The sequence below is a fragment of the Leptodactylus fuscus genome, chromosome 3 (genome assembly GCF_031893055.1).
Source record: "Leptodactylus fuscus isolate aLepFus1 chromosome 3, aLepFus1.hap2, whole genome shotgun sequence".
NCBI lineage: Eukaryota > Metazoa > Chordata > Amphibia > Anura > Leptodactylidae > Leptodactylus > Leptodactylus fuscus.
The window spans coordinates 66,652,137-66,724,225 of NC_134267.1; positions in this window are offsets into that span (position 1 = coordinate 66,652,137).

Sequence of the window (72,089 nt, forward strand, 5' to 3'; positions counted from 1 at the left end):
CCGCTCCATTAAAGTACAATAAAATAGCAATGCGATCCATTTGCTCAACTGTTGCATTATGTTTAAAGTGGCTATGCAACATTTTACGGCCGTGTATTAGTGCCGAGGCTGGAGTGGGGATATTAACATGGCTCTCTAACTATCGGCTTCATAAACTGACCCCATATTTACCTGTACTCACCTTTGGTTGATGTTTGAGAATAAAACACTAGTTAGGTCTGGATGCGCTGAACCTTCGGGTTATGCATTCTGTTATTGCCTCTCAGAAAATGAGTTTATTGCAACTTGAGGAGTATTATTGAGATTTAAATTACAGAGAAAAGTGCTGTTTACGGAGCGGAAACCACATGGACCCCATTGTAGTCCATGGGGTCTGTGGGTTTCCCAGGTAACCGCTTTTTTATGCATATAGGTTTCCGTTCTGGGGATCCCCAACCAGAATCCCCAAACGGAAACCTGAATGTGGATGTGAACTGGGCCTAAGCTGCAGTAGTTGGTTCATATTCAACGTTAAATATTTGGGGGTTCACTTAAAGGGATTCTACCATTAAAATAAATGTTTGTGTTGTTGACACGTAGGAATAGCCTTAAGAAAGGCTATTCTTCTCCTACTTTTAGATGTCTTCTCCGCACCGCCGTTCCGTAGAAATCCTGGTTTTTGTCGTATGCAAATGAGTTCTCTCGCAGAACTGGGGAAGCACTGTGTAAGTGGCCATTTTTCTTGTGGCCACGGGCATGCGCAGTCAGCTCTGCCTGAGGCCTAGAAGTTAGACCCCCAGCGCCAGAAGAAGACCCGTGAAGAGGCCCTTCCTGAAGAAGGAGGCAGAGGAGCAGAAGATGGAGGCGGTGCTGGAGAGTTCTCTCGCAACATTGGGGATGCCCCCAGTTCTGTTTGAGCACTGGGTCCCGTTCCCAGTGCTGCGAGAGAACTCATTTGCATACAGAAGAAAACCGGGATTACTAACGAACAGCGGCACGGAGAAGACAACTTGAATTGTTTTATAAAGAGGAATGGTCCAAAATACCTTCATCCAGGATCCAGGAACTGATTAAAAGCTACAGGAAGCGACTAGAGGCTGTTATCTTTGCAAAAGGAGGATCTACTAAATATTAATGTCACGTTTCTGTTGAGGTGCCCATACTTTTGCACCGGTCAAATTTTGGTTTAATGCATATTGCACATTTTCTGTTAGTACAATAAACCTCATTTCAATCCTGAAATATTACTGTGTCCATCAGTTATTAGATATATCAAACTGAAATGGCTGTTGCAAACACCAAAATATTTAGAACTAAAAATGATTAAGATTAAGGGGTGCCCAAACTTTTTCATAGGACTGTATATACCGGAACCTAGTCATTATCATTGCTTGATTTGATGATATGACACTGTAGCTATTCCTCATTATCCTAAGGGCAGGCTTGCAGGTGTCAATCTAATAGTCTCAAATAGGAGACAATTTGCTTTCTACATAATTCAAAGTTGTTACTGCTCCCTATGGGAAACAATATGTGATCGGGTACACAGATATTAGGATTACTGTATGACTGAATATATATATATATCTCATTACCACTCTAATATACAACATTCAGTCATTTTATTAATTGTTGTTTGTTGTCCATTTTTGTGAGTTTTTTGTTTTTGGTATATGAATATTAAACGACCCTACTTTAGGTAGTGACTCTACCGTAGTTATGATATATTTATAGGGGCTCAAAACATCCAATCACACATATTAATTCTATTCCTAGTACTTAGCTTGTAGAACATAGGCTCAATGTGGTCTGTGGACTACAAGTTGGAGTGTGGTAGAGCAGGAAGCTAGCAGCTCTACCAGTAGCAGAACCTGGCAGCATCACCAATTCTTCCAGGTTCTGCCGATACAGTTTTAACAAGGGATTGGCAGAATTAGGCAGACCCAGACTGCATTTACTTGCCAATCCCTGTACCTGCTCACGGCTTCCTCTTCTCTGTTCAATCTTCAAAGGGCTCTGTGTGCTGTATAACAGGTTGCAATAATGTAATGTGTGGGGCCATTACTAGACCTTCTATTAAAAAAGCAGTGGGGGCTCACTAGGGCCCCCTAAAGGCACAAGACACAGGGTGATTCTCCAATACCCCATTGGGCCATTCCAAGCCTTCTGTGATCAACAGTTTTGGCAGGCTGCATATTATGGGCTGTATATTATTGAGTTTATGACAGAGGCTGTGAGTCAGTCAAAATTTGAACCCAGGCCGCAATTGGCGGACTTTGGATATGTCTGCTTTAGTGACTAAAATGCATCAAAAATATATAAGTTTTATAACATTTAAGACTATCAAACAAGGAAGGAAGAACAAGACATTTTTGTAAGAATGATCAACACTCCGACAATGAACATTATTTTTTCTTGTTAGTGTTGATTGTCTTTATGGGGAAAATCAAGTAGAATAATTTATTAGGAATAATCTCTACATGTATATGGAAACATTGGATTTTACCAGTGATTACCACTGTTTAGTCAGTGATCCACAACTACTCAAACATAAAAACTTTAAAACACGTAGATACATACATATTATGCATTTTGTGGACCATTTACCAAAGGACATATGGAAGTGATTAAACATTCACATTTAGTAAACATAAAGCTAATGATAGTTCACTGTTATTAATTTATTTTGTGAATACATTTCTGTCTGCTGCAGTAAATTAAAATTTAATCAGTTCCTACAGTGATGAGCAACAATGTGTTTATCCCACAGGTTCAAACATATGTAGGCAGACCTCGATAATAATCTCATTAATCCTTTCTTTGAAGACTAGAAGAATCTTGTAATTTATAATTCTGAGAGATTTAGACATGAGCCAGTTCTTCATGCCAAATTGCCTTTTCTTATGGCAAAATAATTTGCATCTGAATATAAAGCCTTCATGTTGGCATATAGTACTTTTAGTTTTAGCATGAAAGATAAATATTTTTTAAGTTAGGGATGGACAGAAAAAAATAACCCGATTTAGTATCTAGTCCTAATAAATTACAATACCAGATTAGTTACTTCACAATGACAACATTTTATTTAAATTTATATAGCTCTAGCAGGAGGACCCGGCTTCACACGGGCATATTTCATTTTTTGTTTGTGTAGTGGTCCCATAAGAATTGCCCAGTTTTGCATTGGATTATTTTGTATGTCATTTGTGTGTCCATAAGCATCATGTAATCATGTGTATCTCAGTTTGGCTATCAGTGTTTTTCACCTGTGATCAGTTGTGATTTACACCTAGAGTAAAGCTGTGTGAATGTGATCTTGTGTGACAGTGTCATCAACAGTGCCCTGCCCCTTTAAAGCTGACCGACAGCAGTGAAGAAAAATTGCTGGGCTGTTATGAAAACCTGGAGTAAAGCTCTGATATGTAATGGTGTGTGCTGAGCCGTGTATCTACTCCCCTGATGTGTAATGGTGTGTGCTAAACTGTATATCTAATCCTGATGTGTGCTAGAGTGTGCTGAGCTGTGTATATAATTCTCTATTGGGCTCACTTGTGTATCTAATCATCTGATGTGTGATACTGTGTGATAAGCTGTGTATCTAATCCTCCGATGTGTGTTGGTGTACTGAGCTGCGTATCTAATTCTTTGATGTGTGTATCTCAGTTAGGATATCAGTTATAGAAACCTGGGGTAATGCTGTGTACATGTGAAGTGACCATGTGTATGAAAATTGGAATATGAGTAAAAGACTTGCAGGTTTGTATTGGCTAATGTAGGTCATTATTTTTGGAATACTGTATATCAGGAATGGTACGTCCAAGAGAGTTGAGACCCAGTCATTTGGTCACGCATAAAGAATAGACAGCAACACACATATATATATATATATATATATATATATATATATGATATATACCTTTACCATCTATGCTAATTCTGTAGTTAGGAGGACAATGAAACCCAAATCTTATTTTCCTAAAGCTTTGTTGATATGACTTAGGAAAGAGTGTCTGTGCTTAACTGAAATAATCAGTTACTAAAGAGTTGATTTTTTTACATTCTTGTGTCTTAATTTAGTTGGGGCCAGCAATGTTATCCGAGCACTGATGTGGATCATATATAATGGACTCTTCAAAGAGCCCCATGTATAGACTGGCATAACACAGAACAAACTGCACACCTATTTTAGGCAAGCTTTGAAAACAATGCTGATCATTGGAGGTTTTTTTTAATTATTTTTGCAGTTTTCTGAATACTTGATAGTGGTAGAACCCCATAGATCCCAAATCTTTATAAGTATATTATCTTTCCACTGTAGTTGTGGAGTAACGATCAACATGTGGTACATGATCGGTGGGGGTCCTAGTGGGGTCCCTATGCATACATTTATCATATAACCTGTTGAGAATGAGAAATGTTTTTTGTGGGTTCACTCTTTTCAGATTTTGTAGATGAGTAGTGATCATGTGTGCAATTACGGTTTTAATATCCTCCACAATGTGAAATCTTTACTAATAACAACACAGAAGACTTCCTTCAGATCAAGTGCTTCATCAATTTTTCTTACCATATTCTATTTACTTTTTAGAATGTGTTTATGGACATAAAGTTTATACTCACCACTGGAATGTCAAAAATGGATACACTAAACACATTGTATCCATACATGACTTGTCATCAGATTGTTTTAACTTTTTATCTTTTTCAGATACCAACCTAAAAGGTGTCAAATAGAATCAACAATAAGTTTCAGCAAGTACAACAAAATACATTTATTGAAATTGCAAATTGAACTGTGTTACACCATATAGTTTGAATCAAAGCATGCAATTTTTTTGAAAGCCAAACTGTTGATAGATGTTTTAAATTTTTACAGTTTTACTTTAATTTTTTTTAATTCTTGGGGTAATTTTATACATTTTTAAAATATCATTGGTAGCTTTTTTTTTTTTTAATTTAGATGGTCAAACTTTATGTATGATTTTCTGAAATTAGGAGTGTTCAATTATACTACATTACTTGAGTTGTATATTTGGTCTTTTTTAAGTCATGGTTATCTGTTCTAGAGATGAGCGAGTAGTATTGGATCGAGTAGGTATTCGATCGAATATTACAGTATTCAAAATACTCGTACTCGATCGAATACCACGCGGTAAACACAGTAAAAATTTGATTCCCCTCCCACCTTACCTGACGCTTTTTTTTACACCAATAACTACGCAGGGGAGGTGGGACAGGAACTAGGACAACGTAGGAATTGGAAAAAAAATTTATACAGTCATTGTCTGGCTAAATCAGTAATGGAAGCAGCAGCAGTAATAATAATAATAATAATAATACTGTGACTTGGGCTTGTTAGATGCACCCAGGCATACTTCCCCTGCTGTCCCAGTTGCATTCCAGAGGTGTTGGCATAATTTCCAGAGGTGTCATTGTGGACTTGGTGACTCCAATTGGTCGAATTTTGGTTTCCCTGAAACGTGCATGTTTTTACCATAGACTATAATGAGATTCGATATTCAAACGAATAGTCGAATATTGAGGTCTACTCAAATCGAATTTCTTTGTTACTTTCTTTGCCTTTTATAGAATTCTGTGCAGTAAGAGAAGCGTGAATCTAAAATTATGTACAAGTGCATACTGTGTCGTAGAAAGTTTGCTAGTCTTTTTTTAAACATCCTTTTTATTGTCATTTTTACATAAGGAAAATACATCAATACAAAGGGAATAACGTTGAGAAGCAAAGTCAACAAACAATGCAAATTGAAGATATAAGATATAAACATACCTCCCAATCGCCCCGTATTCCGTGCGACATTCACATAAGTTGAACACATAAGTGAGTAAAGTAGGAGCTGTCACAGCTCAGCTCCTGCCTTAATGCTGCGCTCCGGCTTCTGCATGTGTAGGCGCGATGTGATGACGTCACATCAGGCCTATAACTATGTGAGTGACCATGGAGAGAGTGGCGGGGGAGCATTGGAAGGTGAGTATAATAGATTGTGTTAAACATTGAGGGGAGGGGAACATAATGAAGGGGGCCCATAAACTGGGGGGAGAACGGCATGACACTGTGGGCTGTGAGCAGAGATGGGGGGACATGAAACTGGGGGCAGAGGTGGGGAGACATGAAACTGCGGGCAGAGATGGGGGGACATGAAACTGGGGGAAGAGGTGGGGAGACATGAAACTGCGGGCAGAGATGAAGGGGGGACATGAAACTGCGGGCAGAGGTGGGGGGACATGAAACTGCGGGCAGAGATGAAGGGGGGACATGAAACTGGGGGCAGAGATGGAGGGACATGAAACTGGGGGCAGAGATGGGGGGACATGAAACTGCGGGCAGAGGTGGGGGGACATGAAACTGCGGGCAGAGATTAAGGGGGGACATGAAACCGGGGGAAAAAATGCTGATTCTCATCAATTAGGTCCAAAGAGTTTTGGATTAATGACTAAGGTCCCACATTGCGGAAACTCAGTGTATTTTCGCTGCAGATTTTGCTGCGGTTTTTTGAGTCATAGTCAGGAGAGGATTTAACAAAAGAGAAACCGCAGCCGGACGGTATTGCAGTTTTTCCCACAGCGCTTTAAACAGAGTTCATGGAATTTTCCTCCGCGGACTTTCTGTTGCAATTATACCTAGGGGGAGACCGCCGGCATTTCGGTAGGTAAAATTGACATGCTGCGATTTCCAAAACCATGCCGGTTTTGGAAATCGTGGCATGTCTGCACAGCGATTTTTACCGCAAAGTGGGCATGCGATTCACTAGAATCCCATTCACTTTGCCTGTACTGTAAAATCCTGCGTTTTTCACCGTGGCATTTCCACTGAGGGCAAATTGCAGCATTTCCATCTCGTGGGGCCCCAGCCTAAAAGTGCTTCCTTTATATTTCCCATTCCTTTTCAAGCCACTTGTGATTTTGCCTAAAAAAAAAATAAAAAAAAAACTCAGCAAAATCTGCAACAAAAATCGCTGCATTTCCTCAATATGAGGCTTTAACCTTAAGTGATTATGAAGATTTTCTGTGAGTTTGAATGGAAAACATTCTCTTGCAAGTAGACATAATATCACTATGCAAATCTGGTATTTTACCACCTACTAGGAGATATGTTTTTTTTTTTTAAACAATTTTTTTTAAAGGGAGTCTATCATTGTAAAAAGTGCTTTTGAGCTAAACATGTCTAAATGTGTGATTCTACTATTACCTTTACTCTCTCTCTTGTCCCCGCCGTTTATTTTTAAATCTCTTTATTTATTTATGCACCTTAACCCCACGGAGCATCCTGGGCATTCCCCAGAGCCTCCGAGCACCCCCCACATCATACCTTTAATACCGCCCCTCCACTGCTTGTGCTCCATCTGCCCTCCTCCTCCCTGCATATTGTGCCATGCTGTTCAAGTTCAAATCTCAGTTCTCAGTTCAAAGCTCAGTTCTCCAGAGAACTACACCAACATGGCCGCTTGGACATGCAGAGGCCATGTTGGTGTAGTTCTCTGGAGAACTGAACATACTGAGCAAAGTTTGTTTATCTCAAGAGCACTTTTTCCAATGACAGACTCCCTTTAATATAATGTGCATTTGCATGCTGTGTAAAATTCTCTTTCCCATGCCCCAGTAATATAGTGAAGAAAAAAACCCTTTAAAAAAAAAAAAAAAAGATATGCTTTCGCCCCATTCATACATGTGTCACGCAGATGTACTTTGTTGGTTAGATATAAATATTTTTACATGTTCATTTGCATGCCTGTGCTCACAATCAAGCATTCTAATTATTTTCACCCTCCACAATTGAGGCCAGCTGCCGAAAAGCTCAAATTCTTGGGTCATTTTATTTTGCCATAACAATATTTAGAACAGCTTGTTCATATTTTTTACTTACAAAGTTTGCCGACCTACAATACTGTTATGCAATGTCACACTTCTTAAGATTCATAGCAGATGTTTTGTAGCAAAAATTTGTATACAAGTATACTCTAACAAAAATTGCAAAATACAAAGGACTATTGTATGGAATGATGACATGAATGTATGAAAAAGATATGATCATAATGTAACTTACTTATGTACAGTTATGTCATGCATCTGAGTGTATAAATGGGTCAGAAGTAGTATGGACAAAGGATTTGCCCTTTTCTGGACTTTCCTATAGTTTATGGACTATATTTTTTGGACTTTCCTACGATTTTCTTTACTGACACTTGTCCTTTCTATGTATCCGAGCTGTCTGATAGTCCTTACTCAAAGGGTTGTCAATCAATAAGTCATGCTCAAATTATTCCTTAGTGTCCTGGTTTTTTGCAAATAACATTGAGGAGTGTAATGTAATATGATCTATGGAAGATCTTTATAAATTACTAGCAGAAAAACCCGACTTTGCACGTGTATATTTAATTTTTTTGTTTGTGTAGTGGCCCCATAAGAGTCGGCCAGTTTTGCACTGGTCTATTTTGTATGTTGTTTGTGTGTGTGTGTGCGCCTTATCAGATTGGAGACGAACTTGGGTCTGCTGGGGAGTTTCAGCAGCTCGCTATTGTCTATAACATACCTTGTCAGATTTGAGACAGGCTTAGGTCTGGTGACAGTTTTTATTAGCTCAATTATCAGTTATGCATTTTGCTGTTGGAGTTTTGCATCCAACTGCAGGTTTCCTTTTTGGAGGCATGAGTAGTTTAAATACATTTCAGTTTCTAAGAATGCTGACATCCAGTATGGAATTCCAGTATAGATACAGTATATTTATGGCTGTGTTCTGAAAACATGGTAAATGAAATGTGAACTCATATTGGCTCATACACGTCATACTTACCTGCCTGAAACATATGTCCTAACAAGTTTAGAATGATTAAAAGGAATCCTAATCAATTTTAGCTCCATCCAGGTATCCGTCACAATAGTATGGCAGATGAGGGATCTTTAAATATGGTACCTGCTCTGAACCAGAGCAGACGCCATGACATATGGGCATATGTGCACTCTTATCTCAGGCATTAGGTCACTCTTATCTCAGGCATTAGGTCTGGTTCTATGGCATGGCCATGGTGGCTACGGTTACTCTGCTGCAAAGTGACTGCCAGCTTTGAAGATCAGGCATCTGTCGTAATAGTATGGTGGATGTAAGGAAGGGGTTAATATCTTTTGCACAAGAAAAAACACAGTCCACAGCTCACCATAAATCTTAAAGAGAATCAGCTAGACCAAGAGTGCACGAAAAAATACACCCCCGGCTGGGGTGGAACAATGCAAGAACCCAGTAGAAAAATATTCCTTCAGCACAAGAGGTCTATAGTAAAACTTGACTTTTATTGGAAAAATATAAAAAATAGGTACCAGACATAGGAAAAAAGATGTAGAAAAACTTACATGGTCAATTCCAAGTATGCATGTATGGTTGAAGACAGACAAGCCTACGCGTTTCGGGACATCCGTCCCTTACTCAACGGATGTCCCGAAACGCGTAGGCTTGTCTGTCTTCAACCATACATGCATACTTGGAATTGACCATGTAAGTTTTTCTACATCTTTTTTCCTATGTCTGGTACCTATTTTTTATATTTTTCCAATAAAAGTCAAGTTTTACTATAGACCTCTTGTGCTGAAGGAATATTTTTCTACTGGGTTAATATCTTTTAACTTCTTTCCAGAATTGGCTCTGAATATGTTCTTGACATATTAGGAAATTATTATACATTCACATCTGAGTAGTGCCTAATTACTGTATATTTTATAGATATCATAGGCCATTGAGCTGATAATATATTGTTTTTATTGATCCTCCTATTTCGTTCATATTTAATTTTTATTTATTTTAAGTCTTTATCGCCTTGCCGCTTACCACCTTAATACTTACCTGGAGACATTTCAATTTTGTGTCTTACCATTGTTTAGAATTTATAACATATTAGAGGCTAGAATTATAATTATTCATCTTGTACATACATTACATCAACTCCACAAGTGCGCAATGAATTACAGACGATTATGCGATTGCCACATGATTGAGACGGATGTCTCCCTTAAATCACATGAACAGCAAATGTGTGCTTCGAGATGAAGTCGATCAAGTGACACACAAGCACATAATTGGCAAGTGTGTGACCTGTTTAAGACACCAGATGACGGTAGAGAACGCATTCAGCAGTGGCAGTGTTTAAAGGGATCCTATCATTAAAAGTCAGTTTTTTGGCCCTAACACATAGGAATGGCCTTAAGAAAGGCTATTCTTCTCCTACCTTTAGATGTCTTCTCCACGCCGCTGTTCTGTAGAAATCCCGGTTTTTGTCGGCACTCAAGCAGTACTGGGGCGTCCCCAATGCTGCGAGAGAACTCTCCAGCGCCGCCTCGATCTTCTTCAGCAATGGACTCTCTTCGCGTCTTCTTCCGGCAGTGGCTTGACACTTCTATGCCTCGGGCAGCCAACTGCGAATGCCCGCCGGACACAAGATAATGGCCGCTTACACAGTATTTTAAGCGGCCATTTTCTTGTGGCCGGCGGGCATGCGCAGTTGTCTGCCCGAGGCCCAGGGCCTAGAAGTTTGAAGTCACCGCCGTATTTGGTAAGTGAAGCTAATAAGATTATGCTATTTGTAACAAGGGTATTAGTTCTTATCTGGCAGAACTGCATTGATTTCTATGCTAATTCTCGGTGTGGGATACCTAATTTGAAAGTTAAAGTATATTTGTTGTGCTAATCTTATTCTAAATGGCATACTTGTGTGATGACTTTAGAATAGCTACTGAGACTAATCCTATATGGGGGCCATATGTTTATACATGACATTTATTTATATCTTTATATAATTGGAGTGTAGTGGTTGATATGTGATAGATGAGTGAGAGATAAGATTATACTTATGACTATATCTGTGCCTGTATATTTATACCATATATGTTTGCATCATGATTTTTCATGCTCTTACATAGATATTGGTAGGAGCTCAGATAAATGTACAGGGTCCAGAGTAGTCAGAATAGAGAGAAGCAGCAGAACTGAACCTAATGACCAATAGTGGAAAAACCATATCCAAACTGCTACACGCCCAATGCCAAATATCAGGACAGTTTCACCAGAGCTCCTAGTAGTGGAGATAGACTTGGCAGAATCCCAAACCAGAGTTGACAACACAGAGGAATGTGCCACAAATTGATTAACCGCGAACAGAAGCCAGAGAGAAGAATAGTAAGCAACTTACCAGACAAAGAGTAAACGATCAGGTCCCTGCACACAGTATTATGTCCCATAGTGGCCCCTGCACACTATTATGCTCCATAGTGGCCCCCTCACACAGTATTATGCCCCATAGTGGCCCCTGCACACAGTATTATGTCCCATAGTGGCCCCTGCACACAGTATTATGCCCTATAGTGGCCCCTGCACACTATTATTCCCCATAGTGGCCCCTGCACACAGTATTATGCCCCATAGTGGCCCCTGAACACACTATTAAGCCCCATTGTGGACACCCAGAGACCCCAGAGTATAATAATCGGAGACCGAGAGGGGATACAAACATAAAAAACAATGTTACTTACCTATCTCCTGCTCCGCTGCAGTCCTCGGTTGCGTCGGCCTTCTTTAATGACATCTGGGATGTCACATGACCCGTGACATCGCATGACCGGGACCTGTGTCCTGGGTCATGTGACGTCAGGTAGCATCCAGAAGTAGGCCCGAACCTGCCCGGAATGTGGAAAGGTAAGTAACATAGTTTTTTATGTTCTATTATTTTTCCTGGACCTCCAATCATTATACTTGGGGGTCTGAAAAGACCCCTGAGTATAATAATGATGTCTGTGGTGCCCGCAGCGTCACTTACCAATCCTGGCCCCTGCCAGGATCGATAAGTAAATAGGGCCCGTTACCAGCTGGAGTAAATCAGGCTGGTAACGAGGAAAAAAATCGCAGTGGTAGCGGCTGTCGCTGCACCCCTAATGTCCCGGGCCCTGTGGCAGCCGCTACCCCTGCTACCCCGGTAGTTACACCACTGATAGCAGAGTAGTAACCCACAGAGAGGTCCATGTACACAGTCTGATGGTCAGAGACTGAGAAACACAAACAGCAATCAGGAACAAGAAGCAACAGGGACGGGTGTCAAGACCAGGGTGAAACCAATAGCTGGCATGGAAGAAAAAAATGGAGGGAATTATAAAAACCCAGACCAGCACATAAATTAAAGCACAATTTCTTAAAGAGGAAATCGTCTCTGTGGACCCGGCAATCTTAAAGGGGCCACAGCAGACATCACAACCCTAACAGCTATTTACTATGTATTACTAAGTATACTAACTTTATTATAGACCCTTACTGATGAAGGTCAGATATATGACCAAAATGTTCTACTGATTAGCAAATGATATACAAAAATATTTGATGGAATTGGTGTTTGTGCCATGTTGCAATGTGATGATCTATGTTTGTTACTAATAAATTTTAATGTACAAATTAAACTTATCGAGAAAGAATTGGATTTCTACTTATAATCACCTCCTATGGGTCTCCTCTCATTATACTGAAGAGACCCCAGAGTATAATTATTGTTAGTGGGGGGGGGCAAATCCCCAAAATTTTGTGCTGAACCCAAATTTTTTTGCAAAATGCGTAACAAACACTGTAGGAGGCAATATAGACATTGTACTGTGTGGAAGAGGCCACTATGGGATATTATACTGTGTGGAGCGGCTAGTGTGGTACATTATACTGTGTGTAGGACACTATGGGACATTATACTGTGTGGAGGGGCCAATATGGGACATTAGACAGTATGGAGGACACTATAGGACATTATACTCTGGAGAGGGACCATTATAGGAAATTATGCTGTCTAGAGAGGCCACTAGGGGACATGCTATACTGTGTTGAGGGCCATTGTGAGACATTATACCTATGTGGAGGGCTGCTATGTGACATTATTCTTAAAGGGGTTGTCCAGTAATTGGACAAACTACAGAAGGGCCTGAGGTCTTAAGTCACTAGCACTTACTATATGGGGCCTGTAAAGGGGGTACTTACTGCATGGGTGCCAATAAAGGGGCAGTATACTGTGTGTGGGAGCAGTAAAGGAGCCAGCAAACTGTGTTGGGGCCAATAAGGACACAGTATTCTGTGTGGGGGCTTTATACTATGTGGAGTCACAAAAGGGATGTTATTTTGTGTGGGGAGGAGGGGCCCAGTCTAAATGTTTGCTATGGGGCCCCTTCTTTGGAGCTCCATTTTCATAAAAAAAATTAAAATAAAGATTTTTTCTGATGCAAATTAGCTGAAAAGTGGCTTTAGAGAAATCTCTACTCCAGCAAAGGATTCAGTCTCAGCTCAACTCAAGATAACTGTCCATAACTGCAGACAAAGTATGATAAAGTGTCAGGTGTCATGCAAGAAATGTGGGTTGGAGTGGGGTGATAGTTAGGGGGAGTTATCTAGAGCAAAGAGTGAATTCCCGACATATAAAAAAAACAGCCATCAAGTCCTTTTTAGTTAATTTGCATAAGAATAAAATCCTAATTTTCATGAAAATAGAGCTGCAGTGCATAATAAGAAAGACATCTTTGGAAAGTGTATAAGCAGAACCACAAAGTGCTGTCATTACTATAATATAGATTTTCCTGCTCACAGATTCCCTACAATACAGTGTTTCTTTTGTCTACAGTACTACAGTACAGTACTACAATACTTTTGCCCTGTCCCATCTTCTTCAGAACAATTTACCCTGCACATGTTAAGGTCGTTTCAATAAAATCACTGACAAATAAGTAACCACTTTCACCAATGTGCGGGGGGGGGGGGGGGGTGTATGCAAAGTGTCACCACCTTTACTGAATTACTGTTGGAGATGTTTCTAACCCAATACAAATTAAAGTGTACCTAAAGTTTTAAGTAACTTTGGTTTTTATAACAGCATTTGGGTCATTAAGAAGCTTTGTAATATACTTTATGAACGGACTTTGGTTCCTTTCCGTAAACAGTTTCTGCATCCTGTTTACTCAATGTTACTGACTGACAATAGTTGTAATATGGAGAAGCTGTGGTTGGCCAGTGTCATATGAAAGATGAAATTCTCAGTAGTTCTACCTGTATTATTTCCGGATATGTAAGTGTTTGAAAAGATTTCCCCCTTCAGCCTCACCTTCTCTTTATTAAACCCATACACTTCCCTAATCCCTGTCAGAAACAGTGAGGATTTCTAATGCCAATAGATTAATGGATTTCCGTGCAGTATTTCATGGAAAGGAGCCAAAATCTGTTAAAAAAGTATACTACAAAATTTATTATTGACACAAACGCATCTCTTAGGACACTAGACTGTAGCTAGACTGTAGTATTCCATTTATCATTTGTATGTAAAAAGCAAATACTATAATACCATCTTAAGTCTGCAACATTATTTGAGTGATAATAAACCATTAAACCATCTTAAAATGACCGAGGCTTTCCCTGCAGAAACCTTCCTAGATGGAATCCATTGCTGAATACTGCATATAACATAGTCTCTCTTTACATGGACTTGCTAAGCATGTGATATTGCATAAAGGTCTGCAGTTAGCTTTCTCATTTTGGGAAATCTCTGCAATGTCTAAAATAAGATTTGTTTTTCATTTATATTGCACCGCTAAATTAAGTCAAACCAAATGAATAAATGATATTTTAGATATATCCTACCATTCAGTCTTTTAGCCTTGATGCTGATCCATGTATACTGTAGTTTGAAAAAATGAATCGAAATCAGCACAAACAAAATAATGAAAGAGGCAAACGCTCTCCTCTCAGTTTGCCACTTGAACCCATGTCAGTTACTGATGATCCAGCTAAAAAAAATTGCCTTCTAAATGTTCAGTGGTTGACTAGTATGGATTTGAAGAACATGGTAAGAATATTTATGCTTCTTCTTTTCTCAAAAGCCTATAGTGAAAAAAATGGAGTATAGTTTAGGGAATACTACACTTTCTCCACTTGCCTCTCTAACCAACGGACTATAGAATAGGGTGGCAAATGGAAAGGAGCAAAACATGGTCGTAAGATCTGAAAAACTAAATGGAATTTATTTAATAGTGTCTTTAACCCCTTCCCGACATCCGACATCCGCCGTAATAGTACACCATGCCCTGTGAGTGTCAGCCGTAACATATGCCTGACAATGCCCTGTAACACCCGCGGTCAGAACCGGGTCCAATCGTGGGTGTTAACCCATGAGAGGCCAGCGGTCAAACATGATTGCTGGCATCTCAGGAGTTTCGGTATATTATGGTGCCCCCCCCCCCCCCCCGCAACGATTTCAGAGGTTGCTGATGTTGCTAATGGGCAGTCCGGGGTCTGATCAGTGATCCCGGGTCTGCCCCATGCCATCCCCTCCACGTACCTGGTTGATCCTGCTAAAAAGGAAGCTGTCAGCCCCGTGCATCTATACAGGCTGACAGCTTCCTCTACACTGCAATACACGTGTAACACGTGTATTGCAGCTACATCTAATGAACTGATCACTGCTTCAATCCCCCATGGGGACAGAAAAAAAAGTTATGAAAAAGTAAAAATAAAAAAGTTTAAATAAGTTTAAAATAAATTAGAAATAAATAAAGCCCCAAAAATCCCTTTTCCCCCATGTAAAATGTTTTATTATGTAAAATAAAGAAAAATAGAAAAAACATTACATATTTGGTATCACCGCGTCCGAAATAACCTGAACAATAAAATTAAAACATTATTTAACCCGAACAGCGAACATCATTAAAAAAAAACGTAGAAAACCGCATAGAATAATGATTATTCACCATCTTTTCCTAACAAAATGTTCAATAAAAAGTAATCAAATGGTCAGATGAAAACCAGAATGATACCATTAAAAAGCAGAGGTCATCCTGCAAAAAAATAAGCCCTCAACCAGCTCTGTCTAATGAAAAATAAAAATGTTATGCCTTTCAGAAGATGGCGATGCAAAAATAATTGATTTTTTTTTCCCTAAATTGAATTTTATTCTGCACAAACGCGTTAAAAAGTAATATAAATGAGGTATCGCCGTAACCGTACCAACCCGCAGAATAAAGGTAACATGTTACTTATGTTGTATGCTGCATGGAAGAAAAAAAATGCTAAAAAGCAGTGCCAGAATTGATGTTTCCTTTTACATCCCACCCAGAAAGAGTTAATAAAATGTAGTCAATAAGTTACAGGCACCCCAAAATCATGGCATTGAAAAGTACATCTAATACCGCAAACACCAAGCCCTCATATGGCCACATTGCCAGAAAATAAAAATAAAGATCTTGCTTGTACAAAGTGAAGACAAAAACCCCAAAAGTTGCCAAATCATTAGGACATAAGTGGCTGTGACTAGAAGGAAATGTATAATCTGTGCGGGCGTTTTCAGGGGACACCCCATATTTAGAGCTTATGAGAGAGAATACACCAGCGCTGATCCCCCAGAATGCCCCTCTTCCCCGTCCGTGTCATAGGAGCTGGTGGGAAAATAGAATGGGATTTGGTGTACCCAATTTACTCCGCACAGCTTACATATTCACTTCGGGGTTACTAATGCTCACTACATCACTTGATAAATTCTTTGAGGGGTGCGGTTTTCAAAATGGGGTCACTTTCTAAAGGTTTTCACTGTTTTGACACCTCAAGGGCTTTGTAAATGCGACATGGTTCCTGAAACTGATCACAGCCAGATCTGCCTTCTAAAAGCTCCTTGGCGCATCTTCCCTTCTGCGTCTCGCTGTGCGTCCATGTATTAGTTTACACCCACAAGTGGGGTAGTATGGTAGTCGGGAGAACTTGCATAACAAATGGGATGCGTTTTCTCCTTTAACCCCTTGTGAATGTGCAAATTCTAGGGCTAAACAAAAATATTAGTAAAATAAAATCAAATTTGAAAATTTCACCCCCATTTTGTCTTAATTACTGTTAAGCACTTATAGAGTTAAAATACTAGGTATATGTTGTTTTGGCTTATTTAAAGGGGTGCAGTTTTGAAAATGGGGTGATTTATGGGGAGTTTTAATACAAGGGTCGTTCAAAACCCCTTCATAACTGGATTAGTCCCTTAAAAAATGGGTTTTGGAAATTTCTTTAAAATTTAGAATATTGTTGTTTCACTTGTAAACCTTCTAATGTCCGTAAAAATTAAAAGGGTGAATAAAGTTTGATGCCGACATAAAGCAGAGATAGAAAAACATGGGACATGAGATTTATGATTTTGGCGGTCTGACTATCTGTATGCAATGCACATCATTTCAAACTTTATAAAATGCATATTTTTCAAAATTTCCACCAAATTTCCTATTTTTTCATAATTAAACACAAAACATATCAACCAAAATTTACTACTAGCATGAAGTATAATGTGTTACGAAAAAATAATCTCAAAATCACTTTGTTAAGTTAAAGCATTCCAAAGTTATTGCCACATAAAGTGACACATGTCAGTTTTGAAAAATCGAGCTTGGTCAGGAAGTCAAAAAGTGCCATCGGCGGGAAGGGGTTAACATATTTACTATGGCTTGTTCTAGAATGTTATGTGCTTTATTGGAGTGAATTACATTACCTGAATTCCTAAAGATAATCTTATTTTCTATGGCTAGTGTGCTGAATTGTTGTATGGAAAGATTCCTAGTAACTTTCTTATTGTTAGTCAAGACTACACACTCATAAACCCTAACACAAGTCACAACAAAACACAAACTACATACAGACATGTTCCAGACAGAAAAACTAACACAATCCAGAGACAAGCTTTGCTATAATTAGAGTCTAGTCAAAAGTTTTATTTACTTTGTGTTAGGCTCCCTGTCTGTTTGGCCATCTTCCTATTTACTAGTAGTAGAAATCTATTTAAGAATCTATTTAAAGCAGTTTGATGAAATTTGCATTGTTTTGCATTGAAAAATAAGAAAATAATATTTATTTATTTATTTTTGTTCATGTCCTTTAAAAGTAATTTTATAACTTTTCCATTATAATTTTATATAATAAAATCCCCTTTAAAAGTAGGCTATATCATTTAGATTTTTTGTTGAGTTAAAATTTCAATAAAATTTTTAAAACAAAACTCAATTTCAAAGTTAAAAACTAAAAGCTAGATGAATAAATATCATCTAAATGCAGTCAGAATATGGTCTAAAATTCCTGCTACCATACAGTATATCCCAAGGAGAACCAAACTAAATTCTGAGGCAGAACTGACACAGGTTCTAAATTTTTAGACTTCCTACTGTATCTACTTTTAGTAATTGCTGCCAAAGTGTTGAAAACTGCTCTCAATGCTGGACCCAAGCAGTGCTGCCTCTTGTTGCTTCTATAACTCCCCTCGTTGACGTGTGCGTTTGTATTCCATTCAGGGGAGTCCACACGGGGACCCCCCCCCCCCCCGAACGGAATACCAAATGCAATTGCAAGCGCTGTGCAGTAAGAGCACATGGACCCCATAGACTATAATGGGGTCCGTGTGCTTGCCACATGCTGCCCGCACGAATCAGGCGGACACAGTTTGTGTCCACATATGCAACTTTCTTTGTACCAGGTTAACCGGCTTAATATTTTAGGAGAGTATGTCTGACACAAAGTAGGCACAACTATTTTTGCAAATATAAGTAATTCAATATTTTGCAAAGTTTTAAAGATTTTCTGTAAATATCTTTTGATCACAAGCTGTTGTCTTGATCAGTTGCCAGTGAATACGACCATGAATACAGAACTTTTCTAAGACCAGAAAATCAGCCATGATTTCCTTATTATGGTGGGATATCTTCTGATACATGTAGTGTCTTCACCTGGTAACTGAGTTACAATAAGAAAATCATAGCTGAGTTCTTGACAAGTTACAGATCATAGAAAGTCTTTGTATTTGTAGTTGTATCCATTGGCAACCAATCAAGACAGCAACTTGTGATCACAAGATATTTAGAGAAAATCTTTAAAACTCAGTGTAATTTTTAACTACTTATGTTTGCAAAAATATTTAACTTTTAATTATCTAGAAATATAGATATGATTATGTTCATGGGAATATCCCTTTAAGCTGCATACACCTCCGTGAACGGAAAAATTAGCTAGGGCAGTTGGAAGGAAACAGTAAAAAACAAAACAGTTTTTTTTGGTGCAGTTGTGGAGCATTTTGCCTGACAAATCTCCCCACTGTCTCTATTAGGCTTTTCAAATGTGTAATGTCAATTAATGTATGAAAACTGACTGCTATTTCCGCACAGGTAAAAAATGTAATTTAACCCTGAATTCCATCAAAACTTAAATTGTGTCTTATCTGAATCATTTGACCCAGTCACAGTCATGTAAGAGAAATATGGGCTTCACATGGTAATTCGACATCTTTAAGATTTCTGGTAGTACTCCATATACATATCTTTTGGACATCATGTCCTAGCAGATGTAATGTAGATGGTCCCTATATTTCATACTAGCTTTTACCCGCGACTTCGTCTGCGGTGATTTGAGAATTGGGTGGACACAGACGTGTGAAACTGTAAAAGTGCTTTAAAAAGTTTGGTGGGATAGCAAATGTGATGTGTTATATTGTGTATGTATTGATACACACAATGTGATGTGTTATATTGTGTATTTAGTGATACAGACAATGTGATGTGTTATATTGTGTATGTAGTGATACAGACAATGTGATGTGTTACATTGTGTATGTAGTGATACAGACAATGTGATGTGTTATATTGTGTATGTAGTGATACAGACAATGTGATGTGTTATATTTAGTATGTAGTGATACAGACAATGTGATGTGTTATATTGTGTATGTAGTGATACAGACAATGTGATGTGATGTGAGTGAGTAGAGTGAGGGCTACTCCTGAGGTGACAGTAAGAAGTGTGCAGGCAGGTTGAGTCAGGAAATGCCAGGCAGTGTGTGTGAGTCTATAGCTAATGTGTTATATTGTGTATGTAGTGATACAGACAATGTGAATGTGATGTGTTATATTGTGTATGTAGTGATACAGACAATGTGATGTGTTATATTGTGTATGTAGTAATACAGACAATGTGATGTGTTATATTGTGTATGTAGTGATACAGACAATGTGATGTGTTATATAGTGGAAAGCTATATGTAAATGTGAGTGAGTAGAGTGAGGGCTACCCTGAGGTGACAGTAAGGAGTGTGCAGGCAGGTTGAGGCAGGAAATGCCAGGCAGTGTGTGTGAGTCTATAGCTGGGGCTAGGAGTCCTGCTTTTGTGAGTCTCCTGCTAGGAAGCCATGTTGTTTAGTGGCACCAAAAGTAGCCTGTGACTCAATCCTAAGGGAAAACTATGTTTGTGGAAAATTGCACGCAAATCCGTCCAGGCGTTTTAGCGTGATTGAGGAACAAACATCCAAACTCACAAACATCCAAACATCCAAACACACAAACTTTCCCTGTCGTCCGTACCAGCGGCACAATGTGGGGTATTTCTGCCCCTGTGTGCTGGTAGGACAGGCGGATTTTTAATTAGCCAATCAAAAGCGTGGCTGGCCCTATAAGAGGGCACAAGAACCTCCCCTCTGCGTGTTTTTTTCTGTCCTGTGTGGTCAAGGACAGGTGGGGAGGACTTGTGTCCTCTTATTTTAGGCTCTATGGGTTACCTACCTTTGGAGCATAATTCTTCTTTCCTCAGTTTCTGACCTTCTTGATTGAAGGTTCCTTCCCCTGTCTGGGGAAAAAAAAGTTTGTTTTTTTTTAGCCTGCGTGGCTCCTTTCCTTCCCTCCTACCTCCCTCCCTCCCCCCCTCCCCTCCTTCTCCCTCTGGCTCACCTGTCAGCACATCTCGTGCTGGTGACTTGGCCCGGCACTCTGCCGCGGGGCTCTCTCGCTGTCGCTGCGGACGTGCTCTGCCGGAACTAAGTTCCCGGCGGAGAGTTTCCTGCGTCCGCATTTGCCGGGCGCACACTTCCGGTTGTGCCCGGAAGTATAGCGGCGCCATTGAAGGTCCTGGCGCCGGCGAAGGATGTTTTCTCCGGCTTTCTGCTTATTGCAGAATCTACCCTGCACGCACGTCCGGGCCAGAAATTGAGGGGGTAGGCGCCCCTGCTGGGGCTGTATGAAGAGGGGGGGGGTAACCTTTTTCTCTTCCTGGAGGGTACATGTGACTATGGCCCCTCCCATTTCCGGCCGGCCGGGTTAAAGGTCAGGCCGGCCGGTTATTAGTTACCTTCTCCTTTCTAAGGCGGAAGGCTGTGCATCAGAGGTTGTTGCTTAGCTTCAAGTCTCATTTTGCCTCCAAACCAAACCTTCAGTTTCTTGTCACCTTGCTGTCCGGTCTAGGACACGGTAAGATCTACCCCGTCTTTTGATATTTGGTAGAATATGTTGGTGACAATTTTGCATGGTCTATGGTCTCTCTGTAGGATATGTCTTCCTCTACTACCCCCCCTGGGGATTATAGGAGGAAATCTACTGCCAAAAGGAAGCACCTTTCCTGTTTTGACTGTGACACACCGCTCCCTGATGGTAGGTAGCGGCTTAAGAGGTTATCCCTCTGGGGTACTACCGGCCCTATAACCCGCCTATTATTTTTAGGCTATGAGTGGGCCCGTTGTCGTGGTTGCAGAGGCCCCCCACCTGAGGAGCCTTCTCCTAGAGATATGATGGCCTGGGTCAAGGAGATGATGAGTTGGGCATCGCTTGGGTAAGGATAATTCCCTTGCTTGTACTCTCTCTTTATTTTTTGCAGGATGATTCCCTCAAAGGCATACAGTCTACCCTGTCTCAGCTCGCCAAGAGACCATGCACAGAGCATCGTTCCTCGTCCCTCCCTCCCCTGGAACATCTACGGGTGGCAGAGGATGTTTCCTCCGAGGACGACTCTGTAGTTTCCAGCAGACCTGTGTTCCACTATGAACAAACAGGCAGGCTGCTGAAGTCCATCCGGTCTACAGTGGGCCGAGATGTTGACGGGGAAGCCTCCACGTCTGCCTCTGGGGGACATATTGCCTTCCATGCGGACGCCACGCTGACCGACCTCATGGTGCAGCAGTGGAAGCAGCCAGAAAAAGGACATTCATTATCCAGGATCTTTAAGCACCTGTTCCCTATGGATTCAACTCAGTGGGATTCCTGGGGGCCTCCCCCGAAGGTGGATCTAGCCGTGGCGAAGTTGTCTCGTAGAACCCTGGTGCCCCTTGAAGATGGATCAAATCTTCAGGATCCTTTGGATCGCAGGGCTGACGCCACCCTAAAGAAGGTTTATTCTGCTTCCTCTACCCAATCCTCAGTAGCCATAGCCTCTACCACTGTGGGCGATTTTCTTCGTAACCGCCTAGCCACCTTGGAGCGGGATATTGATTCCGGTGTGGACAGGGATGACATCTTGGCTTCCATGAAGAATATTCATAGGGCCGCAGATTTTTTGGCAGAATCTTCTCGCCATCAGTTGAGAATTTCAGCCAAGTCGATGGCGTTGTCCACTGCGGCCCGCAGACCCCTGTGGCTAAAGCCTTGGCGTGCAGACTTTGCATCCAAGGCTGCTCTTTGCGCGCTCCCTTTTGAGCCAGGAAGAGTATTTGGGCAGGGCTTGGATACTATCATAGAGGGATTAGCTGAAGGTAAGGGGAAGTCCTTACCTCAAGCTGCCAGGGGCAGACGTGCCCCCTCTAGAGGCAGAGGTTCCGCCTCTAATTATAGACGCCCAACCCAGCAAAGGCGTCCCAGATATCGTCCTAGAGGTTCCGGACGTGGTGCTTCCAGAGAGGACACCAAGAGGAAGCCGGAATTTTGACGCGGGGCAGCTCCCTGTGGCCCCCCTTCCTGTGGGAGGACGTCTTTCGGGTTTTTTCAGAGCTTGGGTCACCCATATTCAAGATCCATGGGTGCTAAGAATTATACAGCACGGTTATCTTATCAAATTCCACCTTCCACCTCCAGATCGGTTTGTTGTCACCAGAACCCTTCCACCTTCCCAACAGGCCAGTTTAGAGGCCTTGGTCGCCGAGTATGTCATCAAAGGCGCCCTGGAAAAGGTCCCAGCCTCAGATCTCGGTCTGGGAGTTTACTCCCCCGTCTTTCTGGTCCCCAAAGTCACCGGGGGCTGGAGAATGATAATAGACCTGAGGTATCTCAATCGCTTTATCAAGAAGAGGTCATTCCGTATGGAAACCGTGGATTCCGTGTCTGCTTTTCTCCAGCCAGGAGACGTGATGGTTACCCTCGACCTGAAGGACGCCTACCTTCATGTCCCTATTGCTCACTCCCACAGGAAATTCCTCAGGATTGCCGTTTCTATGGCCGGCCACAGGGAGCACTTTCAATTCACAGCTCTGCCGTTCGGCATCACATCCGCCCCCCTGGTATTTACCAAGGTGATCGCTCCGGTTGCTGCGGCCCTCAGACTACAGGGCCTCTTCATCGTTCCTTACCTAGACGACTGGCTTCTGAAAGCTCAGTCTCCGGCTGCTCTCCTCCAGCAGCTCAACCTTGCCATCAGTTTCCTACAAGAGTTAGGATGGATCATCAATTGGGAGAAGTCCGAAATCGTTCCTTCCACACGGAGGAAGTTCCTCGGGTTCATAGTGGATTCAGAAACGATGCAGATCTTCCTCTCCAGCCCAAGGAAAGAAAGGATCCAGGCCGGTGCACGGTTTCTATTACACACCCGGCGGGTAACTATCCGCACCGCCATGAGGGTCCTCGGCCTAATGTCATCCTCGGCCAGAGCAGTCCCTTGGGCTTTATGGCATTTGCGTCCCCTGCAGATGGAAGTGTTGACAGCCTGGAACAGGTCTCCACGGGGACTGCACAAGAAGATCTGCCTTTCTCCCGCTACCCGTCTTTCCCTCAGATGGTGGATACACCTGAAAGACGGAAGGTCCACGGTCCCAACATTGTGGACCCTGTTGACAACAGATGCATCCCAGTGGGGATGGGGAGCCCATTGCCAGGGCAGGACTGTACAAGGACGATGGAGATGTCCGGAGCTGGGATCTTCCAATCTCAAGGAACTCAGAGCTGTGTACTTGGCCCTAGTGCACTTTGCCCCGGAGTTGAGAGGCAAGTCTGTCAAGATCAGGTCAGACAACATGACGGTGGTTGTTTACATAAACAAACAAGGGGGCACCAGGTCACCAACCTTACTGAGAGAGACGAATCTTATATTTGCCTGGGCAGAGAAGAACCTAGCCCAGTTATCCGCTGTTCACATAAAGGGCTCCCTGAACATAGTAGCGGATCATCTGAGTCGGGGTATTACCGTATCAGGAGAATGGTCTCTCAATCCAGACGTTTTTCAACAGATCGTCCAGAGATGGGGTCTCCCGGAGGTCGATCTAATGGCTACCCGACTCAATGCCAAGGTAGGGACCTTCTGCTCCCTATACCAGGAGGACAATCCCTTGGCAGTGGATGCCCTGTCCATCCCATGGAGGTTCAGGCTGTTTTACATATTCCCTCCAATTCCAATCATACCGAAGGTATTGATCAAAATAAGACAGGACCAAGCCTCGGGAATAGCCATAATCCCGTTCTGGCCAAAAAGGGCTTGGTTTGCTCAGCTCATACTAATGAGTCAGGGCATATATTGGAGGCTTCCCCCTCTCCCAGATCTGGTAACCCAAGGAGAGCTGAGATGCCAGGATCTGAGGAGACTCAACCTGACAGCCTGGAGGTTGACCAGTCCCTATTGAGGAATAGAGGACTGTCACAAGCCGTCTTGAAGACCCTATCCAGCGCCAGAGCGGATTCGACTAACAGGAATTACCGTCGAATTAGTAACATCTTTAATGCCTGGTGTCTGCAGCATCAAGTGGACTCCACTGGTCCCACGACTGAGGCGATCCTGGACTTCCTTCAAGACGGACTAGACAGAGGTCTGGCTGCGGCCACACTCAAAGTACACGTAGCAGCCCTGTCCGCCTATCTGGGGAGGCGTTTGTCTCAGGATCCTTTAGTGAGCACCTTTATTAAAGGGGCAACTAGGCTGAGACCGGTGGTGAACACCCCTGTCCACCAATGGGACCTGATTCCGGTCCTGAACGCTCTTTGCGATCAACCATTCGAACCCCTGGAAGAAGTCTCACTTAAGTTACTAACTGGCAAAATGGCTCTACTATTGGCAGTTACAACTGCCAAAAGAGTTAGTGAGCTACAAGCCTTGTCTGCCGAGGAGCCATATACTATATTTTCCGGACCATGTGCAGCTTAGGTTCCTCCCAGGATTTCGTCCCAAGATTCCATCTGCTGCAAATAGGAACCAAACTATTTCTCTTCCAGCATTTTTTCCCTTCCCCTCTTCATCTGAAGAGGAAAGATGGCACAGGCTGGATGTTATCAGATGTCTGCAAATTTATCTGCAGCGTACTCGCCCTTTTAGGCAGGCCGAAAACCTGTTAATCAGTTATACGGGGAAAAATAAAGGCGCCAAGGCCGCCAAGGCCACGATATCCCGCTGGGTCTCCGATACCATAAAAGTCGCCTATACCGCCCAAGGGCGTCCGGTCCCATCTTTTCTTCATGCCCACTCGACCAGGGCAGTGTCCACCTCTCAGGCCGAGAGGAGTGCGTTGTCCTTGGATCAGATTTGTGCAGCTGCCTCCTGGGCATCTGAGTCCACGTTCATTCGGCATTACCGCCTGAGGGACCGGGTGTCCGATTCCTCTGCCTTTGCCCAAACTATTTTGAGCTCTGTCATGGAATAATCCCGCCCATCTTTGGGCCTACTTGCTATATCCCCACATTGTGCCGCTGGTACGGACGACAGGGAACAAGTGATTATGAAGATAATCTTGTTTCCCTTAGTCCTAACAGCGGCACAAGATTTCCCACCCTGGGAATCATATCTTATGTATAAAACTGTGTATAAATATGGAGGTACTTTTGTATTGACACGCAGAGGGGAGGTTCTTGTGCCCTCTTATAGGGCCAGCCACGCTTTTGATTGGCTAATTAAAAATCCGCCTGTCCTACCAGCACACAGGGGCAGAAATACCCCACATTGTGCCGCTGTTAGGACTAAGGGAAACAAGATTATCTTCATAATCACTTGTTCACACTTATAATATTAGTAGGATATGGTGTTCTGTTCTTTTCTCTTTCAGAAATTCAAGTTCCAAACTTGAAAAATGCTGGGCATGGTGATTTGGTCTATAACAAAGTAGTGGAGGAACTACTGCCATAGCAGCCGTAGTAGCTGCGATGGAGAATGTGACCTTAGAGGGCCTGTTTGGCCCTCTGCCTTCTTGTTTTAATATGCCGCTTCCTGCTAGATTAGTCTAGCAGGTAATGGCTGCTATTTGTATACCCATCTCTCCAAGGGGTTCTGGGTGTCCCATATCACATCGCTGATGCTGAACAGAGGCAGGACCCTGCTGACGCTAATCAGTTTGACGTTCAGCAATCCAGGCAATAAATGAAGCTAAATATTGACGTCATTCCTCTGGCCATCAGTCCTGTGTGACACTGTATTTCCTTCCACGCTGGTGTGCCATTTGTCGCGCTTACTGTGGTTGCATAATGCATTATCACTGTAAAGGATATGCTAGTGTTCACATTTGCACAACCATTATTCAATTATTTTTGATAACTGAACGTCAACCTGTTAAATTATACAGCCCTCCAATATTCTTATTGAAAGTTAAAGGGATTCTACCATTAAACTACGTTTTTTTCTAATTACCACTTCGGAATAGCCTTAAGAAAGGCTATTCATCACCTACCTTTAGACGTGGTCTCTGCCGCGCCGTTCCGTAGAAATACCGGTTTTAACCGGTATGCAAATGAGCTCTCCGCAGCAATGAGGGCGGGCCGCAGCGCTGAAACACCGATGAGCGCGTCCCCATTGCCCACTGCCCAGAGCTCTTTCCTGCGCCGCCTCCTTGTTCTGCAGCAACTCCACCTCTTCTGGCTTCTCTTGCTCTTGTAGTTCTATACAGGAGCATAGAGAGGCCACCCCAAAATGGCTGCCGGCCAGCTCCTGTATTGAACTGCAAGAGCGGCTACCTCAAAATGGCCGCCGGCCGGCTCTTGAATAGAACTGCAAGAGCGGCTACTCAAAAATGGCCAGCGGCCATTTTTGGGTAGCCGCTCTTGCAGTTCAATACAGGAGCCGGCCAGCGGCCATTTTGGGGTGGCCTCTCTATGCTTCTGTATAGAACTACAAGAGCAAGAGAAGCCAGAAGAGGCGGAGTTGCTGCAGAAGGAGGCGGCACAGGAAAGAGCTCTGGGCAGCAATGGGGATGCGCTCATCGGCCTTTCAGCGCTGGGGCCCGCCCTCATTGCTGCGGAGAGCTCATTTGCATACCGGTTAAAACCGGTATTTCTATGGAACGGCGCGGCGGAAACCACGTCTAAAGATAGGAGACGAATAGCCTTTCTTAAGGCTATTCCGACGTGGTAATTAGAAAAAAAAGTAGTTTAATGGTAGAATTCCTTTAAATTTAGATGCTAGAGTATAGAAGTTCACTGCAAACAATTGCAATAACATGTCATCACCATAATTATTGGAAGGAGTATTTTGGAACGATTGATTTTTTTCTGTAACTGAGCTCATTTGTATCTTGACTTAGAACAGAAGCCTACAGGTTCACTAATGTAATGATCTTAACCACCATTCAAAATTCTGACAAGTTATATTTTTGGTTATTCTGACTAGAATCACATATTTTCCAAGTCATATCATAGACATTGTAGACATTTTTAAAGATGTTCACACTAATGTGTAAAACAGAATTTTGGCCTTTTAGGAGAAGTAACCAGATTAAACATTTATATTCTTTGGATTATATTTGGGATCCATTGCCAAATTATTTCACAAAAGCCAACTCAAGTAGTGATTGTAGTCTAAACAAAACTCTGATTATTTGTCTAGCCATAAGGGAACTACATGTATCTGTCTGAATTAGTGATGACCACACACGTGGCAAAGTGTAACACAAATAGAAAGTGAGATAACACAGACCATTTACATTTGCGGTCTTGCCACTGATATATTAGCACAGTTTTCAGATGTACACTGTTTGGGAATAGGAATCTATCATCAAGACACTGCAAAGGAAATGTAAAGGAGTTACTGAAAACAACCAATAAGACAGCTTCTTTCATTTTCCAAGGAGTTAAAATCCTTCCTCTGAATGAGTTTTACATTTCGAGTGTTGGATCTTCTTTATTGGATTGCTATGGCAATAACTGAATAGAGAAACTTCCACTTATCTCATTTGCTGTTGAAATCAAGTAAAATCTAAAACCTGTATATAAAAACAGCAAACCATTTCAGGCCTTGATAGACATTCCAACGTTATACAACTAACTGTATACAGGAAATCAAAGGATTTTTCTTCTTATAATTTACTGCAGAAGTAGCCAACCTTTGAGAGATGGAGATCTACTGATCTACTGCTCAGAACTGTGTGTTTACAAGTATTTTTATTTCCTTAAGGCCAGGGTCTTAAATGTAGCAAATCCCATCCGCACATTGTGGAAAATATGCGCAGCGGACATGCTGTGATTTCCAAAAACTTTAAGGTTTTGGAAATTGCAGCAGGTCAATTATACATTATGGAAATACTAGAAGTTTCCCTATAGGTATTATTGAATCAGAAAGTCTTCAGAGAAAACCTCTACGGACTTTCTGTGAAAAGTGCTGTGGGAAAAACCATGATGTGTTATCGCTGCCTTTTTTTCCCACAGCACTTTTTTGCTGCAGCCCACTATGGGCCATCTTGTGGTCATTCCAGTTCACTGTTGTTCCTCCTTTGGGCATTGAACTTCAAACACTGGTCACACCTCAGCTTAGAGATCTCCCTAAGGATTCTGTCCCCCTCAGAACAGAAGTGGCGACAAGTGCCAGTAACAATGACAAGTCATTGCACAATCATCCCACACCACTTGACTCAAATTTTGAAGTTTTCTCTGCAGATTTTCTGCTTTCATTATACATATAGGGAAACTGCTGGCATTTCCGTAGGTATCATTGACATGCTGTGATTTTCAAAAACACAATGTAGAGATGTAGAGATGTAGCGGAGCTGAGTGTGCGCTGAACCGTGCTGTACACTCAGCTCTGCTGCATCAAAGATGCGCTGAACCCTACTGCACACTCAGCTTGCGCATATCGCAAGCTGACAGGGATCCCGATGAGATAGGGCCCCAAAAAGCTGGGTGAGTGACATTCCCACCTACAGTCCTATGAAAAAGTTTGGGCACCCCTATTAATCTTAATCATTTTTAGTTCTAAATATTTTGGTGTTTGCAACAGCCATTTCAGATTGATATATCTAATAACTGATGGACACAGTAATATTTCAGGATTGAAATGAGGTTTATTGTATTAACAGAAAATGTGCAATATGCATTAAACCAAAATTTGACCGGTGCAAAAGTATGGGCACCTCAACAGAAAAGTGACATTAATATTTAGTAGATCCTCCTTTTGCAAAGATAACAGCCTCTAGTCGCTTCCTGTAGCTTTTAATTAGTTCCTGGATCCTGGATGAAGGTATTTTGGACCATTCCTCTTTACAAAACAATTCAAGTTCAGTTAAGTTTGTTGGTCGCCGAGCATTTACAACTAAAAATGATTAAGATTAATAGGGGTGCCCAAACTTTTTCATAGGACTGTAAATAAAGGTAATCCCTAGCTAACCCTGCCAGTACATCTATCCCTGTCTCACAGTCACATAGTTCACAGTCTCATATGAACCGGATATTAAATCCACTATTCGTATAAATTGGAGGTCACCTGATTTAGCCAGCCAATTACTTTTTCTGATTTTTTTTCGATGCCTCTGTTGTCGTAGTTCCTGTCCCACCTCCCCTGCGCAGTTATTGGTGCAAAAAAAGCGCCAGGGAAGGTGGAAGGGGAATCGAATTTTTAGTGAGTTTGCCACGTGGTGATCGACTGGAATCGAATAACTCGAACAGCCTGATATCCGATCGAACATGTACTCGATCGAACGCTGTTCGCTCATCTCTATTAGGCACACAAAAGAGAATAATTTATACATAGGAAAAACAGATAATTCCTGGCAGAATGAGACCACATGATCCATCTAGTGATAAGGTAGTTTGAAAAGCATAAAATACTAATTTTAATATGCTTAAGGCTAAGGTGCCGCATTGCGGAACCATATTAGGAAAAAATACAGCATTTTATAGTACCAGCAAAGTGAATGAGATTCTGGCTAATCACACATTGCAGGAAATAATGTTGAACAAAATTTCATCTGCCGTGAGCATTCCTCATATGGGATGAGAAATTTAATAGGACCTAATGCCTTAAAGCTTTATTATTATTGGGTGGCGTATTACTATAAAATAAATGAAATAATGTGAAGTGAGGTAGAAGATATTCACACATGTCATAGAGCTTGTATCCTGTCTTCTCTCTAGATGGAATTAACCAATCATCCTGACCCCCATAGGGTCACACCCAATAAAGTGAGATCTATAGCTTGGCGATCATAACCAAATTTTACCATAACACTAATTTGGCCTTATGGTATTATTATTATTTACATTTTGTCTTAGGATAGACGTGATCATAGCAAGCATACTTATATTCACTTACTGTAGATTACACATGCAGGAAGTTTATTCCAAGCCTCAACAATTTATTTTTATTTTTTTTTAATGTAGATTGTGAGCCCCACATAGGGCTCACAATGTACATTTTTCCCTATCAGTATGTCTTTTTGGAATATGGGATGGTAATCCATGTAAACACGGGGAGAACATACAAACTCCTTGCAGATGTTTTGTTTTTTTGTTTTTTTTGCCCTTGGCGGGATTTGAACACCAGGACTCCAGCGCTGCAAGGCTGCAGTGCTATAATTTCTGTTCCTCCCAACTAATTTCGCATTGTGTCCATCCCATACTTATGTTTAGTTTGTTATTAAAACATTTCCCTTCTGGTGCACCAGCTGAGGGTATAATGTGGGTTGTATTATTAGCTTTACATTTTTTGTGTGTTTATGCTTTCTACCCCCATACTGGAATATGATGACATTCTATGTGATGTTAAAACAGGTAGGTTCTTTCCCCCTTTTCTCTTTTTCTCCTCTTTGTTTCATCCCCCCCCCCTTGTTTCTGCATTGGTTTGTGATGTCGCATTGATGTATAGCTGATGGATTTCTTGTTTATTTAAAAAAAAAAAAAAAAAACATTTCCCTTCTGAGCCCAGACACTACTTCCTTATTGTGGACAGGTTATCAGACAGGGACACTACACGTATGAGAAGAAAATAAGGAAATCATGTTTAGGTTTTTGACATTTCCCAGATCATGGAAGGTTCCTACATTCATTGTTGTGTCCATTGGTGGCTGATCCAGACAAAGTACTGTGACCACTACGATGGTTAGAGGAAATCTGTGAAATGTTATAAAATCTTTAATTATATGTATTTGGAGAAATGTCTAACTTTCTATTGTCTACACATTTCAATATGGTCATATTCATTATTTATGTAAAAAAAACCTTTAAGGAACACAGTTTTGATTCTCAACTGTGAATATTTTTTGTATGAGCTAGAGATTGAAAACATCACTATTAATAAGAATCGCAATAAACACATGGAGTAAGAACACTTCAAAGAACCCCCAACTGTGTTGTTGAAAGTAATAATAAAGTAGAAAATGCTAATAACACTAATAGTTTATTAATTCAACCACAGGGACAAGATCAAGAACATCTTCCACTATTGGGAGTAATAATTGTCCTCTTCATCCATACTAACCCTGCCTTATGAGATTGGGTGGAAATATTCACAGGTCCATTCTAGTGGGAGAAAATATAGGATGAAGTGATCACTACCTTCACTTGATGTTATATGTCTTGTCCCTGTAGGTAAATGAGTAAATATAAAGGAACAATCACATTTTTCTACTTTATTACCATATATACTCAAGTATAAGCCGACCTGAATATAAGCCAAGGCCCCTAATTTTACCAGAAAAAAACTGGGAAAACTTATTGACTCGAGTATAAGCCGAGGGGGGGAAATGCATCAGCTACTGGAAAATTTCAAAAATTAAAATGGTCGGAGTTTTTGGGTGCAGTAGACGCTGGGTGCTGGGGAAGGGGAGGGGGTGTTTTGGTTGTCTGTCTGCTCCTTCCCTGTGCTTGAGGACTGAGTTGCCCTCCCCCCCACTTGGAATTTAGCCTGGCTGAATATAAGGTACCTGCAGTGCTCCTATTAACCCCTTCCCGACAGAACAGGAGCACTGCGGATACCCTATATTCAGTAGACCGGACACTTTCAGACACAGAGATTCCTAATGTGTATGTGTTTCAGAGTGATTTTCTACTTTTATATGTATTCTAGGGAAAGTAGTGATTTAGAACTTTTATTATTTTTTTAGATTTTTTTAAAGCTTCTTTTTTTTCACTATTTTATGGGAGATTCTATACATTATTATTGCGGCCGATCTTTTTTTTTTTTTTTTTGCTTATACTCGAGTACTAACACTAGCAGGGGTTCACTCAGGTATTATTACCATGTGTTTTTACTGAGATTCTTAACAGAAAAAATTAAGTGTTAACTGCCTAGTCCAAACAGTGTCTTGGTTTTGCAGTTTCTTTTATTTTGTTTAGCAGTGACATTTTAAGGCTTCCTTTAAGCACAAACATTTTTTTACAATAATATAATAGATGGGCCATTCTTGACTAATCAGTCTATAAAATGTTGTGGGAACAATATAATATTTTCCCATGACTGCCTGTACAACAGAATTATGTGTCCCTGCTTTATTTTCATGTGATCAGGAAATGTGGTGACTTCTTGTGACTTTTGGAAAGCCCCTTGTCTTAACCAGCACTGCTGAGTAATAAGTCATAATTAGTTGCATAAAATTTTTCATGAACTTTATTTTAAAATATTTATTAAAAAAATATGTTTACTTTATCATCCTATGTGCGCTATATGAGCTATAGTACAAATATACTAAATATTCTATGCAATTGCATATGTGTCACTATGCATGGCTTATCATATGCTTTCGAAATTAAACATAAGTAGCTTAAGTACTTTGTTCAAGTAGTTAGCAATGTTATGTGTTAATGTGTTGTATAGATGTAGTAAATTTTAAATTGGCACTTAAATTTCTTCTTCATTCTATAGCTGACTATTATCAAAATGAAGTGGCCATCAGTTTTCAGTAGTTTTGGTTGCCATCATATAATGAACAGTTTTTGTGTTTTTATGATGCTATACCTCTTTTTGGCGAATTTAAATGCAAACTAAAATATTGCATCTTATACATAATATATCATATAATGTTTTCTTTTTATCTTAGTATAGACTAAAGTTTATATAAGGCATGCTTAATCCTTTCCCGACATCCGCCCTGCTATTATGGCAGATATTTGGTCTTTAAACAAGGCAGACGCTTAGGAGCCGAGGAGCTTCCATAGCTGTAAGGTCTGCAATGCAATAGCATTGCACTATATTGAACTTCTTGTGGTTTAAGACCCCTTAGGTGATCTAATAATAAAAGTTAAAAACTATTTAATAAGTTTAAAAAAAAAAATTAAAAATTATAAAGGACTAAAAAAAAGTATCAAGAAAATAAGGAAAAAAAAGGTTTTTGGAGCTCACCATGTACGTAATGGAACTCTTCGGGGTGCACAAGACTTCTCCCTCGGACTCTGAGGGCTTGAATATAAGCAGGAAGGAATAGAAAAAAGCTCTGCAACTCTCCGAAGTTTTCTTTTCATAAAAAAATTTACTTTTTTCCATATTACAGTAAAAAAAAGGGGACATACAAAAGGAAAGAAAAAAACAAGAAATAAAAAACGCCAACGCGTTTCAGAACCTTAGTCATTCATGCCATGAATAAAAGTTAATTTTTTTATGAAAAGAAAACTTCGGAGAGTTGCGGAGCTTTTTTCTATTCCTTCCTGCTTATAAAAAAAAAGTATCCTCATGTCCAAAAATGCTGGGACTAAAAACTTTTTAAAAATATTTGTCCTCTATGCTGAATTCCAAATTGGGGGGAAAAAAAGCCAAGATCCAAACCACTGTTTTTTCACTGTTTTATGGTGATCAGAACACCAGACATTTCCCAAAAAAGAATAAATAAATAAAAAGTACATCTGGTGCCACAAAAAAAATGTATGTAGAGATGAGCGAACGCTGTTCGGAACAGCCATTCCGAACAGCACGCTCACAGCACGCTCCCATAGAAATGAATGGAAGTGGCCGGCATGTGGGGTGTTAAGCGGCCGGCCGCCGGCAAAGTCTGTGTGCCAGGTGCTTCCATTCATTTCTATAGGAGCGTGTTCGCTCATCTCTAGTCTTATGCAGCTCAAAGAAAAAAGTATTGTTTTTTCAATGTTTTCAATGTTGGATTTTTTAAGGTTTTGAAACGAAAGCAAAACTTATAAGAAAGTTCATTCTGAAATATATAGTAATGCAACACTTGGGGGTTAGAAATGCTCACTGTTCCCGTAGATAAATTCCTTCAAAGGTCCAGTTTCCAAAATGAGGTCCGATGTCATAGGATTCCACTTTACTGGCATTTTAGGGCTCTGCAAAAGTGTCATGATACTCAAAAACCGAACCATATAAACCTGTGTTCCGAAAATGGCTCTCCAAAAAACCACATGGCATCCGCTGTGTTGAAACGGCAGGCTATAGCCACATATGACATGAAGTACTTTATCCTGGGTACTACATTGTCATACATTTGGTCATAAACTTCAGTTTGGGTACAGATATGAATTATGTGACTTTTGGAATGCAGATTTAGATGTTTGATATCTGCCAATAATGCCATGTAATGTTTACGGAGCCTGTAAGGTAGCATTTAAGTGGAATCACCTAAAGAGTGACTCCATTTTGAAAATTGCACCTCTCAAAGAATTTATCAAGGGGTGTAGTGATTGTTACTATTCCAGTCGTGAATGTACAGCAGATGTTGAAATGTGAATATGTAAGCTGTGAAGGGTATATTGGAAACACCAAATTCCCTACTATTTCTCCAGTAGCTCCTATGATTGGGGGTGTCACTCTGGGGGTCATTTCTAGTTTCTTTTCCACTTTAAGCTCTAAATATGGGTTGTACCCTGATATACGCTCACACAGCTTATACAGTCCTTTCCAGCCATAGCCAGCTGTGTTAGAATGATTTTAGGGTATTTGTCCCTAGACCAGAAAAGGACACTGCCACTAATTACTTCCAGTTATAAACAACTTTTCATAAATAGTTCAGATTAATATGTGAAACTTTGTAATATATCTTATTAAAAGATTTTCTTTCTCCACTTTTCAGGCAGAGTTTATTTCTACATATTAGTCTATGAAGAGTGGAGGGGTAGAAAAATCGCTCAAATTGTTGTTCTTACACTCTGCTAGTCTGAACACTTTTAACACTACTAAGTTTGTAGCGAAGAGGCTTCAAGTGCACAGAATAAAGCAATAAATCAATTATTAAGACCATCTCACTCCAACTCTTCTCCTTCCAGTGTGAGGGATGTGCTGAGAGCAGCAAGAGAGCACATGGGTGTAGGAATTCTGTGATTCTCACACTGGTAAAGCTCACCTTTCCACCAACAAAGAAGAGGACAGGTGTTAAGTGGTGGACACAAAGTTCTATATACTAGGCTGTTCACTGAGTGCAAATTGAACCACAGGTATGGTTGTTTTCACAGTTATATAGAGAAGGAACTGACCAGAACACTTGATGCTGCCAGTTAACAATGGTGGATTATGTAGATAATCTTTTCTCCCTTACTCATAACAGCAGCACAATATGGGGTATTTATGCCCCTGTGTGCTGGTAGGACAGGCAGAATATTTAATCAGCAACTAATTAAATATCCATGACTAGGCCCTATAAGAAGGCACAAAGACCCCCTCCCCGCGTGTTAATACAAGAGTATAAGATAGTATAATAATATAATAATAGGGAGGGAAGCCTTGTGCTGCTGTTATGACTAAGGGACAACAAATTATCTATATAATCCACCATGCCTTGTCGTCATACCAGCAGCACAATATGGGGAGATGTCAAGTAATCCCCTTAGGGAGGGTTTCTTCGACTTATGGAGCTCAAGACGGCCCACCTGAAGGCCATCGCATCCGAAGCACGTGAGCTAAGCCTATAGTGTTTCACAAACATGTTGTTAGAGGACCAGGAAGCTGCAGTGCAGATCTGTTCCAATGAAAAGGCCCTCTTCTCCGCCCATGACATCGAGACTGCCTTCGTAGAGTGTACCTTCAGGCACGCTGGAGGAGAAAACCCCTGAGAGGAGAAAGCCACCCTAATGGCCTCTCTGACCCAATGGGAGATAGATACTTTACAGGCTTTTTGGCCCCTAAAACTTCCAGTAAAATTGACCAAGAGGTTTTCAGACCTATTGAAAGAACCTATTCGATCCAGATAGATGCACAAGCATCTACCTAAATCTAGAGTGTGAAGTCTAACCTCCTCAGGAGAGGAGGGAGTTGGAAAGAATGGAAAGAATACAGGTAAGAACATCAGCTGATTTAAATTTTCCGAGGAAGACACCTTAGGCCTAAACTCGGGCAAGAAACAAAGTTGTACCCTATCCTCAAATAAGGGGATGTAGGGCTCTTCAGAAGACAGGGACTGGAGCCCCCCACCCTCTTGGCCAAAGTGATGGCCAGCAGGAAGGTCATCTTATAGGCCAAAAACTTTAGGTTCCAGCGGTTCGAAAGGAGAGTTGCAGAGTCCAGACAGGACCGTCCCGAGGTCCTTCTGCTTAACGGGAGCTGAGACAGCAGGTCTGATCCTCGTTGCACCCTTTAGAAAACTGCTGATCAAAGGATGTTGAGTCAAATGCCTCCTCAGATAGGCGGACAGGGCTGCCACATGTACATTTAGTGTGGAGGGGGCTAGCCCTCTGTCCCAGCCATCTTGTAAGAAGTCCAAGACCGATCCCAACGGGGAGTTAGAGAAAACCACATTATGTCCAAGACACCAGAGATAGTTCCTGTTAGTAGAGTTTGCCCTGGCATGGGCAAGAGTCCTCAGGACGGCATCTGACAGTCCACTATTCAGGAAAAGGGATTGGTCAATCTCCAGGCTGTCAGGTTGAATCTCACCAGATCTTGGCACTACTGTCCTCCTTGAGTGACCAAGTCAGGGAGAGGGGGAAACCTCCAATACATACCTTGACTCATCTGTATAAGCTGAGCAAATCAAGTCCTCTTTGGCCAGAATGGAATTATGGCAATCACCTGGACTTGGTCCTGTCTTATCTTCATCAATACCTTGGGTATGATAGGAATTGGAGGGAATATGTAAACCAGCCTGAAGACATCCACTGCCTAGGGATTGTCCTCCTGATACAGAGAGCAGAACTTTACCACCTTGGCGTTGAGTTGGGTTGCCATGAGGTCGACATCTGGAAGACCCCACCTCCGGACAATCTATTGGAACACCTCTGGATCTCAACCAGTCCGCTACTATGTTCTGAGAGCCCCTGATCTGAACAGTGGATAGCTGGGTCAGGTTCCTTTCTGCCCAGGCAAATATTAGATTTGTCACTCAAAGGAGAATTCTGTACCTGGTTCCTCCCTGTTGTTCAGATACAACACAGAAGTCATGTTGTCCGTCTGCACCTTGACAGCTTTCCCCCTGAGACATGGGATGAAATGAAGCAATGCTAGGTACACTGCCTTAAGTTCACTCTGATTAGGAGGAGCTTACATCTCCGCTGCTCTATTGACCTTGAACATCTACATGGGCTCCCCATCCTGACTGGGATGCATCTGTTGTCAACAAACTGGTTGGACTAAGGACCTTCCCTCTTTCAGGTGTATCCACCATCTGAGGGAAAGATGGGTACTGGGAGAAAGACAGATCTTCTTGTGCAATCCCCATGGAGATCCATTCCAGGCGCTCACCACTTCCATCTGAAGGGGACGCAAATACCATAAAGCCCAGGAGACAGCCCTGGCTGAGAATGACATTAGACCAAGGACTCTCATGGTGGTTCTGATCGACACCCGCCACATCTTGTAGAGAAACCACGTCGCGGCTTCTATTCTCAGCCTCCTTGGTATGGATAGTGAAATCTTCAGTGTTTCCAAGTCCAGAAGGAATCCCAAAAACTTCCTCTGGGTAGATGGTACTAATTCGGACTTGTCCCAATTGATTAGCCAACCTAACCTCTGAAGGCAGATATAGGCCCTAAGCGTAGGCAAAGGAGCATGACCTACCGCTGCCCAAAACCCGGCCCAACTCCTAAGAACAAGAATATATAAAGATCAGCTTTGCTGTTCCCTACTGGGGAAAATACAAGGGATTCAGACCTGTAAAAGGCTCCAAAAGACCCTCTGGGAGAGAAACCAGAGTCGAAGACGGCAAGCTAGTAACCCAGCCTTCGGCCGCGTCGAAAGAGATGTGCCCAGGTTGCGACAGCATACCGAAAACCGGCCGGCCGACCGTAAGGAAATCAGCGCAGCTGGCCACAAAAATGAAGCACCAGGCTGACTGCGGCCCGGCCAAAACCAAGGCCCGAAGGCTGTGGCCAGTTCTCAAGGTGCAGTCCGCACCATAAAGACACGCCCAGGCCGGCCCGGACGCCGAAACACCACCGAACCTCCCCCTCCCCCCGGGAGAGGGAAGAAAAATGTCGGGACCTTGCTACAAACCCGGCCCAAAGAGGACACAGAAACGAAACGCGTCAGCAGGTCAATATGCTGTGTTAAAAGTCTCCTCAAGTCTGGTATGTTTCTGGGACTTTATTTCCATGCTTAATGTCATGTTGTGAACGGATTTTTATGGACTACATATTTTTGCAATAAAAGTTACATTTTAGAGGTTTTAACTACATCGTGCTGGATACATTTTTTCCTTTTTTTGATTCTTTGCTATTGTATCTTTACCCGGAGGACGGTATCTGTGCAGCTGTAGAGCCTCCATTTATATATATCATAGAGTATCGGCTGTGGACTGTGTTTTTGCGTGTTCTTTACAGAGTCCTCCCCACCTGTCCCACCGTCCACAGGACAGAAAAAAAACACATGGGAGGAGGTCTCTGTGCCCTCTTAATGGGCCTAGTCATGCATATTTAATTAGTTGATTAAATATTCCGCCTGTCCTACCAACACACAAGGACATAAATACCCCATATTGTGCTACTGGTATGACGACAGGTAATGCTCATGCTGTGATTTGGACCTGCCAGTAGATTGTAGGTCTTATGGACATACAGATTAACTAAATTGTATTTTGGCTTTGCATGATTTTTCTTACATATATGTAACCAGTGGTGTAAGAACAGACAACAATGGAATAATAAGAAATAACTAAATATATATTTTATTTTTTGTTATTTTGGGCAGCTTTAACCCCTAGAATACCAGAAATCCTGTCAAATCTACATCTGAAAAAGCTATAGTTTCTTCCAGTTCACTTCATTATGTTTTGCTTACATATTATTAAAGAGGGAATATAACATCTGTTACTAAGGGAAAAACTACAATTATGTCTTTCATCCAGGCATTCAAGCCTAAGAAAAAGAAAATTCCAGAGAACGGTGAAAGGAACATATAGGTAATTTACATTTCCACTGTAATGGTAAAGAGAATCTGTCACAAATGTTCACTTTCTGTTTTTACAGAAACCATTTAAGAATGATGTGTTAAATATATTCAACACTATCAGAAGGTTGGGAATAAGTGGCCTGGAAATAATAATAATAAAAAAAAAAAATCACAAGAGAAAGGGGTTTGGTCGTATCTCAAGATGTTATTTTGTTGTTCCGTAATTATTTATCCTCATTTGACATGAGGCAAAATCCAGGAAATGAAATACCAAACTTTATTTAATTATTTTTCTTATTATTGAATCCATACATGATATCTACTGTGCATTCCTCATTACCAGCTTTTTCCATTCCACCAAAGATGGACATGTTCTAATTAACCATTTTCAGCGAGTAGAGAGTGTTACAAAAATAATCAAATTATTACATATTTTTAATATCAGAATGATGTTTGGAATCTGTTACACTTCCTGAAGGCCTGATAGAAAGGGCTTTTAGAATCATAATCTTGAATCCTACTTTCTCGCCGGCATAGCATCTGTTTCCAAAATTGAAAAAATAAATAAATAAATCGAACATATCCAGAACATATAAGTAAATTCTATATCTAGTCTCCCACACCTGGGACATTCTTTATTATCTCTTTAAAACCTATTGTAAAATATAACCGATTTTCCATAAAGCACTGTTTTCTCATTAAATTTATAAGAACCATTATTCATCTGACTGAACTCTTAAACCACAAAAATATTTGGAATTTAGCCAGTATTATTCTTATCTAAATTCCCCGTGAGTACAATCAGTCTCCGCCTAACAAGATATTGGCCCAATATAAAACAAGATCTCACATGGGGCATCGTGAGACCTCCATATTTCTCTTCATACATTAGCCATGCAAGATTCAGGTTTGATATGCTTCTTCTTCCGACCAGTTTTCTTATTAAACTTTCTATATTATTGGAAACTCTTTCACTAAACCAAATAATTGAACTTAGGTAAGATTTTTGAGGGAGGATATCCATTTGAGTTAAAGCATTGCCATCTGTTGTAGGCTGCTTAATATAGGCTTATCCGTTCATGAAATAGGGACAGTATGTCTGCTGCATTTGCTTGGCTGAACATTGTCTAGTGACCCAGTCTCAAATAAAATCATAGTTATCTATAATGCTGTGAGTCGCTGCCTCACTAGAAGACTACTTTCCAATACGGAAAGCGTGATTATAAAAACGGAGAGTATTCAAATAGTGAGGCTATTGCGGGTTCTCGGACACTGTTCAGTCCAGGAAATGCAGCTGATATACAGCATTTAACAGACTGAATGAAAATATGGATCTGGTCAGTTGAAATCTTTTAACTAGAAGTCTGTAGGGAAGATTAGGATGGAAAACATATTATTCTTCAAGTTATTTTTTCTACAAACTTAGCAGCGGACAGCAGGCAATGTAACTGGGATTCAAATTGTGACAAAAGCCTTAATAGTTTAATAAGAATAGCTGGGAAGATTATAATACTTTAATGTTTGCCATTCTTCAGGTGTCAGGTGCTGTGTAGAAACGTTTCTTCTATTCCTCTAGTCTTTTACCTAATTGACTAGCTGGCAGTTTTACATGTCAGAAGCAGAGGAGCACAACAACCTGGTAATCAAAATTATTAAACTTATTTTCGTACTCCTACAGTACTTTAAATGGCTGCTAATTTTTTAGAAAACTAGGTTTTCTTTAATAGAGCATTAATGATTCTAGACCAAAATGCAATTTACTTTCTTTAAATATGTTACTGTTTCCTGCCTGAAAACCTCTCTAATGTTTCTGCCACTAGGTGTCTCCCTTCTAGTTAATTTGCTGTTCACTCCTTGTTAACAGGGACAGTCTGTCCATAGATACCTTCAGGATTAACTTGGGAGCACAGTAAGTGGAGTGGGGGGCCATTCTCTCTTCACACAGTGTGTGGAGAGGGGAGGGGCTGGTTCTTATTGTACAAACCCCCAGCCTCATGGAGAAAAGTAAAATGTGCTGCAGCTATATTAGGACTAGAAAAACTGGTAGGATACCATGTATGAAGATTTAAAAAATCATAGAACAGATTTCTCATCAAGACCGTGCAGACATTTCAACTATTCATGCAAACTCAGGTACCCTTTAGGGGTGTAAACAAGAGTGGATCTAAATCTGAATGAACTTTTCTATTATCAATATTTTTGATGCATCTATAATACAACAATTGGGAGGTTAATAAATTCAGGCACATGAGGAAAGGATCAGGATGTAGGTCCACTCAAGTGTTTGGTCAAAACTCACCAATATGGTCGGCAACAAAAAGTTATCCATGTTTGGTCTGTGTGAACAGCCCCTTATGTTAAAACGGGACAGATTTACACATCCTGTGGCGTTTATGATATCAGACATTATCTCACTTGTAATAGTGTGAACATACCCTTATATTGTATTATTCTTAATTGATTTTATGCTTTTTATATTTTTTTTAAGACATATGACATATTTATATTGTTTTAAGATACGTATATGTATATGACACTTGTACATATAATTGCTTACCGTACATACTCGAATATAAGCCGAGTTTTTCAGCACAGTTTTTGTGCTGAAAAAGCCCGCCTCGGCTTATACTCGAGTCAAGCGGCAAGATCCCTGTGGCAAGATACCTGTGGGAGGCCGCTGGAGCAGCACTGCTGCTGATAGATGAGTGGTGAAGCAGCGCTGTCTCCAGGGCCGCCCAAAGATGTTTCCAGAGCATCTTCTCTACCTTGGAAACATCTTGGGGCGGTCCTGGAGACAACACTCCTTCACAACTCACCTATCGGCAGCAGCGCTGCTCCAGCGGCCGCCCACAGTCAGCAGCGGGCCTCCGCTCCAGTCCCCCCCATGGCTACATCATACGCTGGGTGATGTGGCGACGTAAGCTCAGGCCCACACTCGGTGTGTGTTGATGATGTCTTACTGTGTCTCAGAGCAGGCAGCGTCATCAAGTCCCCTACGCTGAGACACAGTGTACTACCGGGAGAAGAGACGGCGGTGGGAGCAGCGCTAGGTTAGTAAGTAAAAGCCCTTTATGTTTGTTTGTTTTATAATAGGCTGCTACCTGCTGGAGTATCCCCAGCAGGTAGCAGCCTATTTACCAACCTCCCCAGACCTGCTCACTGATTTTCCTTGTATTATAGGCTGCAGAGGCCGGCAATGAGTAGGCTCAAGCCCAGGCCACGATCCCACTTCCACTATGATTATACTCGGGGATCTTTTCAGACCCCTGAGTATAATAATCGGAGTCACAGGGGAGGTGAAAGAACATAATAAACATCTTTACTCACCTCTCCGGGATCCGATGTTAATCCTAGCAGGCTTTGGGCCTATATGGTAATATCCCAGACGTCACGTGACGTCTGGGATATTACCATATAGGCCCAAATCCTTTGCTAGCAGTACCGGATAGGCCCAAAGCCTGTGCTAGTAGTAATAGCCTGTTACTGCTAACATAGGCTTTGGGCCTGTATGGCAACAGGCTGTTACTGTTACAGGCTGTTATATATTTTATTTTTTGTTATTTTGGGCAGCTTTAACCCCTAGAATACCAAAAATCCTGGAGCATAGACTGTGGGCCCGTATGATAATGCCCCAGACGTCTGTGATATTATCATATAGGCGTGAAGCCTGTGCTAGCAGTACCATATGGCCTGAAGCCTGTGCTAGTAGTAATAGCCTGTTACTGCCAGCACAGGCTTTGGGCCTGTATGGCAACAGGCTGTTACTGCTAGCACAGGTTTTAGGCCTGTATAGTACTGCTAGCATTTTCTTATACTCGAGTCAATATGTTTTCCCAGTTTTTTTGTGGTAAAATTAGGGGGTCGGCTTATACTCGAGTATATACGGTATTTATATTCTGAAGTAAGTTATAATTATTATGCACTATTTATTATTGACCTTGAATTGTCCTACATGTATTTTATAATCTGATAACATGTTACTTTTGCTATTTATTTAACTTTTTTAATCTATATGGATAATTATAGTGTAACATCTTTGCGTTGGCGTCATCATCCGGCCGGCCGCAGGAGATGTGTTCGGACTGTCTGAACACTGCCCTATGCCTTTTCTTTTGTAATTGATTTTCCACCACACCCATCTCCTTCACCTTCAGTTTGCTCTGATCCTCTAATGGTTAATCTGACCTTGCCCTGTGATTGACGGCCTGCATTCCTGTCAACTCCATGGGCGGGTTCTTCCTCCCTATTTAGCCTTGCCTCCCAGTCACACCAGTGCTTGCTATTGCCGTGCACATACTTGCTCTTTACTGTCTCTGTTTTGATTACTCTATTATCCTTGACCTTTGGCTTTCCTCACTGACTTCTCTTTTTGGACTCCGATTTGGTACTGCATTGCCCGACTGTTACTGACCCTTGGCTAAGTTGACTTCCCATTGTTGTTGTTCGTCTTGTCTGCGTTTTGTGTGTCACATATTCCGGGAGGGAACGTCTTCGTGGTTGCCGCCTATTACGTAGAATAGGGCCTGGCAATAGGAAGGGACAGTTGGGGGCATATGCTTAGGGCTCACTCTCTCTTGTGTCCCCGTTCCAGGGTTCCCTAACACTGCCTAACATATAGTATGTTGTCTATAAATGTTTTGCATGTGCACACATTATTTGCTTGAGAAATGTCCAGTCACTTGGGACTTTATTTTTTGCATCATTAAATCCTCGAGTGTTGCTATTTTTTTGTATTATTGCACTATGCTGCTTTGGAACGTTCTTTTTTATATTTGTCTCTCTCTCTCTCTCTCTCTCTCTCTCTCTCTAAATCGGTGGATACATAACAATATCATATTTCCATATATAATAATGAGCTCACCTCTATAGTCACAAATTAAATATCATTGGTTCACATATGAATATTGAAAGACACCATAATATCTCTTAGCACTTGCAGCAATTACTTAATTACATGGTTTTTCTGCTATTCCTACAAATTGCATATATATACTAAAGAAATTACATATTTCCATGACTGTAAAAACATTTCCACAGGCAAAACGACAGACAGCAGGAAATCGAGATTGCCAAGAAAAAGAGACGGAAACCGATCCAAAAAGAACAGGTGTTATTAAATGTATACAATGAAGAGCACTCAAACAAGATACATTGACACGCTAAAGAAATGAACCTGACGCTGAGTAATATGTTCAGCTAAATTTCCATGTGTGTGTATTTTTCTATTCATTTTCTTAACATACTTTCAAGTAAGCTTTCTACTTTATTGGGAGCTTTCTTTTGTAACCCCGTAGTGTGCAGGATAATACTATTAATATATTTTGATTGACTACTTGTAACAACCAGCAGCTGTTTTATGCCTGTCAATGGTTCTTTCAACTGGAAGAGAGAATTGAATGGTGGGTTAAGACAACTATCGGTCAGCGGTTATAACAGCAAATAACGTTTTTGAACGTAACCTAGAAACCTCCCAAAATAATAACACAGATGTCCAATGCGGTCCCTGCAACGTTCTTGCAAATGTTTTTCGATTTCCCTTTTCTTTTAAATGATTGTATCAATTCCCTTGCAAGGGAATGTACCTTTTGCCAAATTCAGTGGGCTATCAAATAATTCCTTATGGTAATTTCAGCTTTATGACTCAAAACTGGGAAAACATTAGAATCAGCATCTCTTCTTGAAAGATCTTTTTGTATTTATTACTTCCTGTTTTATAATTATTCAACCATTGTGCAAATATATTGGGAATGAGAGAAGGTGACATCATCTCACCTCCATAAATCCTAAGAATGGGAGTTTATTCAATTATTTTTCCAGTAAACTTTAAGGACTGGTCAGCAAATCTTTTTCTAAAATGGAAAATTACTGAATGCCTTTCGGATTTAATATAAAAGTTATTTTGTTGCTTTAAAACTAATAATTGACAGCTTAGTTTAGAACAATGCTGCTTTTTAGAAGTATAATACGCAATTATTATGGGTAAAGAAAATGAAAAAATAAAATATATGAAAGCTTTTTTGATTACTGTTTTTCCCTAAATATATTAAATCCTATGTTAAGATTGGGAATATATTCATTATTCTGTTATTCAGTATTCTGTTGTCAGAATTTTTGTGTAAAAAGCTATTTAATGCTGTCGACTCATAGAAAAAGTTTGTGAATCTTTTTCCCCACTCTCATGCTGAGATTATTATTCTTACATAAAATCATGCACCTGAAAAACTGCCTAAGAACTTTCAAAAACAGTCAAAGTCTAGTCTAGTCTAGTCTAGTTTAGCTTAGTATTGGCAAAGACAGGGGCAGACTTAGCATTTTGGGGTCCCTAAACAAAGTTATGTCTGGCCCCTGTTTTACAAGTCACAAATGTTGACAAAATCGTGCAATATCGTATAAAATGCCAGGCTCCATTTTCTGCATTTCTCCGTATTTTACACAGGACTCCGTATTTTAATTGTAACATCCATATCTGTTCAGACTTCTGTGCTTTTAGCAGTATGGTACAGTGTAGGAGGAGTGCCTGGCTATGATTTTCATACTTTTCGGTTTCTTGTTGTACTCTGTCTGAATACAGCTCTATCTTTTCAGCTCTGCTACTCATCCTCCACCTCACCCATCTCTTCCACTATTTCTTTCCCCTTGTTCCTCAAACAGTTAACCTCAGACATGCTTATGTGATTGACATTCTTCTTTTACAATCAAGATTTGGGCAGATTCCTGACATCATATATATAGTTTTCTAACAAACACTTACTTGCTATTAGTCTCTCTGGAGCATGTTAGCGGTTTTCTCTTGTACCTGTGTTTTGGCAGACCTTGTCTATTCTTCCAGTCCTTGTTTTGTTCCTGCTGTGTGACTTTCAAACCCTTGACTATTTCTTTACCTGTTCTCTTTTGTTTGAATTATCTGCTTTTGTATTTGCACTTGTGACATAGGAAAGGACTGTCGCCCAGTTGTCCTCTACCGCTTGTGGTAACTGATGCAAGCAGGTAGGGTCTTCGGGGTGGGTTCACTTCTAGGGCTCACTGTCCTTGTCTTCCCTTGTTCTGGTACAAAAAGGTTTTGCAACAATACTTTCTCTACTGGCCCATACACAATATAACACCTCCTCTTTTGGTCACTGCGCAGTATATTGTCCCTTTGCTGGCCCCCTGACAATATATTACACCATTTACTGGCCCTCACATAGTGACACAATAGACTGTTACTTTGTGGATTATTTCAATAGATGAAAATGTCTACTCGCCACACCCTGGCCCTGTCCAGGCCTTAAGCCTCTTTCACTCAAGCTTACTACCGCATACTAAATTTACACTAAATTTACATGCAACATCAGGACTTGGCATCCAGACATTGTCGAGGCAAAATGTGTGGGTTTTCCCTGGAGCAAATCCAGAGGTGAATCTGAGCAGAAGCGGTGATTGGTAAGTTACATTTTGGCCATTATCTATTGGATTAATACAATAAGCAAAGACTAATTAAAAAACAAGCTATAAGCAGCTTACCTCCCTAATCTCTGGGGCCCTATACAATATGTGGTCTGCATTATGGTTAAATCTGCGCCTGAACACAAGAAGAAAAAACACAAACCAAGTCCATCCATCTAGCTAGTATAAGGTACTGGTTTATCACAGGTAGGGTAATACAGTGGAGCATGGCTGCTCAAACCTAGTTGTTCCCCGCCTTAAACAATTCATTGTTACAATAAGTAGAACCTATGTGCATTTTTATGAGTTTATTCACAACAATATACCTGTTGTTTCAGACTGTTAGAATTTCAGGAAAACTACTAAAGCAAAGTTTAAATACCCTGCCTCAAGCCAGGATTGGATGGTGCCACAGAGTTATGATTGGGTCTGCATCTTAAAGTTCTAACAAGCTAAGCAGACCCAGGCAGGGTTGTGGTAATGGCCATGGTAACCTTAAATCAGTGACTGCAAACTGGAGATACAAGAACATGGACACTGAGATTCCTGATAGCATTATATTTCAATAGTGTCAGAAAATATTCATGTAGTGATTTATTGTGCACAGTGAGCATATAAATAGCATACATGAACTATATAGCTTGTTAGTCATGCATTGACACATAGTAGCTGGATAAAGACTGTTTTTTTTAGAACATCAATATTACGGAGTATTGTATTAATACATCATGCTGCTCCGGCACTGAAAATTATTACACCTCCACCAAGTTACTGTTCTGCAATTTTTTTCTTCTAAGCTGAGATCCCAGATTGTGAAACTATTTTTGTTGCAGATTTTGCTGTGGTTTTTTGAGCCAAAAGCAAGAAAGGCTGAAAGGGAATGGGAAATATATGGAAAGTGCTTATACGTCTACCTTCTGCATAATCCACTCCTGGCTTTTCCTCACTTGTTCACTAGTCTCTTTGCATACAGTATGATATACATATATCTGTACATGGATGCGCAGTCATTAGCTAGAGACATGCACATATTGACATGCTCACCTTACATACTTACACATACAAAATAATGGCTAGGACAAAATGTCATACATAATTGATATTTATACTATTTATCATGTCAGATCAGGTTTTTTTTGCTTTACACCACAAAACAATTTGCCAACACACCTGAGCACTCATTTACGTAAGCATATTGGTGGGGTTTTTGCCTTCTAATCAAACGGAGAACCGATCACAGCAAAAGAAACAAGGAATGCTTTGTTTTTAGGAATGTTTTCAATGTTCCTTCTTTTTAAATATGTTCTTGTTAGTAGGAACATGCCTAAACAGAAATATATTCTAAGTGTAGGAGATACCCATTTGCCAAGCAAAATTTTTCTCATCAACAATTCGAAAAAAACAAAATAGTAAGTACAGTATAAACAAAAGAACAAATGCTTCAGTCATCTAGTGAGCTTTATTGATAAATATTCCAACTTGGAAGGTGATCATGGACAAGTCAGTGGAACCTATGACTCAGTGCAGACACTAATTAAAGGGCATCTGTCTTAGTTTTATTTTACAAGTTTAAATCTGCTAGAAATAGTTTTTCTATTAAAGAAAGGTAGGAGCAATCAATTCAAAGGGATTAGCTTACAGTATCTCATGTGCATATATATATATATATATATATATATATATATATGTAAATACACTGTACATAAATCAGTATGTTCATAGATCAACAAAGTCAAGGACCAGTATCCTAAGGTTATACACAGAGAAATACTCAAACACAATCTGTGTGCCTTTCATTTTACATTTGAGGCTATGAGTGATTTTTGAAAGCAGAAAAAAGTAAGTTACAGAGTGCAATTTTGATGTTATAATACCCAACTGGATTGTCACATGATTCCATTGGTGTGTAACAATTCCCTAATTCCCATTTGTTATGCCACAATGCCTCAGTGAGTTGTTACTCCTTTTAAAATGTCACATTGCCTCATTATGTAACTGGATTTGAATGTGTTGTCAAAATGCCCCATTGTGATATCATTGACTTCCATTGTAATGTCACAATGACCATTGTGATGTCCCAGAATTCCATTGTGATGTCACTATAGACTTTTGGGATGTCCCAGAGTTCCATTGTGATGTCACAAGAGCCCATTGTGATGTCACAATAGACCATTGTGATGTCATAAAGTTCCTTTGTGATATCAAAAATGCTCCAATGTCACAAAGTTCCATTGTGATGTCACAGAGTTCCATTGTGATATAATGTTGTTGCATTTACAAATGCCCCATTGTGATGTCACTGAACTCCATTGAAATGTCACAATACCCCTTTGGGAAATTAAAGAGTTCCATTATCCATTATTAGTTACCATGTAACATTGCCCCATTTACAAATATTTCATTGTGATTTCACAATGCCCCATGGAGGTATTACAGAGTTCCATTGTGATGTCGCAAAGTTCCATTGTCATGTAACATTGCCTGATTCATGAAGGTCCAATTGTGATGTCACAATGCCCCATTGTGATGTCAGTGAGTTGCATTGTGATGTAACATTGCCTCATTTCCAAATGACAATTTGGGACATCACAATGTCACACTTTAATGACACAGTTTCATTGTGATTTCACAATGCTCCATTGTGATATCAACAAGTTCCATTGTGATGTAACATTGTCCCATTTATGAATGTTCCATTGTGATTGTCACAGATCTGTGAAATCACAATTCCTCATTGTGATATTGCCAAGTTCCATTGTGATGTAACAAAGTTCCATTGTCATGTCACAATTCCCTATTGTGATGTCACTAATCTCCATTGTGCTGTAATATTTCTCCATTTATAAATGATCCTTTGTCATGTCAAAAAGTTAATGATATTCATGAGTTCCATTGTGATGTAACATTGCACTTCTTTAAATGCCCCATTGTGATGTCACCGTACCCCATTGTGATATCACAAAGTTCCATTGTGATGACACATTTCATTCTGATTCTCAATGCCCCAATGTGATGTGAAATATCCATTGTAATATCACAACGCCCCCATACTGATGTCACAAAGTTCCACTGTGATGTCACAATATTTCATTGTGATGTCACATTGCCTCACTGTGATGTCAAAAAGTTCCGTTGTGATCTTTTAATGCCCCCTTGAGACGTCTCTGAGTTCCATTGTGATGTCACAATGCCCTATTGTGATATCATAGAGTTCCATTGTTATATAACACTCCCCATTTAGAAATGCTTCCCTGGTATGTTACAGAGTTCCACTGTGATGTAACATTGCCACATCTACAAAATTCACCATTGTGATGTCACCAAATTCTATTGTGATGTAACCCTGTCCCATTTATGAAATCCATTAGGATGTTAGAATTCAACTGTGATGTTCCAATGCTCCAACATGCCATTGTGAAATCATATTGCCCCGTTGTGATGTCACCGACTTCCATTGTGAAGTCATTGAATTCCATTGTGATGTAAAACTGCCCCATTTATAAATGCCCCACTGTGATTTCACAAAGCTGCCTTGTGATGTCACAAGTGTCCATTGTAATGTCACAATGCTCAATTGTTATGTCACCAAGTTTCATTGGGATGTAACTTTTCCCTATTTAGGATAAATAAAAATCTGAAAAATGTAATGTGAGAAAGTATTCAGCCCCCCCCTTCCCATATCAATAGTTTGTACAGCCACCTTTCACTGCAATTACAGCTGCAAGTCTTTTGGGGTCTGTCTTTACCAGCTTTGCACATCTAGAGACTGAGATATTGGCTCCTTGTTCTTTGCAAAATAGCTCAAGCTCAGCCAGATTGGATGGAGAGCGTCTGTGAACTGTAATTTTCGTGTCTTACCACTGATGCTCTATGGGATTTAGGCCTGGACTTTGACTGGGCCATTCTATTACATGGATACTCTTTGATCTAAACCCTTCCACTGTAGCTCTGGCTGTATGTTTAGGGTCATTGTCTTGCTGGAAGGTGAATCTCTTAGGCACAGTGCCAGTGAAAAAAGATTATATGTAGTAAATAAATCTTAAGTAATAACATCACTTCCCTACTCCAAACAATTGTTAGTTTATCAGAGTATATTGTTAAAGTGATTATGTGAACAATTATTTGATATTTCAAATCAGTTCATTGAGTCCAAATATTATTATTATTGTTATTTATATAGTGAAATAGTGAAAGTGTATTTAATTTAAAAATCCAAAAGGTTTCTTGATTTATTTTTCCCTTAAGGACCAGGCCATTCTTTGGTTTCGCATTTTCGTTTTTCCCTCCTCACATTTCAAGAGCCATAACTTTTTCATTTTTCAGTTCACAGAATCGCACGATGGCTTATTGTTTACGGGACAAATTGTACTTTGTAATGGCACCATTCAATATGCTGTGCAATGTACTGGGAAGCTGGAAAAAAATTCAGAATGAGGTTCAATTGGAGAAAAAATGCATTTGCGCCATTTTCTTATGGGTTTAATTTTTACAGCGTTCACTGTTTGGTACAAATGACATATTACCTGTGTTCTACGTGTCAGTATGAATGCGGTGATACCAAATTTATATAGTATTTGAAATGTTTTGATACTTTTAAAAAAAATGATAAACTTTGCAAAATAGAAAAAAAAATTTGTGTCATCATGTTCTAACACCTGTAACTTTTTCATATTTCCATGTATGGAGCTGGTTGTGATGTTTTTTTATGCGGGACAAGATGACGTTTCTATTGATACCATTTGGGGAAAGATCTGATGGTTTGATCACTTTTTATTAAATTTTTTATAGGAGGCAAAGTGTTGAAAAAAACGCTATTTGGCTATTTTTATTTTTTTTGCCGCTACGTTGTTCGCAGTATGGGATAAATGTTTTAATATTCTAATAGTTCGGGCATTTTGGAGTGCGTGGATACCTAATATGTTTATGTTTAATGTTCTTTAATTACTTTTATAGCTGATCTAGGGAAAGGGGGGTGATTTGAACTTTTATATTTTTTTAATTTTTTCAATACTTTTAAAAACTTTTTTTTCTTGTTATACATTTATGATCAGACCCCTTAGGTACCTTGAAACCTAGGGGGTCTGATCGCTCATACTATTCACTGCAATACTACAGTATTGCAGTGAATAGGAAAATCGCAGCACTTCTATTAGACGATGCCTCTGGCATCGTCTAATAGATCTAGTGCAGAGACAAGCCTGGAAGCCTTCAATAGGCTTCCGGCTGTCATAGCAACCGATCACCGCCCTCATGTGACGTTCAGGAGGGCGGCGATCGGCGAAACATGGCCGCAGTTTGACCGCAGTGTGTAAAGGGTTAACAGCAGCGATCGGCTCGGGCACCGACCGCTGCTGTTAGTGGCAGGTCCTGGCTGTATTATACAGCCAGCATCTGCCCTGTATGGAGCGAGCTCAGCGTGTGAGCTCGCTCCATACATCCCCATGCGACCCATGACGTACTGTTACGTCATGGGTCGCTAAGGGGTTAAAGTCTGAAAAGTGTTTGTATGTAGATGGAATTTGTTCTAACATAAAAACCTTTAGTTGGATATAAACATTATTTTGAGCATTTGTAATATAATGGAAAAGACTATGTTATGATTAGTGTTATAATTATGTTTGTTTAAAAAGGCCCTCATACTATTTATAAAAAACAAAAAACATACCCTACCAAATACCAAACAAATGCACCACTTGACCACTGCAATACTTCCCCAATAAGAATCAGTATGCAACAAATAGTACTGCGCTGAATCCGATTTGTAGTTTAAAAATACACTTTATTGAGAGTACACCCAAAACAATTATACACACAACGCTTGATAGAGCGTCTTGAGGAGATCACACCCCTTTCTCAAGTGGTATATGACAAGTAACAACCGAGGATCATGACCTGAGCATCTCTGGTGCTAAACTTTAGAAGGTGCTTTGGAGAGAAATGTAGTTGCCACTTCTTTGCTTTGTACTTTTCACTTTCCTAATTACTCCTTGGTTTTCACAAGAGAACATACTCATTCACACCAGTTATTAGAAGGCTGCGTACACCAACCCAGGTAAGCTCACACTGTTGTTTGTGAGATTGCAGGGAACAGGGCAGACAGGGACCGGCTACCTGGCCAGGGTACAATATCCACCAAAACCACCAGGCAATGCCAAGCGGGAACAGAAGCTAGAGCGTGCCGGGCTCCGGAGAAGTGCGGGACTGAGGGAGAGTGGTGGGGTGCGGGGGGCAGGGTACTGTGATGGCAGGATGAAGCCGCCCTAGGCGAAACGCATGTCAGGCGTTCAGCAGTGCTGTACAGTGAACTCTGTTGCTCACTATTTCACCATGATCTGGGTATGTCATTTTTGATATATGATGTTGCTATTTAACTGGCTAGTTGTCTAGCTGGCTAGCTGCTATATTCCCTAGGTGGAGTGTTATATGCCCTTTGTCTCAGAGACTCTCTAGTATTTACCTATGACTAGGAGCTGAACTGCACTTTGCAGAGTGGGTTGATTTATGTGTTCTGCTCACTATTTTTAGTGAGTTATTGTTGTATGTCTCCCTGTGATTTTTTAACTATTTGGTTATCAATAAATATTTTTCATAATTCTTATATATTTATATATTTTTTTGCATTTTTCTCATGTCCTGGTCCTCATACTATTTAAAGTCCGTTCAACATATTGTAGTTTGTATTGGCATTACATCATATATATTATATATTCTAAGTTGCAGTCAAAATGTTTAATATTAATTATTTCACTAGTTGATGACGGTTGAAAATGTACAGTTTGTCCAATAGTAGCGCATCCTCACAGTATAGTGGATCTGAGCCCACAGCATAGAGTAATTCTCTAGCTGAGGGAACATAAAAGGACTAAGACAGTTTCAGGACACCTGAGGGTACACATGACAACTCTTGACTGTTGGTGTCTGATGTGACTTGGGATGAAGTGAATGACTGAGTCAACCAGTCTTCAACTATTGAGTCACTGGTCAAGACAGCGACTTGACACTGGGAGCTCAGGCCTCTGTAAGTGACCCTAATTGCCATGCCCCCTTACTCTGCTGCAAACTTTGCCTGCTCCAGAAACACTTAGGCCTGTGGCCCTCCCCTGTGTATGGCCTGTCACCTCTCTGTCTGACATACTCAGAAATGGCCTGTAATTTTATACTGTTATAATGGCGAATATGTCCCTAATTTGTTTCCCCGCTGATAAACACCTTTATGTAAGTGTTAGCATAACTGCAAACTGCAGAGATTAGTGACTAAGAATGATTGATTTTTGCAAGGACTATATCAAGAAATGACCTGTAAATGTAAATGCTGCACACAATGGCCAATTTTGACCCTTATTTGTTTCACCACTAATAAACAACTTTAAAATAAGCATGAGAATAATAGGTAACTATAGAGATTGGTGACTAAGAATTATTGATTTTTGCCATGACTGTATTGAGAAATGGCCTGTAATTGTATACTCTGCACACAATGGCTAATAAATACCTAATTTCTTTTTCCACTATTAAACACCTTTAAAAAAAAGTGTGAGAACAGATGAGTGCAGGTATTAGTGGATTAGTGGATTATAATTCACAGTTTTTTTGCTGTACTACACTGTAAAAGGCTTGTTGTGTTCCACCTTGAGCAAACAGGTATGAGTAATGAACAGCAGTATAGCAGCAGTGAGTGCTGCAATGTGAATTAAGTTTATTTCTGTTAACGACGCTACAACCATCCCAAATTCTTCTTTGATTTCCTCCCTATATTTTCCCTTCATTTCCATTTCTCTTTCCCTGAACTTCTGTTTTCTATCACTGTCCCTAGCTCCTGTTGATGTCTTTCCCTGCAGTAAGAGCGATGTGAAATGACTGTACCTAAAATGGCCACTGGTTTTTATAGGGCTGACATCACCGGGAAGGCTGGTTGCTGATTTGTTACATGCTTGGCATTGTGGGTGACCTCGCATTCCCAGAGTTCCTTGCCCCTTCTCTTAACATATGCAGTGGCCATTTTAATAAAAATTTCAATTCAATGCATCGAAGCATGAAGAAATCCAGATTCTTGGCAAATCGAAGATTTCCTGAAATTTTGATCGAATTCCACTTCTGCAGAATAGATTTGCTCATCTCTAATTACTAGATCAAAATTAATTTTCAAGGATGTCAGTGCTTTATGTTCACCTAAAGTTGTTATCTTTAAAAGAATTTGGAGTTCTAGATTTATTAATAAAGTAATTTAGTACCAATGTTTGAATAGTTTTAATGAAGTTACCTTGGTGGTGTTTGGGATAAAAATTTGACTTTCTATTAAAATCCACATCTTGGTATAGTGTTTCTACTGGGTGTTGCTCACTTATATTACCTCTTTATGAACCTTTTTTTTTTCTGTAATTGAAAAATGTCTGCATTGAATCTCACAAAAGTGTCAGTATACAAAAATTAAAAGGCAATTAAAATCCAAAGGCATTAGCATAACTACTTAAACAAAAAGAAAGACCTTCAGATAAAAGGAGCTCCTCTTCAGATTTTAATATATGTGTAGAAATTAAAGATTTTTCAAGGGGCCAGTTTTTCTTTAGGTTGAGGCCTCACGTTGTGGAAAGGTAGCTCTTTTTGTTGCAGATTTTGTGGTGTTTTTTTGAGCTAAAGCCAGAAGTCAATTGAAGAGAAGGTAGTATATGAGCTTCCTATATATTTCCCATTCCTTTTGTAGCCATTCTTGGTTTTGTCTCGAAAAATAACACAGCAAAATCTGCAACAAAAAAAAGGCTATATTTCTGAAATGTGAGTCCTCAGCCTAAATTGTTCACCTTGCCTCCTAGCAAGCCCAAGCCCTCTAGAGCTTCTTAGTCTATTTTTCTTTTTTGACTTAGAGGTGTACATCTGGATAACATTGGGGATGATTGTAATATTGGTATTAATAATTTGTGGGTTGTTATCTGAGATGTTGATGATACACTCTTGACTGGTACAACATGAACATTTACATTATGGGAGAATGTATTTCCACTTTGTAATATTAAAGAATCAGGTGTTTTACCTTGTTTTTGTAGTTTATCCAAATACAATTGATAAGCTTTAGGATAAGGGGCTATATCTGCACCTCTAAATTTACCTTTCATGTGATTATTAATTGAATTAGTACATATTTTTTTACTGGTCAAATCAATTAGTGTTGTATCAATAACACTAAAAAAAGGTATCATCTACTGAGGACTTCTCTCAAAAAAATGTTTCATATCAATAACACTGTCATCCAATTTATTACTAATTGAACCATCATGTGTAGTAAATACTGAAGTACTTAATAGGGCATATTTTCTGATAAACACGGAAGGGTGTTATTAACAATATTTCTATTGATCACAAATACAGTACCCTAGATCTTACACTTACAGTTTTTTTACATCAATACCACCATTTGCTTTAATAATTACAGTAATTTTTTTGTATCTATTATTAACCTTATCCTATTTTTATTTCGAATTAGTAATTATTAAAATAGCAATTTTTTTTCTTTTTTTGGGGGGGGGGGGGCTGGTTTACTGTTACCATTAGAATCCTTTGTTTTTTGTTGGAATATTATCTGTGTGTATTTCTAAAGTGTTTAGTTTGTGATAATTGATTTACTAGACATCCAAGACCATGGTATCCACAATAGATTCCAATTCAGAATGGAGACATTTCTTTGCCCAAGATCTAATATTGCAAGTAGTGTAGTCCTCACAATCTCAGTTGATTTTAGCTGCCTTTTTATAAAAAAGATGAGTCTCAAATTTATTTAGTCTTTCAAAGAAAGCAGGATTTAATTTATAATATTCCATAGTATCAAACATTTTATGTAAAACATCTATGCACGCAATTTTTTGAAAAATTTTACTAGATTCTGAAGACATTCTTCATTTTTTAGTTAACCGTTCCATTAAACCTACACAATTCTAAATCATTTCCCCAATCCTTAGTAAATTCTGAATCATCTTTGAAAGAAAATTCAAATGATTTCCCAAACCTCTTGGAAAGACTTTTTCTCTAGTATACATTTGTATACCAAGGTATCTACATCATGTTGAATTTCTGTTTTAAGATATTCAAATTTCAAGAAAGATTCAGTCATCAATTTCACTTGATCTTGTTGTAAAATGATATTGTTACTTACACTCCCAGAGGAAGTATAAGATCCTTTTTTGTTTGTTAATCAATGAATCCCTTGTGAGGTTACAATCTTTCAGAAAATCCATCTTAAGCTGCCTGTATAAATCACTTGGTTAAAATAAATATAACAAAATTGTAGACAAATCAATCTACCGTAATAGTTGAACCAGTTCAAATGAGCAGGTCACTAGATGTGAGAAGCCTCCAACCCAGAAAAGTAAACTCAAGATTTTTTCTGGTCTGTAAAATCACTGGTACCCTACAATACAAAAAGAAAGGAAGTGGTGTTCCCTAGTGTAGCCTGTACGGGTGATGGGTAAATGACAGACATGATAGGACAGATCTATCAAGGTAATGAATAACGTATGTAACAAAATCATCTAATATTCTGTTTCATCAAACCAATCTTCCCCCACAGTAGAAAACGGCTCCAGCTTTAGTCTCTAGTGATTGCAACCATAAAGAACATTAATTGAAGGATTTTTTTTTTTAATAGAAATTAAGACTTTAAAATAAATCCTGCAACAATAAAAAAATTAATTTATTAAAACATAAAGTACAAGTAAAAAGTAAAAGTATAAAGGCAACGTGTTTAGTCAGTGAGAAACTGCCTTTTCAATCCTTTACACATTACACAAATTTACAAGTTTTATATATGTTATTGTTACTTTGATAAATGTGGGTAGTAAGCATAACCGGGTATTATACATAATAAATAGAGGTGAGTGAACGGCGTTCGATCAAATTGATATTCGATCGAATATCAGGCTGTTCGAGGTATTCGATTGCAATCGAATACCACGAGGCAAACGCACTAAAAATTCGTATCCCCTCCCACCTTCCCTGGCACTTTTTTGGCACCAATAACTGTGCAGGGGAGGTGGGACAGGAACTACGACAACGGAGGCATTGAAAAAAAAATTGGAAAAAGTAATTGGCTGGCTAAATCAGGTGACCTCCAATTTATACGAATAGCGGATTTAATATCCGGGTCATATGATACTGTGAACTATGTGACAGTGAGACAGGGATAGATGTACAGGCAGGGTTAGCTAGGGATTACCTTTATTTAGGTGGGAATGTCACTCACGCAGCTCTTTGGGGCTCTCTCTCGTCGGGATCCCTGTCAGCTTGCGATATGTGAGAGCTGACTTTTTCCCATAGAAATGCATTGACCATACAGAGTACAGCATTCGGCCAATCAATGCTGGTTCTGCCAGAGGAGACGGAGTCTAAGATCGTTCCACAGCAGTCTCCATTCTGGTCCGATCTCAGATGTAGCAGTGTTGAGCGCACAGCTCTGCTACACTGGAGTTGTAGCAGAGCTGGCTGTGTGCTGAGCTCTGCTACACCCGTGATGTAGCAGAGCTGAGTGTGCGCTGAGCTCTGCTACATCCAGAGATGTAGCAGAGTTGAGTGTGCGCTGAGCTCTGCTACACCCAAGATGTAGCAGAGCTGAGTGCCGGAGGAGGCGGAATCTAAGATTAGTCCACAGTCCGATCTCAGATGTAGCAGTGTTGAGCGCACAGCTCTGCTACACCTGAGGCTACCTCTTACTAAACTCACCCCTCTACCATCTGTCCTGAATGCAGCCGTCAGACTCATCTTTATGTCAATCCAGTACACAGATGCATCTACTTTGTGTCAGTCGCTGCACTGGTGGCCCATCCCTCACAGAATATCATATAAACCTACATCTCCTCCCTCATCACTGTTTACCACCCTAACCATCCTCTCTGATCTGCAAATGACCTTAGACTTGCATCTTCTGTTATCCATTCCCATCTCCAAGACTTTCTCAAGCTGCATCAGTGCACTGGAATGCTTCACCCTGGACTATCAGATTAATACCCAATTACAGCAGCTTCAAAACTAAAAAAAAAAAATATATATATATATATATATATATATATATATATATATATATATATATATCTGTTTAGGCAGGCTTGTCACTTTACCTGACCACATTGTTCTACACTAGAGATGAGCGAGTAGTACTCAATCGAGTAGGTGTTCGATCGAATACTACGGTATTCGAAATACTCGTACTCGATCGAATACTACTAGCTGTTCGAAGTTAAGATTCGATGCAGAACCAGCGTTCATTGGCAGAATGCTATACATTGCCAATCAACGCTGGTTCTTCTCTTACCTTTAGAAGTCTTCTCCCTGCGCAGCGTCCCCGCGTCCTCTTCCAGCTCTGCATTCACTCTACTTAGGCATCGGGCCTGGGCAGAGCCGACTGCGCATGTCCGTGCGGGCGCGGGCATGCGCAGTTGGCTCTGCCTAGGCCCGATGCCTAGCAGAGTGAATTCAAGGCCGGAAGAGGACACAGGGACGCTGCGCAGGGAGAAGAATCCAGCCCGACCCTCACTCATGGACTTGGTAAGTAGAATTTGATCGAATGTTGCGTACCCCTGAAACGAGCATTTCCCCCATAGACTATAATGGGGTTAAAAACCCATTCGAACAGTCGAACAGTGTGCAGCTGTTCAAATCATATTTCGAACCTCGAACATTTTAGTGTTTGCTCATCTCTCTATTCTACACCTCCACACACTAAGATAACATTTCTTTCTCCTATTACATCCTTCCAATTCTATTTATCAGATCCTAGAAGTTACACACCTTGCACGTAGTATCTGTATATCAACTAGTGAGGGGCTCATATAGCTTCAGTTACATAACCTTATTTATTAATAGATGGCTGGACCATTGTACCAAACAAGCCCTCTTAACTCTTGAGTCTCCTTATTTCCTTATAGAATGAAAGCTCTGGTGAGCAGGGCCCTCACTCCTGCTTCTTAAACTTTTTGTCACATTGTTAGGTCTCATATAGGGTTGAGCGAAAAAATCTGATTCCAATCGGCGATCGAGAAAATTTCACGATCGCGATCGGAATTCCGAACACGATCTGTTTATGTGGGATCGAGATCGGTGATCTTTTCCCACAATGCCTTCACACTGAGTATATGGTGTATACTCAGTGTGAAAGCGCCGCTGCGGTTCCATAGGAATGAATGGAAGCAGCCGGCACACAGCCTTAACCCCCTGTGCGCCGGCTGCCTCCATTCATTCTAATGGGAGACTAAAGCTACTTACCTCCAGAGATGGCTGGTCCACTGCTCTTTGCTTCGCTGCCGGTCCAGCTGCTGTCTTCTTCTATTCGCTGCCCCCTCGCTGCCAGGTTAGGAGAGTGTGGGCGGGTTAGGAGAGTGTGGGCGGGTACAGGGCGGGGAGATGTGACGTCTCCCCTCCCAGTACCCGCCCACACTCTCCTAACCTGTCACGTCTGCCAGCAATAACATTTTTTGACGCATGCGCAGTAGATCAGCCTGTACGCTGAGTGCGAATGCGCATCTCTCAATTCGGACACGCAGCACTAGCGCTCCAGCCTCTTCAAAAACCAGCAGTCCCGATCGGGGAGACACGCATCCCGCCCGACTTGCTTACTGGGTGAGTTCCACCAAAATTTTCTTCATTATATATGCTAGATCTTTAGCTCCTTTGGCATCTTGAACACCCACTGATGTATTCGTTTTTAACCTAAGATAGACTTTCAGATACCTCACCCGGTTTATCTCTTCATTTTATTAGCTCCCTGGGGATACCTATTAGCTCTACTATGAGCCATATGTGAGGCTGCTTTCCATAGTTCTTATATGGACAACAACCATCTTTGTCATTTTGCACTATGTATGAATTACATTTTTAATATGGAATTCTCTTGGTTATATTCATTTTATTGTATTGTCCTGTGGTCTTTTAGGAATTGAATATTTTGTGGCTTATTTCAGTCCAATATTTCAATTGGTACATACCATTTATTTATTGCAGTTTATTTGCACTGACAGGGATCACTTTCAAATGTTCCTAGATTCAGTTTTATTGTATGTTCATTGTCTATCTCTTATACATTGTTTCAAATCTCTATCTCAATTGGGCTTGATGCAAAACTTTGGTTTCATTTACAATACATTTTGTCTTTTAACCTATTATCCCTTGGTACATATATATTTTTTTATATATTGTTTTTATATATTTTTATGTTTACAGTATTTTACGCACTTGAAAAAGGGTTGTTTTTTTACCCGAAACGCGTTGTGCCTTATCTGTACCTGACATCAATAAATATCGACCTAACTCCATCTGCCAATTGGTTCCCGTTCTTTCTACATGACCATTTGAGCGCGGATCTTTGCCTCCTCCTTCACACATTTATACTCTCCTAACCTGGCAGGGAGGGGGCAGCGAGGCGGAGAAGACGGCAGCTGGACCGGCAACGAAGTGAAGAGCAGCGGACCAGCCATCTCTGGAGGTAAGTGGACACCAGGGGGGACTAAGTAGCCAGAGGATTAAAAAAAATTAAAAAAAAATTGTTAGATTCCATGCTGTATAGTGAATAGGATTGCTTTTAAAATCTGATCTCTGATTAATAAAAAAAATCCCATTGACTTGCATTGGGATCGGAATTGGGATCGAGATCGGGTTCGAATGAAAAATGATCAGAAATCGGATTTTAAAATCGATCCTGAAAAGTCAGCATTGGCTCAACCCTAGTCTCATATTGCCCGTCCATGTGTACTCTAATTTGTAAAGTACTGTAGAATATGTTGGCACTATATAAATAAAGTTATTTCTTTATTTAGTGGTCTAATAACACTGTATCCGCTGCTGCCCTTCTGTCCAGGCTTTTACTTGCCTGTTCTTAAAAATGAGGTCAGCATGACCTCAACTGTTGTTCTTAAAACGTGCTGGCAATTACATACCGTCTAATATTATTTACTGCCACATGCCGAATTTGGATGTCATTTGATGCTTTCATTGATGTACATACAAATACATAAGTATGTGCAGCTTGTGTGGTCTGCTTAGAAGAGAATGTTCAGGAATTAATGAAAACTCAGGAGAGATTCTCGCACAGATGTGTAAATAATATGTCATATAGATTTTAGAATGAGCTAAGAGTGCCATTTCTCTTTTTAAATATACAGTACACATACACATTCAGACTAATATAGAAATCTTTACATTTCATATACCGTACTGTATATACCCGAGTATAAGCCAACCCGAATATAAGCCGAGGCCCCTAATTTCACCACAAAAAACTGGGAAAACATATTGACTCGAGTATAAGCCTAGGGAGGAGATGCAGCAGCTACTGGAAAATTTCAAAAATTAAAATGGTCAGAGTTTTTGGGTGCAGTAGTTGCTGGGTGATGGGAAAGGGGAGGGGGTGTTTTGGTTGTCTGTCTGCCCCTTCCCTGAGCTTGAGGACTGCTTTTTTTTTTTCCCCACTTGGAATTCAGCCTGGCTGAATATAGGGGATCTGCAGTGCTCCTATTAACCCCTCCTGACGGAACAGGAGCAGATACCCTATATTCAGTAGACCGGGCACTGTCAGACACAGGGATCCCTAATGTGTATGTGTTTCACAGTCATTTTCTACTTTTGTGTCTATTCTAGGGAAAGGAGTGATTTAGAACTTTTACTTTTTTAATTTTTTTTAAAGCCTCTTTTTTTCCCACTATTTTATGGGAGATTCTATACATTGATATTAATGCTCGTCATAGACCTCACCCCCTAAAAAAAAAAATAATAATAATAATTTTATTTTTGCTGACTCGAGTATAAGCCGAGGGGGGCTTTTTCAGCACAAGAACTGTGCTGAAAAATTCGGCTTATACTCGAGTATATACGATTGCATAATGCCACTTGTGTAAAGTTATTCAGTGGGACATTATAAATAAAGATGGTTGGAGAGAGCGGTATATGAAAGAAAAAAGATGTAGAACATTTTTAGGTTGATATTCTGATAAAGTATTACTCCTAAAATCAATTACAAACACTTACATTACTATCTAAATTCTAACTGTGTAGAATTACAGGTCTATGGGGAAAAAAAAACAATGTCATCCATATACTGTCCATTTTTTTTGGATCCAGCGACATAGAAAATTATAAAAAACAAGAAAAAAAGATAATTAATTTTTCATAGAAGTAAAAAAGGGATTAACCATAGACTGCACACGACCCAAATTAGGCCTCAAATGCACATACTCTTTCATTTCTGAGTCCTGTGGTATTTTAAGGCAAAAAATTAGGGTCACGTGTTGGGTGATTCCAAAATAAGGAAACAGAGCATAATTAATAACTGGAGAGCTGACTTTTCACTGTGCTATAAATTGGGAATGACGTATTAAGCACGAAAATAGAATATATCTTAGAAAATTTTAATTTGCATGTTTATCATTCATTGCACATTTCTTATTTGAAAGCATCTTTGCAGTCTAAGTAATCATTATTCTCCAATTTTTTGAGGAGTATAGTTTCCAAAATGAGGTCACTTCTTGATACTTTCTATAGCTACTTACTGGCACCTTATAGGCTCTACAAATACATTATGGCACCTGGAAATGATTCTGCCCTCCAGAGGCCTAATGGACCTCCCATGCCTTCTATGCCTTGCGCCCAAACAGTAGTTTCCATCCACATGTTTGATATTTCAGTACTCAGAATCAAATTGTGGGGAACATTTTATTTTTTAATCCCTTGTGAAAATTAAATACTTTGGACTACAGCTAAGCTATAATTTTTTGGAAAAAAATAACTTTTTAATTTTCATGTCCCAATGTTAATAAAATCTGTGAAACAGCTGTGTGGTCACTATATGCCTTGACAAATTCCATGAGGGGCCACTTTTTTGGTTTTCCCTTGTAGCGGAAATGCGACATGGCACTGAAAACTGTTCCAGCAAAAATCTGAGCCATCCATCATTCTACAGTTTAAAACCACACATAGTATATTGCTGTGCTAGGGAGAAATTGCACAACAAATTGTGGGATGCCTTTTTTCCTTTAACCTTTAAAAAAAAAGTGAAATGTCTAAATTTTGTAAAACACAAAAAGCTGTCTCAAAATTACTTGGGTAAGTTAAAATATACTAAAATTATTACTACATAAAGTGACAAGTCAGATTAGAAAAATAAGGATGTGTCCTTAAGATGTTTTTAGATCATATCTTCAAGGGGGTAATATATAAGTTCTTTGCATAAATAACCCAAAGAAATGCGTCTTTCCCTACCATAGTTTGAGCACTGGATATGTAGTCCATCATCATAAAGGTCAAGCTCAGTTCTCCTTTTGTTCCCTAGAGTTGTTTATTAGACCAGTACCACATAGACATGTATGTGCTGCCCTAACAGTGCAGTTAGGAACACCCAGAAAAAGGTGCACCTGGCAAATGCTATTTTTGTAAGTGAAGCATGCTGCATACTAAGATCCACCCACTCTGGCAATTGTGGGCTGACAATATAATGGAACTGTGAAGCTGCAGATCTCGGAAGAGAGGACATACAGGAGAGAGAAAGGGGAAGTTACTGTTCTGAGGGTTTATCTGCATGGCTGCTCAACATTTTAAGAAAGTTTTACGTTGAGAAAAATTTTAATTCTTTCTAAGAAATTACAGGGGTTGTCAAGGAATTTCAGATTTCTGCAAGGAGGTCGGAGAAGGTGAAAAATTAAAAGCCATACTAACCTGTCCCTGGTGTCCGGCGTCTCCCACCGCTATGTGATCCAGCTGCTCCCTGGTTCCAGCAGAAGTTCTCGCTGCACATGACTGCTAAGGCCAATCAGCATTCTAAGGATAGGAACTGGTGACCTATATGAGTGATGTTCTTGTTGTAAATAAAGGTCATGTCTTTTTTTTTTCCATATTCACAGATCCCTCCATACAGTCAAAGTAAGAAGGATTCTAAATTCCCTAAAAGTAAAGTCATTTAATTTCAAGTCACACACAATAAACACATTTTTTATCAAAACATACTTGTAAGCTGACACATTTGCTTTTTCAGCTAGCTTTTCTTCCACTAAAAAACTGTGGCTCCTTGAAAAGACTAGTTGCAAATACACTTATTGCCAAGAAAAAAAAAATACTTGGATAAAAATGCCAGATTGCTCCAAAATGCATCATGCTATGTCTCAGGCAGATACTTAGAAAATTACAGGGATGGTCTGAGTAGAAGGAGCAGAGAAAAAATGATAGGGTCAAGAATATATAACAAACAAATAAAGAAAACTTTGCTTTTATTAATACTGCTAAAATAAGGACAGAATACACACATGCAGCCTAGTGCTACCAAGTGAAAATGTTATTGAGGGACTGAAACCATATGGGGTAAGCAGTTCTATGTATCCTTCACACTATTCCCATTAAAAACTATCCTCAGTTTGCTTATAGGTACAACATGACCCACAATTGTGGGCCAACAGAGCACAAAGAAAGATAGAACTACTATAGCCCCTATGATAAATCTCTGGGTATAATATATATATATATATATATATATATATATATATATATATATATATATATATATATATATATATATATACACACACACAATATGTGGCGGGAGAAAAGGATTTTTTTCTCTGCTCTTTGCATGAACCCTGATAGAGACATAGAGAAGAGTTGACCCCCTGTAACCTATCTGGTCTACATTACAGTTTATGGTCTGAGTAGACACTGGGTCTTGACACAAGAGAGCATAAAAGTCTTTCCCTGCTTCTCTGAGAAAAGGCTCTTAGCAAAAGAAAATCTGGTGTGACAGCACTTTTTACATGTTCTGCCATTTACAGCCAGCCACTATTGCTTATATGCAGTCATGTCATGCACAAGAAACCTGGACTACTACACAATGGAACCATATCATCCTTGGCATACAGCTACAACATAAGTGGGCAAAAGTTCAACAGGGTATCTTACAGAACCTGTATAATTCCTTGCCCAGCCATATCATATTAACGTCAGTTTGCGCATTCGCCTACTGTTATGATCAGATCCTATTATAATGGACTTCCAGAGGTAGTGTAAACCTACTCTTAAGGGGGTTTGGATCAATAAAGAAATGAGAATTTAGAGGGCTACTATATCTCGGGAGGGGGGGGGGTGTTTAGTTTGTTTGTTTTTTCAATCCATTTCTGTCTTTGGCTTCCTCACTCTGAGGTCACTGCCAGACAGTGCAGCAACCACACTTGGCCAAAAATGCACACCCGAAATATGGTCACATGTAGGTGTTGTACCGTTCAGCCATGTCCTCAAAGAAAGAAGAAAGCCAATCTATTAAATTGTTCTTATCTTTTAACAGAATATATTTTATAGAGGACTGGATAACTCTCGTGACTCATGCATTTTACTTAATACATGTATTAATACTTGTCTGCCTTTTGCCTTTCTTGCGTAATAGAAGTTTGTGATTAAATTACCATTTATCTTGTCAAAGCTTTGTGTCTCTTTATAGTCTGACACTAACAACATTGACTGAACAGTATCAGACTGTGCAGGGACAAACCACCAGCTGCTAACACCCGAATATGAATTTATACTAAGTGTGTAACAATAGAGGGATAATACAATTTGGAGTTCTAAGAAGGGATGCTCTAGAATTTTTACATTATGGGAAATACAAGTATCTACTAATACAGAAATACCACGAAAACAGACAGGTTCTCTTTAAAACCCAAGATTGCATCATACTGACTTATGTAGCCGGTTTCAATTAAGCAGTAAAGAGTAGTTATTGCATCACATTATTTTAATTTGTTCCATCAGACGTTTCTATTTTGTCACACATCACTTGTTAATACTTGGCCGTCTGTACGCTATTGTGAAGACAATTAAATGTTACTTTATTTATTGGGTGTGGCGTACTCAGTTGTAAAAGTAAGGAAAATATTTTTTTTCTCTATAGATTCTAACTACTTAGGAACAAATTTTGGATTCTAGGAATTATCGGTTTACATAATTAAAAACTGAAGCATGCAAAAGTATGCAGGAATTTTTATTAACTATTAATTTTATACCTATTAAGTCAGATTCAAAGAAAATGCTGATGGGGAGGGAAACACACACTGGTTACCAAACACAGTTAGGGCCCGTGTACACGGAGTTAATGCGAGCGCATTTTAGCATGATACACGTGTATAGAATACACATGTAAAAATAACACTCCCATTGACTTCAGTGATATTTTTTACATGTGTAAATAATGCATCAAAATATGCGTCACATTTTTTGGTGCTTATTTTGACGCATTTTTTACACGTGTAAAAAATTTCATTGAAGTCAATGGGAGTGTTATTTTTACACATGTATCATGCTAAAATGCGCTTGTGTGAAAGGGCCCTTACAAAACCTTATTCACAAGTCCACATAGCATGTATGTGTGGCATCCGATTTTTCCTGGACACCATACACACCCATCCATTTCAATGTGTCTAATTATAATCGTTGGTCCACAAAAAAAACAATGATAACGTCTTTTTTTTCACTGATGCTAATGCATCATGGATGTAGCAAATCAATGAAAGTCAATGGACCGATGAACCAGAGACATATAAAATACAAAAAAACAATGTTGATGCAAAATGATACAAAAAGGCCAGAACCTGTTAGTAATTTTGACAATTGTGTCCGAGTATCAGAGGTTTCCTCTGTGGACTTTGTTTCCATTAAACCTATAGAGAAACCACTGGCATTTCCATAGGTATAACTAACATGCTGCAATATCCAAAACAGCAACAGTTTTGGAAATTGCATTGTGTCTCCTCCACGTATTTTTCCCCATGTGTGGCTGGGATTCGCTAGGATCCCATCTATCTTGTAGTGTAGTGTTTTTTTCTGCGGTATTTATGCTGCAGCCAAACCTTGGCATTTATGCCATGTGGGTCCCCAGCCTAATTGTGTTTTTATAAACATGTCCCTGCAGTGTTGGATGCAGTTTGGAGGTGGGAACAGCAGGAAATCTTTTATTATTTTCCCCACTGAGTTTGAATCCAAAAAAAAAAAAACATGGAAAAATATCACAAAAACTGTGGCATTTTTTTTTTAGACAAATACCTTTATGGTGGATTTAACCTTAGCATTTTTGTTTTTAGAAAAATAGCAATTTTTGTGGCAAAATAATGTGAGCAGACATCATCCAGACCAGGCGAAAGGAAATTCTGTTCACTATTTGTATAAAATAATATGGAGCATTAGTAGAAAAGCATGCCAAATAAAGCTGAATGAAGGCCAAAGCTTTTATCACTGAGCTTGACGGTGCATGTATAATTGTTCTGTAGTTTATGCCTTGTAAAATTTCCTGCCTCGAACTTAGTATTTATAGATTTAATCCTAGAGAAATCTTCAGGCATCATTTTGAAGCTAACACCATCCTCTTGATCTACATTGTCTGGCTGGAACACTTCCCTGGCATTTCCTCTTCTGATAACAATTTAGCTTTAGCGCAGTCATAAAAATGTTCATGCTGTTTCATTAATGACTATGTCCGCACACAAAGTAATAAAGATGTACAGATACATATACTACACATATCCCTTCCTACGGCAAAACATTTATATGCTCATATGTAGTACATGTTAATAGCATTGGATAAGAATAGTATTACTACTATTAGTATATTAAAGGGTAAGAAGAGAAAGATCCTACAACACAGGACTATAATGTATATTACACCTTGCCATAATTAATCCATATGCCCTTCCCTTGGCTGAATTCACATGGAAATGCAATACAATAAAAAATATTTGTCATACATGCTGAAGTTCATACTGTTTATAAGGGTTGGTTCACACTAGCGCTTGTGTTCCGTCCACAAGGAGTCCGCATGGAGACCCCCCGGACGGAATGCAATCACAATTGCAAGCGATGTGCTTGCAAAGCACATGGAGCCCGTAGACTATAATGGGCTCCGTGTGCTTGCCGCGCACTGCCCACACGAATGAATTGTGCGGACAGTGCGCGGTAAGCACATGAAGCCCATTATAGTCTATGGGCTCCGTGTGCTTAACTGCACAGCACTTGCATTAGCGTTGGTATTCCATCCGGAGGGGTCTCCATGCGGACTCCTTGCGGACGGAGGATAAACGCTAATGTCAACCGGGCATAAGTCTCCAGGCCTGTGTCCTCCACAACACAAACTGAAATAGTGCACAGAACAGTGTTATGTGTTTCCTTCTCCCAGCTGCTGAGAGCAGATCAGATTTGAATCTCCTCCAACCCGATAATGAAGACTTATAGGTAATGAGTATTTGAATTTTTTTTTTCATTAAAATTTTTAAGATTTTTTAGAAAACAGTACAAAACACAACTGAAATTGGGAGGAGGTGAGTGTAAACCAGGCATACAACAAGATACTAGGGAGGGGAGTCGGCTGCTGGGAAGGCATAGGAAAATCAGGAAAGGGTAGAGGGTTGGACAGATTTTTTTAATGTTATTTTTATGCTTACTTGTATAGCGCCATCATGTTCCGCAGTGCTTTAGAGACATTGACAGTCACAGTCCCATATAGGGCTCACAATCTACATTCCCTACCGGTATGTTTTTGGAGTGTTTGAGGAAACTGTAGTACCCGGAGGAAACCCACAGAGAACATACAAACACTTTGCACATGTTGTTCCTTGGCCAGATTCAAGACCAGAACTCCAGCACTGGAAGGCTGCAGTCTTAACCACTGAGCCACGGTGCTTATACTCTGTACAGCTGAGCCAAACATGAAATCAATATACAGTATAACTAGCATAACAAAGAAGAAATATTGAAAAGTCAGGAACCTCAAGAATTAATGTCACCCACCACAAATCTTAAAGACCAGTTGGAGAGCAGCGGGGTGGGAAGAGAAAAAAAATAAAAGAGTGGGGCCAACTAAATAAGGAGAACTAGTAAGGGTACAGAGGCCATGTTGGCACAGGATTAATCTTTGCACTGTGCAGGCATTCAACAGTAAACAGCTATTTATTCAGAAACAATTTGTATTCAGTAGTTCAGTATTGTCTTGTCTGTGATGTCCATGTGCTCTGCTCTATGCTGCAGTCCTATAACAATAGAGAGACAGGAACTTCCTACTTTGTTACTCTGGCCGCCTCTTTTTTTACAGTGCTTTATTAACAACATAACAGTATCCTTAGAGACAGAAGCTAATGCATTAATAAACATACACACAGTAGTGGTTGCAATTATTTCAACAGGTCATCAGGGGCAGGGGCAGCTCCAGTTTTTTATGGGCCCTTGGGCCTCAGTGGGCCCCCTTGTAAAGGAGGCGGAGGAGTCGAGACACTGTGCGTCGCAGATGAAGTGAGTGACATCACACAAGAGTGTGGCATCACCAACGCCATACCTCCCAATTTTTAAAGAGTAGAAAGCTCTGTGCGCCGCTGCAAATTTGGCTCCACCCACTTTTATGTTGATTGCGCCCATTCTCATTCATTTATCATGTGCTCCCACACAGTATAATCCTCCTACAGTCACCCGTAAATTATATGCCCCCCTCCATCTCTCCCCCAGTTTCATATACACCCTTCCTCTGCCCCCAGTTTCATGTCCCCCCTCCATCTCTGTCCCCAGTTTCATCACGTTCTCCCCCTTCATCTGCCCACAGTTTCATGTCCCCCATCTCTGCCCCAGTGTAATGCTGTTCCACCCCCCCATCTGCCCCAGCGTCATGCCATTCCCCCCTCCCCTTCATTTGCCCCCCCCCAGTATCATTGGGCCCCCTCCATCTCTGTCCCCAGTTTCATGCCGTTCTCTTCCCACCCCCTTCATCTTCCCCAGTGTCATGCCGTTCCCCCCTTCCCCTTCATTTACCCCCCCAGTTTCATTGGGCCCCCTCCATCTCTGTCCCCAGTTTCATGCCGTTCTCCCCTTCCCCTTCATCTGCCCAGTTTCATGTCCCCCCGTCTCTGCCCCAGTGTCATGCCATTCTCTCCCCACCCCCTTCATCTTCCCCAGTGTCATGCCATTCCCCCCTCCCCTTCATTTGCCCCCCAGTTTCATGGGCCCCCTTCATTATGTTCCACCTTAATATTTAATACAAAACAAACACTTACATTCACCTTCCATCGCTCCCCCGACGCTCCTCTCTCCGCTCTCTCACTCCATTCACATAGGCGATTAAAGTAGGAGCTGTGAGCTCAGCTCCTGCTTTAAAGCTGCGGCCCGTCTTGCGTGTGTAGGCGCGATGTGATGACGTCATCGCGCCTACACACGCAAGATGGGCCGCAGCTTTAAAGCAGGAGCTGAGCTCACAGCTCCTGCTTTAATCGCCTATGTATTCAGCTCATCGGCGTCTGTCGGACGCCGATGAGCTGAAATCGGGACAGGCAAGTGCTGGGGCGGGCAAGTGCTGGGGGGTCCCCAGAGGCTCTGTGGGCCCCAACACTTGCCCAACTATGCCGTGCTCTGACGTCGGCCCTGATCAGGGGGAGGAAGGGAAAAAGCAGGCTGAAAATCAGCGGAACAGTAGAAGGTGTCCCACAAAATCCACATTTATTGATGGGCACTATCATCCTGCTTCAGCTCAGCGAGCAAGTTTTGCATGCTTCGTATGTGGAGCAATTTCTGCAACCAGGATTTTAGGTTTGGGAGATATTGAGATTTCTACAGCCGGGGGAATAATAGTGTGAGCTGCGACTAGCATAAAGCCAAGCAGCCTGCGAGTATGTTTCTAAACTTCCTGGGAAAGATAAAGAGAAGAAGGGGGACTGGTTCATCTTCCAGCGAGATAACTGTGACCATTTCAGTAACACATCAGACATCCAATTAAAAAGTTCACAAGAGAGCAACCCCACCAGGAGTGCACCATGGTACCCTGTTTATTATTACATCTCCAGTATCGATCCAATGTGGAGGGATAGGTCTCAAGAAGGATAGAGGGGACCCTGTGCCAGTGCAAGAGTATTTTGTAATTGGTTTCTTGCTCCTTACAGGAGATAGAAAATTTGCAGGTTTTAATTTTGTTTTTGCCTGAAGTTAAGACTGTATTTTATTTTGCTCCTTTTCTGCCTGAAGCTAAGGTTTATTTATTTTCCTGTTTTTTCTAAATAAACCGGTTTGCTGCACATTTTGTGTCCCTGTCTTGACTGTTTGGGTCCGCACCACTGCTTCTACCGAGCTACTTTCCCCACAATTGGTGGTGGTGGAAATATCAATCTCGTTAGTTTTGGCACCAATATCTCCCCACTGTCAGAAGGGTGCCTCAGCGGTAAGGAATGCCCCCTCTGACAGTACAAGGCTATGCTAGAGTACAGTCAGGGGAGCCCTTCTGACAGTGGGGAGA